The 60,948-nt window shown below is 33.7% G+C and overlaps 5 protein-coding genes, 1 long non-coding RNA gene and 1 pseudogene across 24 annotated transcripts; 3 read left to right on the top strand and 4 right to left on the bottom strand.

Annotated features, from left to right (window-relative positions):
* Nucleotides 1-342: 342 nt before the first annotated feature.
* On the bottom strand, nucleotides 343-8,388 carry LOC140807403 (uncharacterized). Of its 9 annotated transcripts, XR_012112688.1 has the most exons (5): nucleotides 3,797-6,246; nucleotides 3,351-3,514; nucleotides 1,727-1,918; nucleotides 1,508-1,638; nucleotides 343-647 (listed from the first exon to the last, which is right to left on the bottom strand). It is a non-coding gene; the product is annotated as an uncharacterized lncRNA (long non-coding RNA). The 9 variants fall into 9 exon arrangements; XR_012112683.1 differs by having other exon boundaries at nucleotides 1,508-1,918; nucleotides 3,797-6,248; XR_012112684.1 differs by lacking the exon at nucleotides 1,508-1,638 and having other exon boundaries at nucleotides 3,797-6,239.
* A 7,240-nt stretch (nucleotides 8,389-15,628) lies between these two features.
* On the top strand, nucleotides 15,629-19,117 carry LOC140806592 (E3 ubiquitin-protein ligase WAV3-like). 2 transcript variants are annotated; one of them, XM_073163152.1, is made up of 2 exons: nucleotides 15,629-16,320; nucleotides 17,010-19,117. In XM_073163152.1, the coding sequence occupies exons 1-2, from the start codon at nucleotides 16,093-16,095 to the stop codon at nucleotides 18,945-18,947; spliced, it is 2,166 nt and encodes a 721-aa protein (XP_073019253.1). In that variant the 5' UTR covers nucleotides 15,629-16,092; the 3' UTR covers nucleotides 18,948-19,117. The 2 variants fall into 2 exon arrangements, with proteins under 2 accessions (XP_073019253.1, XP_073019254.1); XM_073163153.1 differs by lacking the exon at nucleotides 15,629-16,320 and adding an exon at nucleotides 16,341-16,885.
* A 1,723-nt stretch (nucleotides 19,118-20,840) lies between these two features.
* LOC140807786 (dolichyl-diphosphooligosaccharide--protein glycosyltransferase subunit DAD1-like) lies at nucleotides 20,841-23,061 on the bottom strand. Its single transcript, XM_073164749.1, has 5 exons — nucleotides 22,949-23,061; nucleotides 22,784-22,831; nucleotides 21,478-21,565; nucleotides 21,205-21,248; nucleotides 20,841-21,121 (listed from the first exon to the last, which is right to left on the bottom strand). Exons 1-5 carry the CDS (start codon nucleotides 23,033-23,035, stop codon nucleotides 21,038-21,040), a joined length of 351 nt encoding a protein of 116 aa, XP_073020850.1. The 5' UTR covers nucleotides 23,036-23,061; the 3' UTR covers nucleotides 20,841-21,037.
* Nucleotides 23,062-26,697: 3,636 nt separating this feature from the next.
* On the bottom strand, nucleotides 26,698-29,541 carry LOC140808052 (uncharacterized). Of its 4 annotated transcripts, none has more exons than XM_073165060.1 (4): nucleotides 29,425-29,541; nucleotides 28,237-28,476; nucleotides 27,144-27,270; nucleotides 26,698-27,078 (listed from the first exon to the last, which is right to left on the bottom strand). In XM_073165060.1, the coding sequence occupies exons 2-4, from the start codon at nucleotides 28,437-28,439 to the stop codon at nucleotides 27,001-27,003; spliced, it is 408 nt and encodes a 135-aa protein (XP_073021161.1). In that variant the 5' UTR covers nucleotides 28,440-28,476; nucleotides 29,425-29,541; the 3' UTR covers nucleotides 26,698-27,000. The 4 variants fall into 4 exon arrangements, with proteins under 4 accessions (XP_073021161.1, XP_073021159.1, XP_073021158.1 ...); XM_073165058.1 differs by having other exon boundaries at nucleotides 29,416-29,533; XM_073165057.1 differs by having other exon boundaries at nucleotides 29,412-29,523.
* A 12,585-nt stretch (nucleotides 29,542-42,126) lies between these two features.
* LOC140807212 (GATA transcription factor 8-like) lies at nucleotides 42,127-45,594 on the top strand. Of its 2 annotated transcripts, XM_073163961.1 has the most exons (4): nucleotides 42,129-42,520; nucleotides 42,971-43,038; nucleotides 43,744-43,990; nucleotides 44,550-45,594. In XM_073163961.1, exons 3-4 carry the CDS (start codon nucleotides 43,754-43,756, stop codon nucleotides 45,228-45,230), a joined length of 918 nt encoding a protein of 305 aa, XP_073020062.1. In that variant the 5' UTR covers nucleotides 42,129-42,520; nucleotides 42,971-43,038; nucleotides 43,744-43,753; the 3' UTR covers nucleotides 45,231-45,594. The 2 variants fall into 2 exon arrangements, with proteins under 2 accessions (XP_073020063.1, XP_073020062.1); XM_073163962.1 differs by lacking the exon at nucleotides 42,971-43,038 and having other exon boundaries at nucleotides 42,127-42,520.
* Nucleotides 45,595-46,346: 752 nt separating this feature from the next.
* On the bottom strand, nucleotides 46,347-48,548 carry LOC140807380 (uncharacterized; annotated as a pseudogene).
* Nucleotides 48,549-52,844: 4,296 nt separating this feature from the next.
* LOC140807381 (uncharacterized) lies at nucleotides 52,845-57,017 on the top strand. Of its 6 annotated transcripts, none has more exons than XM_073164207.1 (9): nucleotides 52,845-53,184; nucleotides 53,296-53,363; nucleotides 54,564-54,632; nucleotides 54,732-54,799; nucleotides 54,944-55,084; nucleotides 55,938-55,979; nucleotides 56,104-56,228; nucleotides 56,500-56,601; nucleotides 56,706-57,017. In XM_073164207.1, exons 2-9 carry the CDS (start codon nucleotides 53,314-53,316, stop codon nucleotides 56,853-56,855), a joined length of 747 nt encoding a protein of 248 aa, XP_073020308.1. In that variant the 5' UTR covers nucleotides 52,845-53,184; nucleotides 53,296-53,313; the 3' UTR covers nucleotides 56,856-57,017. The 6 variants fall into 6 exon arrangements, with proteins under 6 accessions (XP_073020308.1, XP_073020307.1, XP_073020312.1 ...); XM_073164206.1 differs by having other exon boundaries at nucleotides 53,292-53,363; XM_073164211.1 differs by lacking the exons at nucleotides 52,845-53,184; nucleotides 53,296-53,363 and adding an exon at nucleotides 53,415-54,449 and having other exon boundaries at nucleotides 56,706-57,015.
* Nucleotides 57,018-60,948: the final 3,931 nt, after the last annotated feature.

Raw genomic sequence — 60,948 nt, 5'->3', positions numbered from 1 at the left:
AATATATGGTCAATTTCTATTATAAAAATGTAAATTTTAATCCCCAAAATCTCAAATTATGATTGCAATATGTGCGGAATTTGACATATAATATATACAAACTATTGGTACGTACATTTGAGTAGCCACAATCTAATAATTTTTGTAACGCAACCGAAAACGGATTTCAATTTAATCTATCATCTCTAAGTTCCTTTCTACATTCATCCAATTTCAAATATAATACATTTTCAATCACATATTTTCACATGTGAGATTATGTTTATACAAAATGTGGTGGAAATCCCTTGTACAGCAGCAAAGGAAAGAACATACATGAAATATGATTTAAGACAAAATCTATAAAACAAGGAAGAGATTCGATTGATGATTTATGCAAATCACAATAATCAACTTTTGCATTATTTGAATCAAAGGCAAGGGGTGTTTTGTGTAGACTTTTCTTTACACCATCCACACCAATTCATTCAAAAGCAGATTTACACAATCATAACATTAATTACATAATCCTAACTCCTAAGGAAAAAAATTCAGTATGAATTGTCATAACAATCGACCAAAAGGAAATCGAGAAATAGAAGGTTGACCGGAGTGCAGAAACGATTTGATCCTTGAATTGCATTGTTCAGAAGAACACATTTAGTAATCTGCGAAAACGGAAAAGTTTAGCATTCAAGTTATAAACTTGCCGTGATTTATACCAGTGACTAGAAATACACAACAAATACGTATACATGAGTGAATGAGCCATTCAAATAGATGAATTTAGTATATTGGACTTTACTAGGACTGTGTGAATACAATTAGGTAGCTTTTACACCCGTAATCCAGAGCTTGGATTGCATGGATTTCAGTGATTTAATGACTCAACGGACTTATTTTGTTGCTTTTCATTTTAAGCAATAACTACGGATTGTTGTTATTGTTCCCTGTGTCAAAAATCTGTCCGGGAATTGTAAAGATGCTCTCTTTATGTTATTAACAATTCTGTTTGGATTGGAACATTGAACAAGCAGTGGTGAACAAGGATAGCCGAAATTCAAACAAAATTTATGCCCTTAATTTTGCAAATTTTCTTGGATTCATACATGAGGATTACACCAAACGATTGCTGCCCTAAATAAAAATCCTTGTTCAACCCCTGGAACCTACAACGTGTATCAGTTTCATCAAAAACTTTTAGGCAATTCACTGATTCAGTTTTTGTTTCCAGGGCATTTACCCAATTTTTATAGGACAAGAGTGAATTGTGATTTTAGGTTGTTAGAGATTAAGGATTTTTCTAGGTTTATCTTTGATTTTGAGGTAAAGATGGGGTGTTGCTTTTCAAGGAAAGATTCAAAATTAGTGAGATTGTGCAAGGAAAGAAAAGAGCTGATTAAGGATGCCAGGGATCATCAATGTTCGTTAGCATTTGCTCATATGGCCTACTTTCAATCCTTGCAAGGAGTAGTAAATGAATTTAGTAATTTTGTGAACGAAGCCATTGTATTTTATCAAGGTTCACCTTCTGACGCAATTTCTGATCACTTGAAGGAGCAGTTCCCTCAATCAGAAAATTCATCCTTAGGGAACACTGATGAGGCAAAGGATGAAGAAGTCACCAAAGATGACTTTTGTGTCAAAGGAGGTTCAAATCTATCGGAGTTTCGATCAAAAAATAACAGAGGAAAAGTATATTACTCGAAAGAAACTATTAATAGCAAGACATGTTTTAATGGCATACCTCGTAACGTTCTTCATCAACCGCAAGTTGCAGCGACAAAAAATCCAGAGCATTTGTTAGTCGGATCATTCGAAGGCGTCACGGATCAACCAAGGTATGGAAGAATTGTTAATTCATCGAATCCTGGGAGTTTAAGGTTTCCCCAATCTGAAAGTGCGGGATTAAGGCCATCGGGTAATCTTGTCTTCCCTCCTTACAGAAAAGAAAGTTTTATCAGTGAATCACAGGATAGTGTGTCCAACACTGCTACTTTTTGCTTACAAGAGAAGTAGCATGTCATGTAATGACATGAAGTCCGCAACATCTTCAGATAATTTTACAGATAATCTGCATAATAGGTTGACGTCGAATGCAATGTTTAATGGGCAAAATGCTTTTCCACGTATGGATTTGAGATTCTATCAAAATGAGAATGAAGCAACAGAGAACTATTTATTGGCTTTTCCACCACATTATCCTTGGGGCTATCAAATGCAGAGTCATCAACACAGTGAAATCTCAATTTGGGATTATTTGAACCCCTTTATTCCGGTTGAGAATCCTTATAACACGGGCTTTCAGGACATAGATTTACAGGGAGTGAGGGAGAGTGAGGGAATACCAGACCTAGAAGATATAAGTGATGACAAAATTTCAAGTGAGGAAGATCTAGAATTGAATGAAAATTCAGAAGAATGTCATTTCGAGGCAATGCATGAACCAAATGAAAACAACGCTAAACTAGATCAAAGAATAAGCATTGGGAAAGAGAAAAATGAAGAATTTCTTGACAAAAACAATTTGGATAGTAGGCCAAATTACCCAACGATGAGTGAGGAATTAAAGACAGACAAAAGGCAGCAATCATCTGTCCAAAAGGAGGTGGAAGAAATTCATGAAAGTATAAAGGAATCTGCTCAAATAGAGGAAAATGCTGCTGAAGCAAGCTCGGAGGCACTAGTCCGTAGTTTAACAGACTTACAAGAAGTTTACAATAAAATCAAGAAGGAATTTGATAATATCAATATCAATGGGAACGATGTCTCTGATATGCTTGATGCAGGCAAGCTTCGCCATCAACCAGGCTTAACATTATTTAACGGTAAAAGTACTGTAAATTTTCTCTGCTGCAATAATATCACAGAACCTCTGTAGTTTTCAAGACTTCATTTTCATTCACGCATGCTTACTAAGTTGTTTATAAGTATTATATTACCATCTTAGTCAGTAAATTTCATCATCATAATACTTTCTCAGTAATCTTTCTGTATTATTTTGCTCTCCTTCTTAAAACAGGAGTGGCGGAGCCAATACTATGGAAATACAGATGATAAGTATGCCTTCACTCATGGAAATATATTAAATTTCTCATGAATAGCGACTTTTGGGAGGATACAATTAACTTTTTTTAACGCTTGACACAAGAGGGCACTAATTGACAGAGTCGGTGATAGAAAACGCATGCACATAGATATACATGTGTATTTGATTGTTAGAGCAAGCAAGAATTTGAATACTGCTGGGGTCATAAAAGTATCTTTTTTTCTGCTTAGCCGACCACATATTCGCTAGTCTCTTACCTTAAGTATTATGAGCTATTGTGTACTTATAATTGTTAAGTATAGTTTGATCCAGAGTTTCTTACCCACAATTCTTTAAGATAACCTCCCTGCCATCCATTTACTGCTGCGGCACTTCAGCGTCATATCTCTACGTCCGAGTCTGTACACTGACTCCTGAAGTCTTGATGCATTGGAGACTGTTGAACCTCGTGACACGTAGTTTTGACTCCTTAAAGTTTCATCATATCTGTTCAATATACTAGAATCTTGTGAGTACAAGGGCATAGTAGCTGATGTTGGGTACAAAACATGTCAAGTACAAGCAAAAAAAATCAATATTGGGCTAGTTTAGGGTATTTGTGCATACATTTTATACACGGGGTCCAAATATGTATCTTGGTCTACTTTGTATAGCGAACTCTCTTAAGTTTATTTCCGAAGGTTTTTACATATACATAGTACTTGTGGTTAATTAAACACAAGCTCGGTGTTGTTATGCAGCAGAAGTGTAAAATAAAGAAGTATTAACCTGTTGAATCCCATAGAATGCCATGATAGATATTTTTTGGGTGCGGGCATCGCAAAAGGACATGCTCGTGAGAGTTTGAGTCCATGTGTTGTTCCTGCTTTGCTGACACCAAAAAAAGATAGGATCATGACGCTATGTGTTAATCAACAAGTTAATCCTTCTTTATTATACGTTTCCGCTACATCAAAAGCAATTGAGATACTTGGGATCTCTACGAATAAAATTACCACAAATCAATATCTAATCATGATATAAGACAACCTTATTCTTTTCGAACGAATTCAATACCCAAATTTTCCGGAAGCGGGGATCCCCAATAAACACCTCAAACTAGGCCTATAGTATGCTAGATCAATTGTCGAATTTCTTTATTAGTTGGTGTTGACCAACAAAAGAAGCATTTGGCATTAACTTCAAGTGAGATTTCAAGGGGCTTTCGGTTCTTGACTTTCTTCTCGGTTACTCAACTTTCTTCTTCTTTACTTTAAGATGCAAAGGTCAACCACAAAATTCTCTAGGATGCGAAGCTTAAAAATAGTTTAAAAAGGCAATGAAGGGGTGTCAATGATATACTCCGCGTGATTTTGAAAACTTAGTGCAAGTGTAATGTAAGGTATTCAAGATGATTTGGTGGTGATGGGAAAACTAACTTGAAACCCTAAATGAAGTATTCAATCTCGCATAAAATGGTTTCAAATGCGCAATAATATAATTAGCTTGTGTTTGGTTAATAACATAAGGAAGTTGATTATATCTGCATCGTGGAAGAGACAAAAATTAATGTTAAAACTAGCCAAGTGGATGTTTTGAAAAAAAAAAGACTTTACATCCGAAAGATTCATAAAATGGATTCAGACCCTTTTGGATTGACTTAACCTTATTACTTCAACAAATACTCCATCAAAAATCATCTCTAGGATAACATAGTGATACGGAGGAACTCAATGTATTTAGACTTGAAGAGGTGGGGCCTTACTCCATGGATATAAAGGCAAGGGCTAGTAATATGCTAGACAAATAGTCAAATACTGAGAGAAGTCGACATTTCTTTCCACTTTTTTCTCGAAAAAGAGAAGATAAGGATTTCTTTTCATAGAATTTGTTTTCCAATTTGATCGTCTTCATTTGTTAAGCTATTTTCTTTTTCCAAAAGAAGTGTCATGCACACAACTAATATAACTCAAATCCAAGATAAAAATATTTAAAACCAACCGCTCTACTATTTGAGAAAATTGGTCCCATGTAAAAGTAGTTTTATTTTTTATAACACTTTCTTCCACATGATGTTGATCATCGAACATAGGATTAGGCTCTTCCTAAAGATTTGACACAACGGACCAACCCAAACTGGGAATTTATCATACACTTCGTTTATGCGAATTCTATACATCAAATAATTAAATCATGATGATAACCTCATAATAATTTCGAGCTACGATTATTTTTGTTCAAAATATGTGAACTATATATATCATGAGTATGGCACCAATACAAAGACAATAACCTTTATAAGGGATGCTACTGCGAATTTTAGTTTTATGATATTGTACTTATGATGTATGAGAAATTCTGGATATGTATATTATCTTGCATTTCGTCTTTTAGAAATAACTCAAGCTTTCGTTGTGTGGATAGGTTTTACCGCATCAATTACGTGACTCTTGATATTTTACGTGCACAGATACTATTTTGTAATAAATTGATTGGATAACAAATAATCTGCATGATCGTTTCATGTTTTCTTAATTGGACACGATCTCAAAATGACATGAAGCAGATATACTGGCCATTTGTAAATATTTTCTCCATTTCAATTATCACTTCTTAGTTACACAACAATTGTTACGAAATACTACTAATCTTGACATTTATTACACACAGAAGTATCGCAATTATAAGGTCATTTGCTTGCTATTTCAGGATTTCCCCGTTGCAAGAGTCGCATAGGTTCAGGCATGGCACTCTCATGCACATGCGGTATGTCAAGAAGACCAGCTTACAGCATACCAAACAGAAAGAACGCTGGCAGCGAAGATCATAAAGATACAAATAATAACGCATGCAACCTGTTGTTGACTCTAGAGAAACTGTACATTTGGGAGAGCAAACTTCATGAGGGAGTTAAGGTAATCCAAGATATATTTCTTCCTAATTTGTAGGTTTTGATAGTCGATTTAGCTATTACTTGAATTAACAGTTGCATATATTTCTTTGAAAAGGAAAGATTGTGTCATAAATCCATTATAAGGACCTCGTGCAATACTATCAAAGCCTTAAATTAGGGAAGCATCAAAGGAACGTGATAAATGCACATGGATTGCACACATGCACATGGATCGCACACACATAGCACATAGCACACAATTCACACAAAATGCACACATGTGCTTTTGCTATATAATTTAGTTAGTCTGCATTTTTTACTCAAAAGTTTTCACCATTTGCAAAATTTAGAATGAAGAGAAATTGAGGATAACTTTTGACAAGGAGTGGAGAAAGTTGAAGAAGTTAGATGACCAAGGGGCGGAGTCTAACGAGATTGAGGCGCTTCACTTATCCCTCAGAAAACTGACTTCCAGAATCAATCTCTTCATCTCAAAGGTAAATAGCATAGCCAAACGAATTCATAAGCTCAGGGATGAAGAACTGCAGCCACAATTATGTGAGTTGATACGTGGGTATGTGAACAATCTTTCTTTTGTCTAAATCAACATGTTCTCATTAGTTTCTCCTTTCGACCATATCTATATAATGAAAGGATTTCTTAGTATCTTTACTTTGAAAATTGAAAAGGTAAATAGATAATGAAATGCGGTGTTGGAGGAGGGAGCTTATTCTTTATACTCTATATTTCCTTGTTTGTCGCAAATAACTCATTTTTGTTAGTGCATTTATATTTTTCCACTTTCGAAGTTAATGAATTACTTGTGGATATTAAGCTCATTATTATCACATATACAAATGAATGTTGACAGATTGACTATACTTTTTCATGTGAGACTGTGGGAGGGCATGCTTATTCCATCTTAATTTGATTGGCATGGAGTATAGATAATCATTTAGATGTAAAAATTGAAAATATAGTGGTTGAAAGCCAGTGGGTATCGCATAATCACTTTTAGAATGGGTGCTTTTAGAAATAGAGTAGTCATTTGTGAAATAATTTGTAATTCGTGTCATACTAAAAGGAAATAATCATTTCAATCTGTGATGAAGGGTGTATATTGTCAACATTCATTATTACTCATCCATCATTCTGTTTGGGAATAAAATTATTCATCTTCAATCCATTTCCAGATTGCAAAGAATGTTTAAAGTATCGTTTGAGTGCCACAAGAAGCAAGCTCAAGTGATCATGGAGGTAAAAGTTATGGTTGAATTATCTTGCATGACCAACAATTCAAGCATGAGGGCTGCTAAGAAACTAGAAGCGGAGATTCTAAAGCTAGGAACAACCTTTTCTGATTGGATAAGAACACATAAAGCGTTTGTGGAGCTTTTGAAAAACTGGCTGACAAAATGTCATCTTGAAGAATCAGAGGAAACAACATATGAAAATTCTTCAAGTCCTTGCACCAGCCTTGGAGCACCAACAGTTGTTGCTATATGCCATGAATGGTTCAATGCAATTGAGAAAGCTTCAGATATCGAAGTACTAGGAGCCATCAACAGCTTTACAGTTCTCTTACATCGGTTGCAAAAGCAGTTATTCAAGGAGAAACAACAAAGGCTCAAGGTACAACACTATTCAAGACGCCAGGAGAAGAAACTTGAGAATTTCTACCGAGAGAGCTCGTACAGGGGTGTAGATTGCGGCGCCCGTGAATCATTACTTAATGGAGTTCAGGCAATTGAGAGTATAGAAATTGAGGATCCAACTTTGCAAACTATGCATATGAATTTGATATTAACAAGAAATAGGCTGAACAAAGCCAAGGCAGAGCACCAGGAAGTGATTAAGCAGGTGAACGATATGGTCACACTCATCGGTCAGAGTGGTTTTCTTCCAATTCTCAAGGCACTGGAAAGTTTTCATTTGGAGATGTTAAACGCTTTCCAGCAGATAAGAATCCCCCCATGTGAAGGTAGCACACAATGATTACAACTAGATGATTCTACATTAGCTCCCTGAGGCTTGCTTCTATAAAAAAAATTAATTCACTTCGTCGTAGTGATAATCAGATTTTTACTTAACTCTAAATTTTTGTATAGCTCTAGTTCTTTGTTTGATGTCTACTTTCTCCGTCACAAAAATAACCTATAGAATGAAAATGATCATATAATCCGATATTCCAAGAACTGTAAAACAAATGGATGAGTTCAGTCCATTGCAGAGTAAAAGATTTTGCATTGCTTCACATTGATGGTGATCTGACAAAGTGCGTGAATTTAAACACTTAAAATCAGATATACAAACACAATTTCGAGATAAAGAATGGGTTCACAGCGAGAGGAAAGTTGCTCACTTGGTAAAGTCGATTCTCCCTGGGCCGATGGAGGCGGCGGACGGGATTGGGTAGACGGCTATGTTGGGCGTTATACGGTGTTCGGAGAGACGGTGAAGAAGAGAGCTCGAGATTAATTATAGGAAATTTGTGAAGGTTTATGGACCAAAATAATGGATAATCAGATTGAGGCCCAGATAAATTAGTGGGCTTTGAGTTAATTGTTATTTTTATTTTTTATTTTCTTGTAATGGAAACCCACCGTCGATCTCCTTCGATATATAAATCATATTGATATTATAATTGAGTCTCGAATACGAAATATATCTCAATAATAAAATCTAGGCATAAGGATGGATCATCATATATTTGAGTTATTTTTGTTAATATTTGTTTTAGAATATAGTCTTATGAAATATAATTTGAGAATTGATACTTGATCATTACCAAAATATAGTTTTAACTTCTAAAAAAATCAAATTTATGTTTTTACCTTTTAAATTATTTATATAAATATATAAATCTACTTCTCTTCGACCAAATCCATCTGCCCAATTAATTGTCTCCTTCCTTAACCAAATCCACCGACCTCTCCCCCAAGCAATCCATATGCTCGATCTATCATCGTCTTTTTGGCTTCAAAAAAGACGATTCAAGGTCAAGTTCAGTAGATTACGTCGATTGTTGTCTTTATGTTTTAGTAATTTTGAAAAGTCAAGTTTAAATGTATATGAAATTCAATTTATAAAAAAAATGAGATTCTGATTGTTTTTTTCACATCTATCATTTTTATCTATGATTAGTGAATGTCAGATTCTTGTTGTTTAACTTATCTACTTACTTATAAGTCTTGAGATATTTGTGTTCAACATATATGCTCAAGCAAATAGCTCGTCTATGTTTTCGAGAATATGATTATTGTTGGTCACATGTCATGTAGTTTATGTGTTTGATGATTTATTTTAGTTGTGATAAGAAAATTAGGGTTCAGTCGATGCTACCTAAGGAGGCACTGCCCCCTTCCAGTTATTTTTTGCCACGTGACAATTAATTTTTTTTTATTTAACAAAAAAACTCAACCATGGTTCACTTTTTTCAAAATTTTGTTTCTCTCTCTCTCAGCCTTAGCCGTGGTTTTTTCATTTCTGAAACAAGCTCCTCTCATTGAATCGAGCAAGCTCTCTTTCCACAAAAAAAATCTCTCTATTCCCATTGGTTTCCACATTTTCAGTGAGTTTCTCGGTTTACCTTATATCTTCAACATACATTTTCGGAGAAATGAAAATTTTTGAGCCATTATCTTCAATTTCACATAAATAACAAGAAACAAATCTCAAATTTCTTGAAACAAACATAAATATCTCCATTATATAAAAACAAATGTACAGGGGCAACGAAAAGTCTCATCTTGTTTGATTCAATGAGAGGAGCTTGTTTCCGTGCTGTAAAAGAGGAACGGTGGACTCCGAGGTTTTTGAAAGAGGTTTTGAGAGAGAATAATGGTTGAGAGAGGTTTTGAAATTTCCGAAATGAAAGAACCACGGTTGAGGCTGAGAGAGAGAAGCAAAATTTTGAAAAAGCGAACCATGGTTGAGTTTTTTTGTTAAATAAATAAAAAAAATTGTCACGTGGCAAAAAATAACTGAAAGGGGGCAGTGCCCCTTTAGGTACATCGACTGAACAGAAAATTAGCCAAAATGTATTTTATTGTTATGAGTTTGTTTTGAGTAAATATTTATTTTAACTACAATATATATATATATATATATATATATATATATATATATATATATATATATATATATATATATATATATATATATATGAAGTATTCATCATTTTAAAGAAACTCTATATAACAACCAATTTCATCGTAAGCTATTAAACCTGGTCTTGATACAAACTGTATTGTATCATGCAATTAAACAATGTCTAAATCTATACAAACATTGCAAATCATAGGCAAATCATCAAGCACACAAAAATATAACTTGTGAAATCTTTGGTAACGAATAACAAACACATTGGCAGTTTTTTTTCAAACACGTAAAAAAAACATGGCTTGTGAAAATATGTTCAAAATTGAATCAAAAAATTGACATAGACACTTCAAAATTTGAAAATGAAAATTGAAGCGAAACAAATATTATCTTTTTTTTTGGAGTTGGGCATTTCGAAATCACAAAAGAATGAGGACAAAAATCGACTTACACTGTTGAGCTTCACCTTCAAACGCCTTTTTTTCGAGCTAGTAGGGATTGCGATGAGATTTGGGTTTCGTTGAGAAATATGTATTTTAATTTTAATAATAACATATAAATTATAAAAGAGCAATTATGTAATCTTGGACCAATTTTCTTAGGTATCAATTCACAATAAATATCATATAGGGACTAAATCCTAACTTAAAGATAAGCAGAGATACTTTACTCTAATTTATCGATAAAACAATCACTATAATTAACGAGTGCCAAATAGAAAACAAATATTTTGGTGAATATAAATTTCATGTATCTTTAATATAAAGTATACAGTCATAGTACCTGGATATTTGAACTATTCACTCGAGGTAAGATAAAAGCTTTAGGGAAAATCTAATGTGAATTTGATGGAAATACAGGTTCAATACATCGAACGGATTAAAGTGTAGTAGATGAGCGCCAAACTAAATTATCGCGAGTTCTATTTTTCCCATCAATATTTAATTTTTTCGAGTATTTTATGTGCATTTTGTCTGACTTACGTAGTTTGTTCAATATCGTATTAATCTCGAGAATTTACCTAGAACACACTCAAAAAGAACAGCCAGAGATTCTTAAAATAAAGTGGATTGTTTTAACCTCCAATACCCATTTGTATATGTCTAAGATATCTCCACCACATATATCCTTGACAATGAAGATTATCTTAATTAAATATTAAAAAAACATAGTGCTATATATCTCAATCATATGCAGCCACCTTCAAAGAAATTATGATTTTATACATCATACCCTACTCCCATTATTACACACCGAGCATGTTTCTGATATAAAATTTTACCACATATATATATAGCAAAAACTTGTGTGAGACGGTCTCACGGGTCGTATTTTGTGAGACAGATCTCTTATTTGGGTCGTCCATGAAAAAATATTACTTTTTATTGTGAATATGGGTAGGGTTGATCCGTCTCACAGATTATGGTATGTGAGACGGTCTCACAGATTATTGTTATCTGCGCAATCAACGGCGCCCACAACAGAAGTGCAAGGTAACAAAATATGGTATGAAAGGCACATGTAGTGCATCGTGCGTGTGAGTGAAAAACGACACAACGCTCAATGGATGTGGCTAGCTAGTTGGAGGGCACGACGGGAGCAATAATGCCCATAAAAATATGTATATGTATATGTAATAAGCTAAGTTCAATTCGATTTAGAGGGAAAAATAGGAGAATAAAATAGAGGAAAAGGCAGCTTTCTGGTTGACTTGCCCCATAAAGTCTGTCAAATTTTTAAAGGGAATCAATCCTACGCCTTTATCAAAAGTTGGAGTTATGAAACGATTCCCTTTGTTAAAGATCTCTACACCCAACATTACATTACATACCCCACATTTCAATTACACTTTTTTCTGTAAAATTTAAACTATCCCAATGAAAAGCTAGGTGAAATATTAGCTAAAACTAAGGAATTCATGCTTAAATTTCGTAAAGTGATGATTTGATACCGTGGCGACTATTTTTTCTTGCAAAACACTGATCGAAAACAAGAATCAGACTCGTAGACGACGTATTCGTAATATTATTGATACTATGTTCTAATAAGAAATCACAAGATTAAATAGTTTGTAACACTTGAATACACTAAAAAATGACAATTAGTTTGGAATATGTGTGTCCTCAAAAGGAGGTGGGAAATAAAAAGGGTCACAATCTTGGTTCCTAGTTGATGTTGTCTTGTGGGGGATAAGGAATAAAATTAAAGTTAAAATTTTTTCACCCTAAAAAGATAAGAGTATTTTTCCCTTTTAAAAGGTTGTCCTTTGAGGGAGTAAAAAGTAAATAAAGATTAAAGTAGGAATAGAGAACTCCACTTGTAACATTTTTATATATTTATTTGACAGGAAAAAAAAAGAAAAGAATAATTCTTTCTATTTGTGCCATATTCTGGGAAAATTCGATGCTGCCCGTGCAGGCACTGCCTGCACGGGCAGATCCAAGGGCCAGAAATTTTCTGGCCCATTTTATTTTATTTTTTTTAAAAAATTCCATCCCCCATGATTGAATCTTGACCCTTGATTGGGTGTGAGGGCACTACCCCCACACCCAGGATCGACTCTACCCATATTCTGCACTTATTATTATTATTTTATTAGGTATATTCTACAATTATTTTGAAGTTGAGAATATGAGAAGTTATTGCTCAAGATTCTCCATTTACAACGCACGTAAATGGACAATGTTTTGTGAGACAGTCTCACGAATCTTTATCTGTGAAATATGTCAATCATATCGATATTTACAATAAAAGTAATAATTTTTCATGAATGACCCAAATAAGATATTTGTCTCACTACGTTTGGACTGATCAGTGATTTTAAATTCATAATAATAAATTATTTAGTTTTTATAGGTAAATACAATTGAAAATGAATTCAAATTCCAACTATTTAATATTTAAGTCATTGTGCTAAATGTAAAATTTATCGCAATATGAAATCGTTGCATATATTACCTTCGATTACCCAAATATTCGCATCAAAATACAACCTAAGTTAATTATTTCTCACATCAAATTATTGAATATATCAGAATAATATCATTCAACTATATATCAAGAATCCAAGGAAGAATTATTTTGAAAAACCACGACATTGCTTAGTCTACTTTTTGTTAAAGCCAAAAACCAATATATATGATCTAGAGAATTTTTTTTTTATTATTATTCTAAAATTGGAAGTCAAAATATAATCAATCTATTTCAAAATATATCTAATATTATTTACGTTAATTGTCGACAACAATTCCACAATCGACGGAACTCCTTCTCTCCATATCTATAATTGTAATACTTCGAATAATCAACTAAATATGTATCAATAATTAATATTTTACTTATTTACAACATCATGCTTATAAATTATGTTTTATAATCTTATTATTTTGCATGTGTGTGTCTATATATATATATATATATATATATATATATATATATATATATATATATATATATATATATAACATCTCCCTATTAGTTATTACACATGCAAATATATATATATATATAAAATCAATATTTTTTAGAGTATGTCTCTTGTGATACGATCTCACGAATCTTTATCAGTGAGACGGGTCAACCCTAACGATATTCACAATAAAAAGTAATAGTCTTAGCATAAAAAGTAATATTTTTTCATGGATGACCCAAATAAGATATCTATCTCACAAAATACGACCTGTGAGACCGTCTCACACAAGTTTTGCTACTTTTTTAGGTTTCAAATTTATATATAAAAAAAATTAATTTAGAAAAATAACAAATGCATAAAAATAATCGCTACCGCAATACACGTATAGAACACACATTGTGCCAACTCACACTCTTATTCGTGAAAAGAAAATTCAAAGGTTCCCAAATTTGAGATGTGATATTGAAGACTTCGAAGTTTTGATTGAAGTCGGTATTTTCTGTACTTTATTTTATTTTCAATAAATGCTGCAGAAATTGGTGACTTTTTGGCAGCCATATTCCAAGTTATTATTTGTTAAATTACTTGTAAGTGTGACATAATTTAAACATGAGTTCCGTGATGAAACTCGATTCTTGTTAATTTTGGTACACAGTTTGGATGGAATATATTAATGTTGGTGTTGATGTGAGTGAAACCAACAAAATTTAAATTATTGGTATAACTGAATTTGAGATATAATCTTAAATTTGAGACCTTGATGTCATATTAGAGGTGTATATGAACCAAATCGAGCCGGATATGGTGAAAATTTTAAGGCTCAAATTAGGCTTATTCGATTACAATTTTTTTTAAACTTTTGGCTCGAATTCGGTTCGAATCAAAGCTCGAGTACGAGTTCGGCTCGAAATATTTGAAAAGTTCGAAACTTATTTATTTAATATATAATTATATTATATATTAACAATATACTAAATCTCGCGAACGATCGAATCGAATACGAATCAAATATTTTTCGAAACGGCTCAAATAGCTAACGAATCGACTCGGTTCGTTTACACCCCTATACTAGATGAATTACAAGACATCAACATAAATCAAGTCGTTGTGGCCTATTGTATGGAATTTTAGTACGATCAAGTTGTAACTCGTTGATGTCTTGTAATTCATCCGAGCTCGAACTTAAATATCGGGATTATTGAACATTAAAAGGGGATTCAAAATTTTAGCATGAATCACCTATTCTTCATAGTAAAATTTAAAGATAATACCTTTGGTAGTGGAAAAAGTCCAATGTAAACAATATGAAACGAAGAAACAGACATATCCATTATTACTTTTTAAGCACTCAATAAAAAGAATGGTCCTCAGTGTAATGATGCGCACGTGTGAAACAACTACATCATCCTCGCCACTTTCCATTACATTCACTTCACAAAATAGAGAGAAAAAAAATCGGGTTTCATTGAAATTTCGACAAAAAGCAATAAATAATTTTAATAATACAAATAAATAGGTATTTTAGGGAAGATTATAAAAAAAATTAATCTTTGTGAACCACTACGATTTTTTAACAATAATTTCTCTATAAATCCGATCAAGCTTCAAATGTAACCAATTTTTCCAGGAAGTGATGATGAATGTGAGCATTGCTTGTATAGAATCATTTCACTATCCACTTGGAAGATTTCAATATTCAAATGATTTCTAGAATAGAACATCAAGAAGATAAGTGGCTGATCAATAAAATATTAAACCCACTAATCACACGCACTTGTAGTTATTCGTTATATTACGGAAACACAATGATACAGATATACGGGACATACTTATATGAAAATGAAATATTCAAATATCAAATCAATCAAATAGCTCTTCTTTCTTCTATGCTTAAATCATAATGATATTGATTGTTCTTATGTCAAAAGAGACTTTTGAGACGATGTACGTTTTTTGTTTTTATGTAAGTGTTTTCAAATATTTTCGAGTATAATAATATCTAAAAAAACTTTTAAAAATACTAAATTACATGCCATCTAGAAGATATAAAGATATTTATTTAAATTTGATAGTTTACCTTAATTTAATTATGGGAATTTTTTTTAAAAAAATAATACATGTATATATTTTACCAGTTAAAATGGAAAAAAAACAAAGAAAAAGAAAAAGAAAGAAAGAGAGACTTTAAGAAATCGTAAGAGACAAAAGCATATGCAAGGTCAAAATCAGCTCCACACCGCAATCAAATAAAGTCGTAACAAAGCTAAAACAGCGAAGGTCAGCTCATTCTCCATGATCATCCCATTTGTCTAATTTCTTGGATTTTATTTGTCATCAGCTAGCTGGAAGATAGGCCAAGATCCACACCCCTTCCATCTTTGTTATATAGCTGTGTGTGTGTTATTTCTTCAGAAAGCACGGAAAAGTTCGACACCCTTCATCCCACTTTTTTGTTCTTCCTTGTTTTGAGTTGTTTTCCATTTTAATACTTTTTTTACGCGAATCCCATTTCAAGAACTAGCCATACCTTTCGTTCCTGTGATTTTCTATTTTTGGTGCTTGTTTAGGGTAATTTCATTTCAAGTGCCTGCCTTTCCCTTCGTTTTTCTTGAAAAGTTCTCACTTTTGTGCTTGAATTATCTTGTTTTGGTGGGTTTTTCTGTGCATCTGTAATTTGAAATGGGGAGTAAATGGAGGAAAGTAAAGCTGGCCCTTGGATTGAATATGTGTGTTTATAGTTCAAGAAATCATTTAGCTGACGATGATGATGAAGCTTTTCCACAGCCGTCTGAGAGGCGGTCGGACGCCGCCTTGCTATCGCCTTCAGGAGACTGGGCCACTGCGCCATCTACGCCAAGTTCGAATAGACTGAGGCTTTCCAAGAGCTTGAGTAGATCTTCTTCCAAGGTTTGGCTTATTTCTTTGGATTATTTTATATATTTAATTTTTCATGTGACAGTATGAATTCTTGTGTTGGTACGTTTTTCTGTATGTGTTTGTTGGGATGGGGGCTTATCTCTTTTGTTTTTTGTTTCTTGCTGCATCGGAGGGTTTGAGTAGATTGATGTATAGTGTATACGGTAGCTGAAAGAATGGAAAATCTGCTACAATGAAAGTCTTGGAGACCTTCACAAGGCTTATTTCGATGTGGTATTTTCTATGTTGCTGCATTTAGGCGGTGTCATTACGTGTGATTGTGCAGGAGATGGACTGATGGACACAAGTCCGAGACCATTTGGCTTTCTATGTAGCCAGATCGTGTCTTTGGTCATGTTCTTTTGAATCGTATGACATTTTTTAAAAACCTATTTTTAAGTCTTGAACTTGGGAAGAGCAGCAAGGAATTCTGAAGTTCCAGTTAGTTGTTCTTCACTATTGATTTGTACGTGATCTGAAGTTAATCTAATACAACTCCTAGTTGCTGCAACCTGTGTATTAACAATCACTTCTCTTATTTGGATGCTATTGTTTGGTATTGTATTCGGAACTTATAGTCAATAATTGTTTCTTTTGATATTTGAATATATATAAACCAAGTCTTTGTTTATCATTATGGGCCGCCTCATCCCAATTTCTTTCCACTTTCCACTTTCCAGAAGACCTGCTCTATATGTTTGGCATCAATGAGACGAGGGGACGGCCATGCTATATTTACTGCGGAATGTTCACATTCTTTTCATTTCCACTGCATCGCTTCAAATGTGAAACATGGAAACCAAATTTGCCCAGTCTGCAGAGCAAAGTGGAAAGAGATTCCCTTACAAGGCCCCAACTCAGACACACAGGTAGGAAAAGCGAGAATTAATCCAGTTGACTGGCCCCAGGATAATGCTGCGATGACAGTTCTCCGTCGTTTGCCACCACGTCGTTCGGATTCAACACGACATGCCGGGCCGCTGTTTCAGACCCTTGAGCCATCACTCTTCAATGATGATGAGGCACTTGATGATGAAATTCATTCTTCTGAGAAAAACACATCAAACAAGCTGCCCATATATTGTGATGATGTAACAAAAGTCACAATTAAAACATTTACGGAAGTTCCAGCTGCTCCACAGTCAAGTGCTTTGGAAAGCTTTACTGTCCTACTTCATATTAAAGCTCCTTGTTCAAATAGTTGGCTCAATCCCGGCAAAAACGACGCTAGTTTTCCCCAAATATCTCACACACCCCGTGCTTCGGTTGATCTTGTCACAGTTCTTGACATCAGTGGAAGTATGGCAGGTACAAAGCTTGCCTTGCTAAAACGGGCAATGGGTTTTGTTATTCAGAATCTTGGTCCAAATGATAGATTGGCAGTTATTGCCTTCTCTTCCACGGCTAGACGCCTATTTCCTCTTCGTAGGATGTCTGAAACAGGGCGGCAGCTTGCCCTTCAAGCTGTTAATTCTTTGGTTGCCAATGGAGGAACGAACATTGCTGACGGTCTGAGACAGGGGGCCAAAATAATGGAGGACCGAAGAGAAAAGAACCCAGTTGCCAGTATAATATTATTATCTGATGGGCAGGATACATATACAGTTACTAATGGTGCTGGCAATCAAAATCAACCAAATTACCAGTTGCTCCTTCCTTCGCCTGTTCTCGCTGAAGAGAGCTCGGGTTTCAAGATTCCAGTTCATACATTTGGCTTTGGTGCTGATCACGATGCATCATCAATGCATTCAATTTCTGAGATTTCAGGAGGGACATTTTCTTTCATCGAAACTGAAGGGGTTATCCAGGATGCATTTGCACAGTGCATTGGTGGTCTTTTGAGCGTCTTGGTAAAAAATTTGCAGGTAAAGATAGAGTCTGTGGACCCAAGAATCCATCTTGGATTCTTAAAAGCTGGAAGCTACCCTAATCGTGTGTCACCCAATCAACGTACTGGATGTATTGACATCGGAGATCTATATGCTGATGAGGAGAGAGACTTTCTCGTTTCAATCAATGTCCCTGCTGAGGTGTCAGGCAAGGAAACATCATTGCTGAGGGTAATGTGTACATACAGTGACCCCTTGACCAAAGAAATGGTGACCTTGGAAGGCGAAGAAGTAAGAATCAAGAGAACTGAAGCTGCCATGCAAGAGAATGTCTCGATTGAAGTGGACAGGCAGCAAAACAGGGTCCAAGCAGCAGAAGCAATGGCACAAGCACGAACTGCAGCTGAAAACGGGGATTTGGCTGGCGCTGTCTCTGTACTTGAGAACTGCAGAAAAGATTTGTCAGAAACTGCATCAGCTAAGTCTCAAGACAAACTCTGTGTTGCTCTTGATGCTGAGCTTAAAGAAATGCAAGAGAGAATGGCCAGTAGACATGTATACGAGGCATCAGGAAGAGCGTATATTCTGTCGGGATTGAGCTCTCATTCCTGGCAACGAGCAACAGCTAGAGGTGATTCTACAGATGGCTCGAGCCTACTCCAGGCTTATCAAACCCCATCAATGGTCGAGATGCTTACTCGTTCTCAGGCTACATTGTTGGCTAGCCCTTCGACCCAAAGGATTCTACGACCAGTGTGGTCATTTGCAGCACAACCAAAACCAAGGTAATGGCATGGGAAGCGTTAATCACTGCTAAGCATCCCTATAGCGTCGGCTTTTCTTCGTCTCGTGTGGCTCTTTGAGTTTTGTTTTGGGTGGGTCTGGTAGAGAAACAAGGATATTTTTTGTCTTAAAATACTTTTTGTGAACTACTTGTGTAAAGAAATAAACTTTGTAAAAAGTGTAACAACTAACAATATCTATTGGGGGAAGTAAAGGGAATTATCTGATAACTTTTTGTTTGCCGTGTCATTGTGGGGGTGATGTAAGGATATATGGTTTATGTATGAGATAAATGGGTATTAGTTGGTCTGTGAGGATAAGGCATCATTGTACTGATACATAAGAACGCAGCGTTGTGATTCATTAAAATCTAGAAATAATGTGTTCAAATGAGCAACTTGATTATAAGCACAATTTTTTTAAAATTGCAAAACATGTTGAATAAATATATCTTTTAAATATATAATATAGCATTCATAAAATTATTTTTGCATATTTAAATAGAATTAAGCTATTTAATTATTATAAAGCATAAATGATGGAAGATCGAGTGAATAGGTAAGAGTTGGTAGATGATTGCACCGGGTCGAGTTAATGAGCTGGAAATGATTGTCCGGGCACCTAAACCTGCACTTTCAAGGAAGGAAGAACGTTAATGGGCGTCGGAGGATTTTCTGGTGTGACCACTCCGACGTTCAAGTTAGTCAATGATTATATGAAGAATTTTGTAATAAATGTTGTATGTGATATATAAGTGAATGAGAATCTTTAATGCTAAACCAATTTGATATTTATAATAAAAAAGTCATTGATGATTTTGTTTTCAGTGTTCAACCACTACTCACGAGGGTATGGATGTCCATGCTTTCTGCTTTCACTGACACTGTTGGATCTGACAACCCATGTTTGTTTTGATTGAGTTCGGTCACTTTTTACACACTAAATGATCGCTTAATGATGACCAATCCATGATGGTTCATACTTATGACTTAAATTATGTCCCCTATACTGGAATGCCCGAGTTCTATCCTCCCGGGCTCCCAAACGGAAATATCCTTGCTACTCAAGCTTACTGGTTATCCAGGTTATCTGCTGGTAATATCCCAGGAGCTCTCAACTACCTGGCTCAAAACCGATGATAATCCGGGAGAATATAAGATATTTTTCGGATATCAATAAACTTAATATATAATCATGATCAACAATATATGGTGTTTGGTGTGCAAATTGAGTATTAGAAGCAATCAACGACCATTTTATCAACCACACCGAATAGCACCCAAATTGTTAGTGGGTGTCGTCAGATTTTTGGTGTCTTTGAAATTTGAAGCAGTAGGGGTTTGAATCACAGCTGTATATGTACTTAATTTATTTATCTTTAAAAATCGACTTAACTTTGAAGACCAAAGTTGCTTTTCCATCGTTTTTAAATTTGTATTTTCTCTGCCCATCCATACCTATATCTTCTGCAGCTTAACTTTTCCTAAGTGGTTGGATTTTTGTATGGTATATTTGCTGGTTTCGTGCAAATTTACATCATCATTCCAATTAACATAATCATCACGCACACTTTAAAGTAAAGAGATGAATTGACAATGATTATACTTGGCAAGTGTGCAATATTAAAAACATGAAGCTGTGATTGTTGTTGTTAGAGTCAGTCGATAAAGAATTGTTTAGAATTCGAATCGACTCGGATAAAATTTGAGCCAAACTATTGTTTTCAAAATAACCATTTTTACAGTGGGTTTTTCCTGCAACGGGCTCTTTGAAATTTCATACATGTAGCGGTATATTTTAAATTCTTCTCTGCTACACGGTTGAACAGAAAAACAAATAAGAAAAGACAGCTCAATATTTTTAAAATTCTCAGTAAGGTCAATGCTAAAAAAGGCAGAATGATTCAGAATCTGTAAAATGTTCTGTAGAAGACGTTCTTCAAGACTACAAATAGGAACTCTTGCTCAGCATAGAAACCAATTGCAGTCAACTGTATAGGGATCTCACCGAACACATAGTTATCCCACGAAGTTCGTGAACACCAGATGAAGTACTGAGTTACAGAGTACAAAATAGGGATCTCACCGAACACATAGTTATCCTAGGAAGTTCATAATCACCAGATGAAGTACCAAGTTACAGAGTACAAAATCAGCGAAAGCCCGTTCTGGAGGTAAATCCTGCAAGTTTTGGACACGGCATATAAACAATCAAAATGAAACAAGACGTGATGTCAAAGGACCATTTTCTTGAAAGTTTTTACCTTGAATTCCTTATTTTCTTTGTTCACTTGAATTCGAAGACTAACTGTTACCAGAAAACACCAATATTCAGTTATACAGCTCCTCACATGCTGATAAAAATATCAGCATAGGGAACACAAGAGCTGGTATCATTGAACTGTGTGGGAGTGCAAGGGATCCATGTAAACATTTAAATTCGCACAAAGTCCCCTTCCCAAAAATCACATGCCAAGTTTTCCCAAAAACTAGTAAAACTCTATTGCAATAGAAAGGAAACGAGAAGTTCAACTTACCTGCAAGGACCGCAGTCCCTACACATGAAAGCACACCAGAAAGAAAGGAGTTGAATGGAAAAGATCCCACGACAGCCATGTAAACTACCTAATATCAGCATTCACAAAACAGAGTGACGGCTTTTTACCTTCTTGGATTTGGAAAATGATAGACAAACCAGATAAACAGAAATGTGATGAGGGTGATTTTCCTCGAGAAAATGCACAAGAGAAGAATCAGACATCAAATATTATGATGTAATTACAGGATATGAACTTGTGAATACTTTGATGGATTCCTTAGGTACGATGATGCTCGCACATACAACAAAAGCGTCTTAAATATAGCCAGTTGTAGCATTTTTTGTCTAATATAACCACGTCGCAACTAAACAAATTTTTAAACCCAGAAAAAGGAAAATGTGACTTGTTTTAGACCACATGGTCAAGTAAACCAGCTAGGCAAGGACTATACAAAAGAATTTTCTTACAAAGATAATGTTAGAAAAGTGACAATTGTGTGCATTAATATTAGAAAGTCATCCCACTAGAGGTCTATAAAGACAGTTGGGTCAATAAAAAAATTGGAGATCTCATGAAAAATGTAAACGAGGGATGAAAAACATTAAACTGGTAGCTATGACCTGAAAGCCAGTAGTCATATTAGGATTCATACAAGCAATTCTACTAAGTTAGGTATGAACACCAAAATATACAAGCAACCTTGGACTAAAAAATTAACAAAACACATAAACTATATCTGCTTTCTAAGTAAAGGTCAGCGGTTCTCAAAACTGGGTAAACATCAAATAAAAAATTACAATAATGGCACGCACCGAAATCAAAATGATTGGTTTTGGGTAACTATAACATCAATTATCAAAACTAATTTTCTCTAACTTTTTACATTATAATTTTTCCCAGAACATGCTTAACCTATACACCAAACTAAAGTAACCAAATTTGAAAATTTCTATTGCCGCTGCCAGATTCGGGCTTCTAAAACAGTTTAGTGATGGCCTTCAATCACTACAACATGCCAATTGACCCCGAGATTGACAAAAACACCAACACAAAAGAAATCTTTTAGATTGATTCTCACAGACCCTCCAATTTCTGAGGTGATCATAAATCAAGAGGCTGTTACAACCTTATAAAGTTATAGGTCAACATTGATTGAAAAGCTAGGTACAAATAAGTTCATAAATAAAATACCACATCCAATCACAGCTGGTCAATCATGAAATCTACAAAACTTCACAAAAGCTTCTCAGAATTCAAATACTGGTTATAGATTTATATGCGACCACGGATGACGGACTATCACCTGAATCACAGCAGTGACAACTGCGAACACAATGTAACTGTCGATGATCTGCAAATTGTTATAGTATAATCACTTATAGATTCTATAAAAAATACTCAACTATGTACATATAGCATCATTGTAAACACAAACTGTTCCAAGAGGGGAGAGAGAGAGAAAGGGCACCTTCAGATTGGTGGGCGTAGCTGAGTATGCAGACAGGAGAGATTGAAAAAGTGCCCGGGCATCGTTTGTGGTTGCTGATTTCCCCATTTTCTAACTCTTAGTTTATATCTGCGTGAATGCAACAATTAAGCATGAAGAATTTGAATGTCGAGAATGTGGTCAAGCCAAAAATTAATAACATCCTAAACGTCAGGCTCGAGCTCGAATTATAAATAATTTGCTAATATTTATTTGGAGATGAATAAATGAGCTCTTGGACCATTATGTTTGAAATCAATCCACATAAGTATCAACCTTGTTGCTCTAGCTCAAGGCCCTTTAATCTTCATGGGTTTTTGAAAACTTGTGTGGCACACAGTAAATATTTGCTGTAATCGCAGCCATATTTTCTTGGATCAAATGTCTAATAACGGTCAATGCAACTTAAGGTAATGGTATCACTTATCTGAAGAAGAAATTTTTAGGTAGTTTACTCTCTATTCCCAAATATTATACAGGTTGATTCCTTAAAATGTCGCTAAAAAACTTGATGAATACATAAATGTTGATGAGAAAATATCAAAAAATCATTGACAGCAACCATATCACATCAAAAATCAACGAATGATTGAGACAAAGGCAGAGATAACACTGAAGGGTGAGAAAAGGGATCGAAATGAGATCAAATAACAGAGGTCTACAAACTAAAATAAAAAACATTCAATTATAATTAACATATACAGTCCAAAACCATCCTCGGTTTTTAATACCTAACCCGTAATCACAATCAACGGAAAATTAGAAGAAGAAAGACCTCACGAGTCGTACGGCGGAGCTCAGCGGCGGACGATGCAGGAGCTAGCTTGCGATTTGACTGGGACTGACTTCTTATTGGTTATAATGGATTTCCTAATTGGGCCCTTCTAGTGTGCCAGCCCGCCTGGTTTTTAATCTACTTGGGCTTTAGGCCTGTTATTGTCTTGGCGTATTCCTTATTAATAATAACCACATATGCACGTGATTTATGCTTGTACAATATTTTTTATAATTCATTTGATTTATATTTAAATGTGAATTAAAATATACTTATAAAAAATAGTGATTATATTTAAATGAGAATCAAACTATAATTATAAAAAATAGTGAGGGACTACACTATAACTATGACTAGTAAAAGATGCACATGTGTTGCATGTGTTATTATTATTTTTAATTTGATCAAATAATATTAAAAAATTAATAGAAAATTATTTTCAATTAGAAGAGTTGTTCGATTTAAAAAGGAAGTTTTATTTAAATTTTTTTCTATGTAAAGTATTGAGTGACTTAAGTAGGTCACACTTAATAATATAGTATAGATAATATAGATATTTGAATTAAAAACTAAATAGAAAAAGAAAGGAAAAGACTAAAGTAAAAATTGAACCTTCAACTTGATGTTAGAAAACCAATACTCTATCTACTAAGTTATATGTGATTGCATTAAAATTTTAACACTTTATTAATATATATAAATATTGAAACAGATCATGACACAAAAATTAGTTATTTTGATGATCTCAAAATTAATAATATAGTATAGACAATTATATTATCATTATTATTATTACTCACGATTATTGCACGCATGCGTACATCTGTAATTTTATTTTCATATAAAATATATTGTTTTGGTATATCTTTGTTTCATAAAAAAAATTATGTATGTTTTTTTCTCGTAATAAACCAATATATATCATATTTTTAAAAAAATTAATTTGGTGTGTTATTAATTTGTTGAAATAAGAATCTTAGAAAATTGTAGGGGAAAAAAAATCAAAATGATGAATAAAATAGTTGTTTATAAGGGTATTTCAAGAACAACATAAAATACTTCAAGAGATTAAGGCTATGTTTGATAGTCATCGAAATGGTTATTAAATAATCATTTTTTATCTTTTGCTTGATTCATTTTTTATTTAGTCTGCAACTAATCATGTTATTTGTATGATTAAATATCTCTCCTCAAATTTGTGATCATGATAAGATTGTATATTGACCATAATACCCTTGAATTGTCTCTTCAATATAATATGAAAATTAAAATTATTGAAAATTTAATAATTCATAATATTTAAATTTTTATTATATTTTTTATAAATTAATTTCATATATTTTTATTATTTTCAATTATTTTAAAAAAAACAATAATAATATAATTATTACTAAATTTTATTTAATATTAACATTCAAAATATTATATTTATAAATATTTAATTATTTTAAGAATATATATTAATTAGCATTTAGGGCATTTTGATCAGTACAATAAAATTTACAAAATTAATCAATCATTTTAAAATCATACTAAATATCATGTTATTTATCTTACCAGATTATTAATCTATATATCTCATTTTTTAATCATTCTAATTATTAATCATTTACTTTTCCTATCACACGTACCAAACGGATCCTAAAGTGATTATTATGTTGTGCTCTTCCATAATAATAGTATAAGGCTGCGTTTGGTTTGAAGGATAAAATAAACTAATGATTAGTAAGTAAATGATAAAGAAAATGATTGTTGTAGGAATGTAATATATGGTGTTATGTTTGGTATGATTTTTAAGTGTAGGATAATTTTGAATTTTTTGATGAAAGGGCAAAATTGCTCTTTCTTCTTTTTTTTTTCTTCTTCCACTCCGAGGGCGATGGCGACGGCGGAGGTCCGACGACGGCGACTGTCGGTGGCGGCGGTCGGTGGCGGCGGTCGTGGCGGGAAGTGGTTGTGAGTTAGGATATATGAGAAGGGTAAAATTAGAAAATAGGAAGGATTAAGAGTTGGATAAATAATCCTAGGGGGTGAGGAGGTATTATTTTAACCTGCCTAATATAACCTAATCATTCATAGGAGGGATAAACTTGATTAAATAATCACCCGTACCAAACATGTGATTAGGTGAATTAAAAAAAATAAACCCACCTAATCACCCCTACCAAACGCCTCCTAACAGATTATTATTGTGAACAAAGACTTAAATGTAATCGAGTGTGATGAAGTAAAACTATTTTTATTTCCGGTAGAAAAATCCATAACAATAATACATCATGGATCTAAATTGAATATCATTCTAATAAAAATCTGCACTTAAATAATTAAATTTACTATTACAAAATGTGTTTTAAAATTAAAATATTAATTTATTTGTTTTAAAAATTGTGTCAGATTTTAACACTACTTCAAATTATTGATTGATCTAACTTACGTTTTTAAAGTCAACTTATATATTTCTATTACAAATTTGAATCAAATATTTTTATACTTTTTTTAATTAACTTTTATAAGAAAATTGAATAATTAATATTAACAAAGAAAATGGTTAGAGGCAAGTCGATGCACTAGAGAAAACAAGAGGATAAGTCAGCATTGAAGGTTGATAATTCCAAAAGGAGTAGGTTTTTTGTGAGACGATGTCACGAATCTTTATCTGTTAAACGATCTCATGAATCTTTATCTGTTAGATAGATCAACCATACCGATATTCACAGTAAAAAGTAATATTCTTAGCATAAAAAGTAATATTTTTTCAGTGGATGACCCAAATAAGAGATCTGTCTCACAAAATAAGACACGTGAGACTGTTTCACACAAATTTTTGATTTCCAAAAAGTTGAGAGTAGTTAATTGATAAGTAATACAAATGGGTTGCATTTAGTTGGACAAAGTAAAACGATGCCGTCAAAATTTGACTACTACAAATTCTTACTTCTTCAGACTTCAGAAAAGATGTAGATGAAACTTTTGAGAACTAACCAAAGAAAAATGGTGTGATGTTAAAACCACAGAGGCACAGAGAACAAGATCGTAAGCGGCTGCATAATACAGGTGCAGCTTATTTTTTTATATTCATCAGAATCGTAAGCCAGATCAATGTTCGATAGTAACACTGAACAATGAACCGACGACCGAGAAGAACAACAATTTTCAACGCATGAAGTTTGTGACGCAACCAAACTCCGCAAGTCCGAGAAATCGAACAGCTAAAGAACCTAAGGCTGATCCCCCTGAGTTGGTGTTCGGCCATTATATTCTACCCTTGCTTAAGTTCGTTGGGCTTGGGAATCTTCTTGTATTCATAGTTATCAATGTTAACTTTTTGTTGCAATACCTGTAATAAAAGTATAAGAGTTACACGATGATTAGGAAAAAAATAACTCAGAATCGCAATGTTACCCTTAGCTCTTCTTCCAGTGAAATTTGTTTTGGTTTATAGGCGTCCACAGGTCCTGCTCTTGACAGTGCTTTCCTTGTCTCAATAATCTCCCACTCCTGATCATCCTTCACCTTAGTGATGTCTTTGCTGAATCAGAAATTCAACCCCATCAAACTAAAATAGAGATACAAACTTACGCTTTTAATTACTATGAACTCTTAGCAAAATGGTATTGATGTCCAAAGAATGCGACATAGTAGGAACCAAAAAATTTCTTTGACATCTGATGAAAAGATTACGTTCTTTGCGGGAGAGTAACCAACAAACACACATTTAATAGGTTTGATTGAAATCAACTTTGCTTCCCTTTTCCTCGTGTTTATTTATATAAGAAATACACCAAAAAGGCTTCGGGAGAAAGAGTTTAAGATTCGAACTCTAGGGTCAGTATCAAGGAGAATCAGCTACTTTGCCTCTTCTTATATAGGTGATGGATGTATACAGGGAACAAACTCGTGGGACTTATTAGATGAAAAATATTATCACTAAGACAAAAATACAATGGCCTAGTTGGAAATGAAAATATTTTTTAAGGCTTCCGTTCTTTGTTGGCTTCCATAAAAATAATAACTTTGCAAGAATATGTATGCCAATGTGGCAAATAAGACTAAGAAAGCTCAAGATTTATCTTCATATTCACCTAAGAAAACATAAAGGAACTCCATACAAAACCTAACAGTTTTTCATTTAACCTGTATGTAAAATGATCACGCCTACAACTTGCTCAAGTTGTTAAGCTATAGCAAACAATCCATGTACTACTTATAGTTGCACTACAAGATTTCTGTAAATTTATCCAAATAACAAGCTATATTTGGAACATCTGTTTCCGTTTCCTTATTAAGCATACCACTCTTTCCAGGAATTTTTTTGTCCCTTGAAAACCTAACACCATTGATTCATCACTATTCAGTACGTTAATAGCACATGATAATTCAACTTAAGAACTGGAAAAACTGTTATAATGATGAAATAAATAGATCGAAGTTGAACAGATACTTCGTTCACCATACATCAAAACCAGAATCTCTATCAGATAATATTCAAACAAACCTGCCCTGTAGTAGATGCCCAAGACCTAGAGCTCCAAGCACAGTAAGAGAGATCATTGGAAGACCGTATCTAGTAAATGGTGTCCTTCCACCCCAGCGTTTAAACCTTGTAGATGAATGCTGAAAGGTTGTTGTAGCTGATGCTGCTTGACTTTCTACTTTCTTGGGTTGATCCGTACTCATATGAACAGTTGTCATTTCCATATATCATAAAATCGACAGCATCATAATTTCAAAGTTGCTGCATATAAGAATGAATTCCCACTTCTGAACACAACCAAAAATTTTTAAAATAGAACCATACACATGGGGCTCCACAAATCATACCTCCGTCAATCAACAAAAAAACACAAATAATTCGCACTCGTCACCCATATATAAAATTTATCACACATCCAAAATGTCAGAATGTTCATCCACATTCTGCTATAACAATTTTTCGCCAATAACTAAATTTAAAATACTCGACGATACCACCTAACAAAGCATGGAAAAATTGCTAAAAGATCGGGATAACCAAATCTGTCATAGTTAAAGGAAGATGACTACAAAAATATCCAGAGCGTCCAAAGAAATTCTGGGTATATAATCCGAATCGAACTAAATTTCCACAAACTTCTCCTGAGAAAAGGCAACCGAAGCCATTATGACATCAATAAACTCAGCAGAAATTAGGCAAAAACTCGTATGAGACGGTCTCACGGATCGTATTTTGTTAGACGGATCTTTTATTTGGGTCTAACTTTTATGCTAAATGTATTATTGAACTAAATTTCCACTCAATGAAAAAGTATTACATGTTATGGTAAGAGTACTATTTTTTATTGTGAATTAAGTATAATATCCATTCACTGAATAATTAAAAGCTCGCGAGAATTCATCTCCAAAAGGTCGCGGCAATAATTAAATTTTCCCTGCGACTCAACCCACCTATTCTCCAACAGAAGAATCAAAAGGCAAAACATACAAAAGATATCGAGTGAGAATAGAATCCCTCAAAAACAGCGAGACACAAAAAATCTGAACCCGAATCCACAAAATATAAACGTTTTGAAAAATCAAATAAAAAAGCATTTACGTATAATGATATCCCCGTCGAATTGGCCATCAATAGCGTGGTAAAAAATATATATTTAAAACTAAAATGAACAACTGACGACATAGAATTAAAAAGACCTATGAGTCGTACGGCGGAGCTCGGCGGCAAAGACGGCAACGGCAGATCCACGAGCTAGCTCGGAATTTGAGAGTGGAAGATAGTAAACCATTGACGTCCTAACTGGGCCTTCTTAATATTTCAGTTTGGGTCAAATATGTTCAATGTTATTTGGATTAAATGATGGGCCCAATTGTTGTTATGGTGGTTTTTTTAATAATAAGAATAATAATATGTAACAATTTTATATTGAACATGGAGTTAAATTGAATTTAGTTTATTTTATTATGACGTATTCCTTTTATGACACCACCACACAACCTTTATCCCGTAACTCAACTCATCAACAATTTTATTTTTTATATTAAATATAGTATTTGTTATGATATATAAGTCGGGTCGACATGTCTCATAGATATTAACTCGTGAGACGGTATCACAAAAAATATGTTTTTTTAATAATAAAGTCATAAAATTATATATATAACACCATTAAAGCCCAATTTAAACTAGAAAATTGTCTCTCAATTTTTATATAATAAAAAAATAACTGTTTTTATTAAGTTCATTTTGAAAGTTTTCAAAAAAAAAAATCAGGTCACTTGTGAGACTGTATCAAATATTTATTTCCATGAGACAGATCATTAAATTGAAAATTAATATTTTTAACAAAATTGATCATAAATCAGGTCAGATTAGTGATCTGTCTCACAAAATTGATTCATAATACAATATCAAACAAGTTTTTGTGTCGAAGAAAATCCCAAATGTAGTCACTCAAAATATTAATTTCTCAACTAGAATCCTAAATGCATATGATCTAATATATTAGATTTAAATAAATATACAAACTCGCAAACGTTGCCTCGTCTACTGAAGTTCCCCCCATGTGGCATGATTAATAGTTTCTTTTATTTTTGACTCGTTAGTTCGTCGGTTGATATAAATTTTGTCGAATTATAAGCCATTATTTCTCGTAATATTTCTAATACTCTACAAAGAACTCGGGTCATTCTTAGACTCGAACAAAAAAAAGAAAACTTAAACGAGTCAAATTTCAATTTGTTGTAAAGATTAGAGCATGAATAAAATTTAAACATGGTAATCTAACCCGGACAAGGTTCTCTCGCCCGACCATGGTACTTTAGCCCGACCAGGGTCTTCTAGCAGGGACAGGGTCCTCTCGCCCAGACAGGGTTCAGGTCACCCAACTAGTATGGGTCAGCAGATGACAGTACATGGGCAGTTATCAGAAGACAAAGTATGAGCATATGTCTAATCAAGAACAGTGTACATGCACTATAATCGCGGTCATCTTCTCCCTTATAAATACTCAGGTTTACTCATTTTGAGAGGGGGCAATCTACTGCATTCAATAAATTCTCTAGCTACTTGGTGAACCTTGTACTGACTTGAGCATTAGAGTGGCTATGCCAAAAACCCTTCCAGCACCCCACTAACATTATCTTGTTGAGTGTGTGCAGATTATCTGACCCGAGGTCATCTCACCAAAGCAGGCAAACCAGGACAGGCAATACTACCCAGGAGACCAGGTCAGAGCATCAAGTCAGACCAGGACATGCCATACCACCCAAGGGGATAGGCCATTACCGCCCGGGCAGACCAAGACAGGTCATACCACCCGAGGTCATCCCACCAAGGCAGCCAGACCACCCGAGCTCATTCCATCAGGTCAGGTCATACTCATCCCAACATGTCAAATATTTACCAGGAAAGTACGCTTCTCTGCTCGAGTAGATTGTACACCCTACTCACCTAATCTACCCGAACATTATCAATTCCCATTGTACATTATGAATTATCATAAATTAAATTTTAACATAAGAAATGTAATATAAAACTTGATAAATAACTTATAAAATTCGTGTTTAGATTAAAATCCACCCCTGTCTAAATATCCCAGTATAGTTCCTTCTCTCTTCTACAATTGTATGGGGATAAAGTCCTATATGAAATTAATTCACGTTAAATATTGGGATACTCTTCTTTTTTACAGCGAAAATTTAAAATTAATTTCACATAAATGAATTCCACTTATACACGAAGTCTTACCCTTACAAGTCGGGTGTATTTTTATATTTACGATTGGGTTTATTAATTCAACCCTTTAGTTATATCTAATGCACACTGGATACTATTTAATTTACCAAAAATAGATTTATTTTATTTAAATCAATACAGATATATCATTTGAACAACTTAGGGCATCCGCATCCGTCGGAATTAATTCATGTTAATAACTCTCCATCTCATCAAAAATGATGGGGTCTACGAGCCACATATTCATTACATTAACACTTCCCCATTATTAACACACACCCACATTCATTTAATTTCAACTTTCATTATTTATGGGTCCCACTGTACACTTACTCATTTTTTTATATTTTTAATATTTCAATATCTTTCTAATATTTTTAACATTTTACAACAAATATTACTAAAAATAAATAGTATTATTATTTTAAAAATAACTTATTTCCAATATTCATTAAAATATTATTAAGACATTAAAAAATAACTTAATTCCAATATTTCAATTTAAAAATTTATTACAAATTTGACTGAAAGCGTACACATAGGAAACAACAGTTGAACATAATGAAAAACAACATATAAATCAAACATTTTGAAATTTGTAATAAACTGACTTCACTAATTGTTGTTGTACTCTGTCCAAATATGCTCAACTAAGTCGGTTCGACTTTTCAAACACTGTCGCTATTAGCGACGGTTTTTAATAAAACCGTCGCAAATAACGACGGTTTTTACAAAACCGTCGCAAGTTGCATTTTTTTTAAAAAAATAAGAAAGTAGTGACGCTTTTGAATTTGCGACGGTTTTTGAAAAACCGTCGCAAATTTCGGATTAACGGCGTTCTTTCTGATGAATTTTACTCCAACTACATAAAATACCATATGGAAAGTTTTCGAAATATATGTTAATTTTTTTTTTTTGAATACTTAGGCATATTTTGATTTGTAAGATAAGATGATAAAAAATGTGTATTATGAATTATGATGATATGAAAGCACATGTAACCCAAAATATCATCATATCTCCAGCAGTGATTGTTTTTTCTCCTATTCAAATATTATTAGATCATATGGATGTCTCATATTTTTATGAAAGTTGACATATAAGTTATTAATCCAAAGGCTAATATCTGTCAACATTATAGAGAGAAAAAAATACTTCAGATGTAGCATGAAATAATCTCAAACTATCGATGAAACAAAAAATATTTTATCATCCACACGAAATGATTTCTTGCTGTATGAATTGATTTCTAACAACGTGTTTTTAATCTATTTTCTAGCTTATTTAATTAAAATATTAATAACAATCCAAAATTTTCTTCCTTATTTATATAATAGTTATTATGCATGCGAAATGCTGAACATAAGAAATTTGATCCCTGATTTGATGTTGGTTCGAGACGTACTTAATGCATGCATGTGATCAATCTAAAACTGTTGTTATTAATGTTAAACTTGACTTTTTATTTATTAAGGTTTTAATCTACACGAAACAAAACTCCGGTGAAACAATCTTACGATTTAGTTTTATGAAACGGATCTCTGATCCTATCTGACAACATGAAAATTAATTTTTTTATGTCCAAAGTATAACATTTTTTCAAAACTATATATATATATATATATATATATATATATATTAATTATTTTATTAATAGATATTTTATAAATATTGACTAATTTCACGGATATAAATACACGAGATCGTTAGGAAGACATACTCTTTAATATATTGTTTTTTTTCGGTGAAATGTATTATATTTATTTGAATTATTGTAAAATTTGTCATTTCAATCAAGGGGGAAACTTCCCTTCACATTTTTCGGATTTAAATTTGTCTCCGTATATACATACATTAGTGGGAATGTGAAGAAAATAATTTATTGTTTAATACCTAACTATTTGTTTCCTTATATCATGTAATAATGAATAGGAAATAGAGTGAGTCTCATGTGAGACCGTCTCACGGGTCATAATCCGTGAGACGGGTCAACCCTACCCATATTCACAATAAGAAGTAATACTCTTAGCATAAAAAGTAATACTTTTTCATGGGTGACCCAAATAAGAGATCCGTCTCACAAATATGACCCGTGAGACCGTCTCACACAAGTTTTTGCCTAGGAAATATTGTGTGAGATGATTTCATTTATTTTTATTTATTAAACGAGTCAACAATACTTATATTTACAATAAAAACTTATACTTTTAGTACAAAAGGTAATACCTTTCGTGAGTTATTTAAATAAAATATATGTCTTATAAAATTGACTCGTTAAAGCATATTACATGAGTTTTTTGAATAATTTATTGTTAAAAATCACATATAATTCTAAATTATATTCGTACTCTTATACAAACAAAATATCAAATATTAATATACGGGAAAGCCGAGGAGCTGCGGTGACCCTATTTTCCCGGCCAGGATTCCACATGTTAAGGTTTATGGCCCAATTCTTCCGATGATATCTGTCGGCGGGCGTAAGTGTCGGCACCGACGTGCCATGACCCTCGCCGGTAAATCATTCACTCTTCGGTTATTTATAAACATAAATTGGGACACATGATTTAAAAAAATAAAAATAAAAACACGAGTCAAAAGATACTTTTTGAGACATTTTTTTTACAAAATAACTCAAATATAAAATTAATGTGATAAAAATTGTAGGATCGACCTAAGTATTATTACATTGAAGTGTACTATATTATGCATATTTTTTAAGCAACGTTTAAATTTTATAGATTCCCTATTTAGCAAATAACTAAAATTTTGATTGTGTTAGGGGCAAACGATCGAGTTAGAGCTTGATCCGTGAGACACGTTAACTCTAAATTAAAAATTAATACATTTTAATGGGTGATTCAAATAGGAGGTTCGTCTCACAAAATTGATTCGTCGGAGCGTCTCACAAATTTTTTTGTGTAGATTGCTACATGGACAACAATTTGGTCACTTTTTTTATCGAATGATTTGAATTTGAAATCAGTTCATGGGATATGAATTTTAAATCCATCACAATTTAACGACAATCTAACAAAAAAATAGCTATTGAGATTCAAAACAATTGTCAAATAATTTTATCCAAAATTCAATATATTTATTATTGCACATTTGAAATCACTAACTTGAAAATCTCAGTTAAGTGAATTACAGTGAAATTGCAACCAGGACAAAGAAAAATTTAAAAAGTAGTTGTCGACATTAAGGTTGCTTCCATCTGTGAACAATGGAACAAAATCAAAGCTGTAATTGGAAACGAGACCTCCGAATTCAATTATAATTAACAAAATTAATTGTGGGATTAAATAAATATCGTTAATGATGATGTGTGATTTGATAAGACCTCAAAAAGAATCGACTTTCTCTCGTAAATTACACCCTCTAATACACTTTTTTTAAGTGTCCATATTTGAAGTTTGTGTGTGTATGTGTGTGTGTATATATGTGAGTAAAATATGAAATTTTCTTTAAAAATAACATCTCGAAAATGATGTTTGATCGAGCTTACAAAACATTATATTTCCGGTGAAGTTTGTTACGCACTCGTTGTCACTCATTTTGTTACATTTATTTAAACCTGGCGAGAAGTTCTATCTAACCCGTGATTGCAGGTAGATTTTAGGCCCATAAAGTTAGCGAGACTATATCACATATCAATTTTGTTATAGGAATATCTGATTTGAAATAACTTATGAAAAATATTATTTTTTATGCGAAAATGATAATTATTCAAGAGAAGACGATGATTGATGATTATAGTGGTGAGTTTTTTTTTTTTTTTTTTTTTTTTTTTTTTTTTTTTATCAACCGGTGAAATTTAGAGTGTGTATATGTCTGTAAGAATTATATTACATACGAAGGCATTTTTTTTTCTCCTTTTTTAATAGATGATGATTTTTTACACTTAAGGTCTAGATAAATAATTGATTATTATGAACAGACGTGGAGTTTGATGTCCATAGGTAAAAGAGTATTATTTTTTTTAATTTTTTTTTTAATATTGGTAAAATTTACCCGTTATACAAATAAAGATTCGTGCGACCGTCTCACAAAAAAATCTATTCAAACCCATATTTTGACGAAACAAAAAATCTATTCAAACCCATATTTTGACGAAACAATAATGATTACCTGATTTAGGGAACAATTTGACGAGTTCCTGGTAGTGCTGATTAATATATATATATATATATATATACTAGTACATCGACGCATATACAATGCATACTATATCGCACACTCGTAAATATTTTTTTATGTTTAACTGGATTCTTGTTCAAATGAGGCTATTATCATAATGTAAATATTAACAAATATCCAACTCAAATTTGAAATTATTACATATTACAATTTTAATTACTTATATTTAAATGTAGTCACGTCATAATTATGAAAAATATAAAGAGACTGAACTGTAATTTTGAGATGATGATATTCGGCACAATCTTTTTATAATTAACTCGATTTATATTAAAATCGTGCTAATAGCATAATTAAAAAAATGAAAGAGCTTACTATAATTTGAGATTATTATTTATAGATAGAGTTATATCATTATTCTAAAAACTAACTGATATTAAATTGTAATTTTAAACGACAATTTGAAAAAATGAGATTAAAGGAAGAAAAAAAAAAGATAAAAGATAAAATAGTATTATGAAGATTCTTAATAAATAATAATTTAACGAAGATGCACCTAAAAGTATGTTTCTTAGAAGTTATTTTTGGGGTAATCCATTTAAATATATTATTAATGTTTGGTTTATTATAATAATAATTATGTTTTTTTGAAGTTATTTTTTCGGTAATCCATTTAAATATATTATTTTTGTTTGGTTTATTATTAAAATAATAATAATTATTATTATAATATATATACAGCAATATGCATGAGTATGTCAGGTTATTTAGGTAGCGTTTGGATTTCAAATAAATTTTTTTGTTGTTGAGAGAAGTAAAAATATAAATTTCAAATTCATATATTATAATTTTATATATTATTTCATACTAATTATGATGAATTTCAAATTCACTCAATTAATTAATATATCATTCGAAATTCATTCTAATTTGTATTAATAATTTATAAATAGTAAGATATGGATTCAAAATTTGTTTTATTGTTTAACGGTAAACATTAAAATTATAATCGAATTGGATTTCGAATCCATATCCCCAAGTATAGTTAGTTAGTTAAATATGTACAATCTTGATAATTTTAAAATGTAAAATGTAAAAAGGAACTATATATATACATATACAAAAAATTTACTGTAAATAAAAAATATTTTGATTAAATATTTAAAATCTTAAAATAAAGATAAAAAATATCAATAATTTCAATTTTTTTAAAATTATGTGACATATGATAATATAGATGATTTAAAAAATGCTACTCTGGTCTTATATTAGACGATCACACGGATATATATACGTGAGACATGTACACTCGATTCATGTCTTTTTACACACAAAAATGATATTTTTGTATTGATCGAGTCGAATTCGAGACTTATATCTGACAATTAACCCATGACGTCTTCTCATATTAGTTTTTGTGTTTGTTATTAGGTTTTCGTCAATATGCATGATTAGACAATCAAATTTAATTTGGTGTCACTAAGTTATACAAATTTCGATTAGTAAATAGATCTTTAGCTTAATGTAGAAAGTGTGTACAGTGCAGCATGACAAAGAAATGTCAAAAATAGTCAAAAACTTTTCGAATTGAAGGAGAAGATTGATATTATTGGATATTAAATCAGAGATTTCGTCTCAAAATTACATCTATTTTTCATTTATATTTTATATTCATGTTTATCATAGTAAAATAACGGCGTTGATTATGCAATACGAATTAATCCAAGTAGGCCAGTTTCTTTTACACAAATATTGGAATACAAATTTGTATAAGTTGTGGAATAATTTTTTTTTAGGGTTTTGATTAATTTATGTCGTGAATAAGATAATAATATTAATAAATGATTGTAGATTAAACAATATTAAAAGGAAAATCTACTTAATTAATAGAATGTTTAGGCTCAGATCCCTAAGTCCGTATCATGTGACGGTCAGATGCTGCGCGAAAATCGAAAATAAATAAATAAATATGTATATATATTTATTTTAATATATATATATAGATATATATATAATATGTATGTATTATATGCACCACCGGCTAGCTGGCCAAACCGAGCTAAATTACATGTGGGTCCCGCAAGAGATCGGGCTCTCGAGATCTTGCCACGTGGCTGTATCTGCCGACAGGATCATACCGACAAGCCTAACGTGCCATGCCATGTGGGCGGCATGGTAACTTACGTTTCATGGAGACTATTTTCTCTTTCTCTTAAAAGAGTAGGTTTCATGTGAGACTACAATCCGTGATACGAGTCAATTCTATTCATATTCACAATAAAAAGTAATATTTTTAGCACAAAAAGTAATATTTTTTATAGATGATCCAAATATGACCCGTGAGACCGTCTCACACAATTTTTTGTCATTTTAAAATCATTAGATTTTTTATATTTTTTTAAATAAAAATTGAATGATTTAAAAATTAATATTTGATAAAATCATAAATAAAAAAATATTCATATATGATATGGAATAATCACTCCCCGCATTATGTACCGCCGCATTTAATGCTATTTGTGGTGGGGTAGAGTTCGTTGTTCCAATGATGCGAGGGGTAGTTTTGTCTGTCCACACAGTCGTTTATAAGGACTGTACAGTTTGGTATATACCATTTATCTATATTATTATTTTATTAAATTTGATATATTTGAATAATTAATTTTGGTGTCATGATATGTTTTAATAATTATATATGTTAATAAAATGTTAAATTTTTAATGCAAGTTATATGTAATTCAGCAAATAGAGTCATTATTTTTTGAGGTTTTGATTATACGTTCATTTCTTACCGAGGTCATTTTTTTTATTCTTTTAATTTTCAATTTATTTTTTGAATTTATATATCAAAATTATAATGTAGACCATCACTATTTTTATAATTATATTTTGATCCTCATTTAAATATAAATCAAATTAATTATAAAAAATATTATACAAATATATCGGTGCAATAGTATTTATAATGATTGAATGAGAGACGATGATTTATCAATTGAGCACATATATCATGCGCTAAATAAATAAGAGCACTGCTACCCATACGAGTAGTATAAACAAAACCGGACGATATACTTTTTAGCAACGTCTACCCAGGGCCGGTCTTAGACTTTGAAGGGCCCGGTGCAAAAAAAAAAAAAAAAACCCTTTGTATTTATATAAAAATAATACTAAAATCAATGATATAAAGATAATTTCATTATTTGATTACATAAACTAATATCTATAATAAAAAAACATTATATTTCACATTGCTAATAATCAGTATCGTTACTCTATTTTGGTGGTTCTTTTTAGATATAAGGATCAACATAGAAATTTGAAGTGTCCGATTGATAGACCCACTACCCACTATTAAATTTTAAAAAATTTGAATATAAAATCCAAAGTCCAAATATTCAACCCAATATACCCCTAACCCCAATTTAATTGGGGCTCTATCTAGCTAGGGGCCCTGTGCGGTGGCCCCATATTGACCACCCCAGGGCCGCCTCTGCGTCTACCCAAAACTTTAGAACAACTCTTTATGATGCATGCATATGTATAAAAACTTTGTGGATTAATTGATGATTTTGATTTGTGCAAATATCAGTAATAAATGTTGATGTAGCTAAAAATTGTGATTATTCGAATTATTTTACATGTTCGTAAACGAATTCAAGTAATCGTATAAGGATATTATAGGTAGCTCGTAAACGGATCTAAGTAGCTGGTGAAAAGAAATATTTGTGGGTTGTCATCTGCGTCACAAAAAAACTTCATAGGCACTGGAGTTTGCCCGACGTAGAAACTTTGACATTCAAGTCAGAAAACTATTTAAAGTTGTTAATTCAGAACTAAAAAATTTAAGTATAAACTTCTCTCCTCTTTATATATATTTTTGGAGTGTATAGCGGGCTCGTGCCTTTATGATTAACTTGGGCCTCCATAATGAATTGAATAATTAAATTAGACCATTATCCATCACATATATATTTAAATTAACAAATAAGCGTGGGAGATTTTTAGTCGGTATATCGCAAATTAATCTAAACAACATATATTTGACTATTGACTAACAACTCACTGCAAATAAACAACGTTTTCTTCAAAATCGTTGTCCAATCTAATATTGAAAACGTGCTTAAGCATGTTGTGTGGGATTCGAATTAAGAACTAAATTAGAATAGGTTACTTGAAACATAGCAAATGATGATCAACTAATTAATTCTGCTTAATTTGAAATTATTATTTCTTTAAATAAATACATGCAAATAAATGCTCAATACAAGAAAACTCAACTATAACTTTTTTGGCGTTTTTCGACGTTTTTTAATGACGCGTAAATTACATAAATGTTATATTTATGTTAAGGTATTACTTTTTATTGTGAATATGGATAGGGTTAACCCGTCTCACAGATTATGACACAGATTATGAGACGGTCACACATGAGACCCACTCTTATATATATATAATTTAAAAAATTGCATATCTTTATTATTTTATTTTATTTTTATGCTTGCCGACACATGAGTGATGATTTGTTAGTGACCAATCAGTTTCCATTTAATTGAATTAAATTGGATTCGAGGGAGTGACAGCACAATCAATCAATTTGAAAGGTTTAAATTGATTTATATTTTTTTTATAATGTATTTCTATTTAAAACTATTATTATATTTTAAAAATATTCAACGATTCACATTCTCAGTAACATGTATTCACGTTCATTTCAATTATTGAATTGTAGCTTATATCATAGTTTCGTCTCACTTAGGGTAAATATGTCAACTCATGCAAAGAAACCTGAACGCCAGTTACGCCACCCTCTGCGTTGTGTGCCTTTTATTAATAACAAAATATAGGAAATGACTTTATTACCCTCAACTGAAAAAAATATATATTGGAGCTCATATTTTTATTTAGTGTGTGTGTGTATATATATATATTAAAGTTGGAGGAAATTTTGTTACAACTGAGTCTAAAATCGAAAAACTCATTTTAATTTTGAGATTTTTGATGTTAGATGAGCTAAAAATCATCAAATTTATTTCGTATATTTAAAGGAGCAGTTTCGTTTGGAAAATCATATATAAACTATGCGGAAAAAATAACTAGTTTGATAAGAACTTTTTCTTTTCAGATTTTAAAAAAATAAATAAATTCAAAGTAGAAATATCAAATATGTATAGTATTGTTGGCAAATTAAAAGGAAAAGGTTGCAAGTCTTGGAAGCAAAAATTAAATAATCACCCACTGATTCCATTCACTGTTATTTATTTGTTTATTAAAATGTGGGGTTCCTTCATAATTTGTGGGGTTCCTTCATAATTTGACACCCCCTTTTCAAGCAAAACACGAGGTAATTTTTTTTTTTAAAAAAAATTACAGATGATAATATCCCTCTTGAATAGTTATTAAATCGAATGATTTACACTTACCAGTCTCATATTTAATTTACATGTAAATAAAGACTTTAATTTGTTCTATATGGAAAATATTTTGGTAATTATGTCGTCACCTCGTCACCATTTTTTTAAAAAATAAACAGACATTCTCACGATTCTTTATTCACGAGACGAGACAACTATGTATATATTCACAATAAAAAGTAATATTTTTTTTATGAGTGATTCAAATAAAAATCTGTCTCACAAAAATTAAGCAATAAAGATGAATGTCTCACAAAAATTTCTGTTTTTTTAAAATCACTACGAACTGTATTCATATTGACAACGAGTTGGTTAATTATCGAAGCAATAATTATACATGCAGCAAACCTAACACAAATAAGAGTGAGTCTCGTGTGAGACCGTCTTACGGATCATAATCTGTGAGATGGATCAACGTTACCCATATCTAAAATAAAAAATAGTACTCCTAGCATTAAAAATGATACTTTTTCATGGATGATCCAAATAAAATATCCGTCTCACAAATACAATCCGTGAGACCGTCTCACACAAATTTTTGCTTACAAATAATTGTCCATTTCCGATTAGCTATTTTCTTGTTAGATTCACTTTTGTTTCACCCCAAAAAGTTAAAGACGTCTTTTAGAAGGAATTTATTCAGAGTACAACCCAAGTTAGTGAAATGAATAAATGAATAAATAAATAAATAAATAAAATAAGGACTTTATCCCAAAAACAATTCCTAGTCATCTGTTATTATTACTTCTTCGTACTATAATTGTCTGCTCAACTGAAAATTAGAATGTACAAATTGTTGGAAAAGGGGTTGGGGGATAAAGAAATGTCCGCAACCCATTTTCTTTTTCCACATTTCACATTCATTTACGAGAATATTATTGTAAAAACAGTTCAAACGCGGATACTAATCAAAGTCTACCTCCTCACATGTACACATACGTTGTCTATACGCGTATTCGAACTGTAAAAAAGACAAAGAGAGAAATAAAAAATGTGAAAAATGGAAATCCAAAAGGATATATTAATTTTTTCTGTGAGTTTTTAAGAGTTAGAGCGGTGGGGGTGGGGGGAATTGAAGGAGACTTAAACATCACGACAGGGAATGTGAGGGGCTGTGAGTAAAAGACAGCTTGCAATGGAGCAAGAAACTTCACCTACCATAGTTTTCTTTTCCATTTATTTTTATTAGTCTCTCCTCCTTCCTCACAAACGATAAAAGCCCCCATTTTTAGTTTCAAAGTTTCAACTATGTTTCTCTCATTCTCTCTCTGAACCTACGTGAGACTCCTCACATATAGATACACTATACGTACAGCCCTATAACTGTTGTTTTCAGCTACTAGTGATAGTAGTGTGGGAATGGAGGAATAATAGGATAGGGATTTGGTTTCTTTTTTCTTTGTCCTTTCTGTTTATTTCAGAGTGGAAGTTGTTCCATTGAGAAAGATTTCTGCTTGTTTCATGGCCATTGATCTGAGACTTTTGGGCGGGAGTTTTGTGGGGTATTAGCACAGGTTCGGCCCTGCATTTGCTCTGCCTTTCTATTTCTTTGCAGTAAAAAGTTGGTGTCTCTTGCATACTCTTCAAGAACAAAATTTGAACACTTGGTCCATTTTTCAACCATTTGGGCTTTTTCGGTGAAAGAAGGTTGAAAAATGGCGAAGTGTGGATCTTTCCTCTTGATTTCTCCAAACTCGGAAAAAAATATATCGGATTTTGTTTGTTCTATTGAAATAAATGCGAAAGTTTGGATCTTTGGGCTAGATTTCTTTGCAAATAAGCAAAAAAAGATTGATTTTTACAAATTTTGAAATGAACCAAATTTTTCTCTTTCCCCTCTTTTTTTTTTTTTTCGGTGTCACCTGACTTGAAAATTTCGAATTTTTCCGAATTATTACTTGAATTTCCATTGCATACATTTTTTTAAAACCGCAACTTACCATTTCTTTTCTTTTTTCTTGCAGTCTGCAGAAGAATTAGTCTAGTGGGAACTTTAGTTTTCAAAGATTTTATACGTTTTCAAGCTTTCAAGGTTTGTGCCTTAATTTTGGAATTTGGCCTAAAAAACTCTGTGTCGGTGCTGTCTTACAGAAGCACTGTGCATGGATTACTTTAAATTTGCTATGTTAAGAGGTCTGATAACTCAAAATTTAACATTTTAGAACATTTTACTTGGAGACCCTCTTTTACTTGTTCCATAAAATCTGTAGTTCACACCTGATATTTAGTATCTGAAACGTGTTGAGTCCATTATGAACGAGATCCAGCAATTGCTTTTACATAAACATTTAGCCTTTTTGTGCTAAAATGCTTTTTAGGGACCCCATGTCCAGAGAATATTGCAGTATGTATGGATCCCATATATTTATTTATGTGTATTTCTGTGGTTAAATCTTGCAAGATAAATCATCTTGGTGTTTTTCCTGATGTATTTTAGCTTTTGTAGATGTTCTTGAAGCTGGCATCTGGCAATCATGCTTTAGGTTGGCATGCATTGTCATCAAACAAATAAAGTCACTTGGTGGCCCACTTCACACCAGCAACTTAGGCTTGATCTGTTATAATCTGTGACGAAATTTAGATGTTTTGGAAAATTAGTGATGAAATTTATAAATTTTTGAAGTGTCATGTAATCAACAGGCTCTAAATCCATTCAACGTCGCATATTCTTGTTTTTAACTGTGTCCTGAGTTGTGTTCCTTTTCTTCTAACCAACATTCTTGGTTTTGCTTTTCAGAAATATTTGAATGGAGTCGAATTTCATGGATGAGATTGACTGCGGGAACTTCTTTGATCAAATTGATGACTTGATCGAGTTTCCTCCTGAGAATGAGTGTGGTGGTGGAAATTTAGTTAGTTCCGATGAATGCAAGGATTTTCCGAGCATGTGGAACGACGCTTTTCCTGAGATGGATGATGCCCTTTTCCCTGGCCGCCTTGGCACCACCGCTGCATCTGATCTCTCTGCCGAGCTCTTTGTGCCGGTGAGTGTACATTTGTTTATGTAATCATCGAGTTTTAATGGATCTTGAAATTCTGTTCATTGTTTGGTTTCAAAATTTTGAGGTATTTGTTCTTATCTATGCGCGTTCTGTTAGAATAGTCATTGATTACCGCTGGCGTTTGGTTTGTATATTTTTTTTAAAAAAAATTATCATTCCATTTGAAATTCAATTTTGCAGTTGATATTAGCCATCAGGTGGTCCACTCTATCCACAAGATAACTGGAAAATCAATGCAAATTTGTCTATATTAGGAATATTTTTATACATTTACACTTGAATTTCGAAATGTTGGGGAAGCAGCCAACTCGTGTAAAACTTTCATCTCCCGCCATGTTGAGTCGCTTTCCTGCACAACTATTCCCTTCTCGAAGAGTTTTTTTATGTGCAGGGTAGTCGTTGAAAATTGTTTTCCATTGGTGTAACCATGGATTTAACCGAAGATTTGTGCTTCTGTTTAAAAAGATTCGAATTATGCCAATTTTGTTGCAGCCGAATCTTGTCTTGATCTAATATTTCTTGGTTTTTTGATGTCTTCCAGTACGAGGATATTGTCCAGCTTGAATGGATGTCAACATTCGTCGAGGATTCATTTTCCGGTGGAGGGATGACTGTTGGAAAAGAAAACCCAAGCATCAACAAGGAGATGTCATACAACCGATACCAATCCTCAAGTCCAGTTTCAGTTTTAGAGAGCAGCAGCAGCAGCAGCAGTTCTAGCTCGCGTGGGAAGACTTTGCCTCTCTGCCCTAATCACCAGGGCACACAACGTGCAAGAACCAAGCGCCCTCGACCCAAGTCCTTCAATCCAAGGGCTGTGATTCAATCCTTTGTCCCTCCACCAGGATTCTCTTCCGAACCCGAAAGCTTTGCTGAGTCGCTGCCAGTGAAGAAAACCAAGAAAATCAAATTCACCATGCCTGCGAATCTGATGGAAACTCCCCCAAACCCGCCTCCCCAATCAATCAGAAAGTGCTTGCATTGCGAGATAACCAAGACTCCTCAATGGAGAACTGGGCCCATGGGCCCAAAAACACTGTGCAATGCATGTGGTGTTCGCCACAAGTCGGGCCGGTTGTTCCCTGAGTACCGTCCAGCTGCTAGTCCAACCTTTGTCCCGTCTCTTCACTCGAACTCTCACAAAAAAGTTGTCGAGATGAGAAACAAAGCTGATCCAATAAATGGAGTCACGTCTGCTCCGGTCTCTGTCAAACCCGAGTAGAACGAACATGTCGAATTCGCTCCCTGCAAATTGTGGGTCGGTTGTTCTTGATGCGCCTTTCATGAAGCTTTTTGGGTATCTACTTGTTTAGTTCTTTGTACAGCTATGTAATGGGGAGTAATAGGAACCAAATTTGACCATTATTTAGTACTAGTAGAAAAGAGTCTAGGTACGTAGTTAGTTCAAGGAATACTAGGACTAAAACTGAAACTTACTCATGTTTTAGGCCCAGTTTAAGTTTTAGCTTTCCTGGTCGGGTCGAGTCGAGTCGGGTCAACCTCGTTCCTTATATACGGGTATTTTTTTGCAGTTGATATTTGTTGTAGGGATTCTTCATTCGTTACGAGTATGAGTTGTTTTTTTAGTTCTCTCTGCATATTTTTCTTTCTTCGATGCAATGCCCTCTATTTTTTTTCCCCATTTTAAAGTCTTACAACCATACGAGGGGCCTAAATATATTTAATTCAAAATAGCACAATCTCGATCTAGTTTATACTTTGCATAAATCACAAAGGATTTGGTCAGGTCAAAAATTTGTGTGTGACGGTCTCACGGGTCGTATTTTGTATGCTAAGAGTATTACTTTTTATTGTAAATATCAATAGGGTTGACCCGTCTTACAGATAAAAATTCGTGAGATCGTCTCACAAGAGACCTATTCTTCAGTCAGACTTCTATATGCATAATCCAAAATATTTTACATATCTTAATCTCAAATTTTGCTTCTATTTTGAATCAGTTTAATTCAAATCAAGAAAATGGTACCAACTGATTTTGATGATTCAAAAGGGATTACGACAAATTTTAAGAAGATGGTCCCATGTAAATTTTTCTTGACAAACTTGCCTGTCTTAAAATAAAATCTCAGCTTTCACTTTTATTGTTAAAAACAAGATAAACATACTTGTAAATAAGAGTTTTCCTTCAACATAACGTGTCAGAAAAATAGGCCAACCCACCCACGACTATTACAAGATCAAGAAACCATTGCAATGATACCGACCACAATCGTCATGGACTCATGGCATCTCCAACTACAGATATTTTAAAAGATCTTTCCAAACCCTTTTAAGAAATAAATTAGAATAAAGATTTCACAATGAATTATCAATTTACTTATAAAGAAACTGGTAGACTACTCAAGAAAGCTAATGTATATGGAGAAGTAGACTTTCCAAATTGGGAACACCATCAAGGAAGCTTCTGAAGAATATTTTTTTATTGGTGGGGTTAATCTGATTAAGTCTGTTCTAAGTTTCAGGAGGGGATCATTTTCACCATCCGAGGGAGTCGAAAGCGTATGGTTGGTAGTCCAGAAAAGTGTGAGGTTGAACTTGGTTGGCTCCTTTTTTCCCACCTGAAAATGGAATGACATGCCATCCGTTTGCACCGCACTTTTCGCCGGGTGTGAGATCAAATCCTCGGCACTTTCAGCATCTGTTGAATGGAGATGTAGATGTTATAGTCAAGGAATATGAAATGATACTCTATTTTCTATTAAATTAAAATTAAATAGTAAAGAAAGTTATTTGGACAAATGCAGAACGAGACTCAGTATCGATCCTGAAACATACCTTTCAACTGGATATCTTCAATTTCTTTGGTATTGATTCCAAAGGCCCATCGAGTAGAACTTCCATTGTCGATTGAGACGTGTTGTTCTGCTCTCACCTTTCGTATCTTTGTCCACATGGATTCTAGGAATATCAGACTCGACCCATCCGGTTTCAGCGCTATTATTCATCCAACAGCTATAGTTGACAGAGAAGGTAACAAACTCTAAACGTCTATGACTATCCCTATCACAAACAGCACCTTCCCCAATATAATCAGCCTCCTTATTCAAGTTTCCAGGAATTACAGAAAATATAGAGACAAACGAGTCCGGCTTTCCACTCTTTCTTTGTGTTGCATCCACGACATGCACAACCTGGAAACCAAAAGAACTCTTGTACTGTTGATTGTGCATCGAATTTTTAGCCAATTCTTTGGACCGCATTGATATTAAAGGACAATCAGTTGCTCACGTTTACTGCTCTATGGGTAAATGGAAGAACAAGGCCCCCCCACGCAGCAACAAGAGAGATAGCAAGGAGAATGCACGTCGTGAAGATGAGAGGAACTTTTGCTCCTAGACAGAAAAAAAGAGGCAATGGGCCTAGTTAAAAAGTCATTACGAGCTCATCATGTAAAATTTCAATCGTTCTCGTCACCGTAAAATCAGTAACATAAATGTCACGATTAAAATCACTGCAGCAGCAAGCTAAAAAAGGTACCAGTACTACAATCACCTGATATGTGGATGTAAGATAGTAGATATACCATGGTCAAACACACAATAAAAATAGCAATTACTATATCTCCGACCCATTCTGAAGTAGCACCGAGATTTCTGTGAACCATAATGCAAACCATAATTTCTTGTAAAGTTTAATTAGGCATGAACACATAATGCCAGGAAAGAAAGTTGAGAGTGATGGAGAACGGTGATGATTTATCAGGCATTTGGTTGTCCAAAACACTAAACTGAATATTCAATCGAATTGTTTTTATCCATCAAAGAAAAAGAAAAGTGGAAGAAGAAAAACTCTTCATTGGATAATGTTCCTCAGTTTTTGTAAGTGGTTTGAACCATACCTAATAAACCGAACCATTGTTCCAATTATATTGGTTGTCAACAATCATGCCAGAAGAGAGTAATAATGGCACAAACAAACCAATAAGCAAGGTCAGAGTTTTAAGTCGCCGCGGCAATCTTGCAGGGGATAATGTTGCTTCGAGCAAACCATCTACATATTCCAGATCAGTACTACACATATTAGGCTGAGATTCTGGACTGTACTTACAAGCGAATGCGGGTGAAACTAACCAAACAAGAGCTATATAAAAAGAACCAACTTTATAGTAATTCCCAACTGCAAATAGAACGAGCCACTGCGATAAACCGGCTTTAAAAAGCCATCTTTCAGCATCCAACTCAGTCAAAGTAGCTTGCAATTCACTAGATAGTTTTTTGCCTTTGTCTCAGAAAATGTTTTAATCAAATAAGATTTAAGGACGGTATATCCCACATGTTGACATCTAAAAGCCCCAAGAAGTGCAGGTGCAGCAAACAAACCAATAACCAGCCATGGACTTGAAAGACATCGCACTGGTGAGATATTAGCGTAAGAATGAATGCCACAGCAACGGAAAAACTTACCGAGCATATCCACATAAGTATGATACTGAAACACGATAGAATCAACGACATAGCATAGTGGCAAATCTTGTTGGTCTCACGTGCGGAATTTGAGATAATAAAAGTCGAAAATAAAGAATAAACTGGACACCGAGATTTACGTGGAAAACCCCTAAAAATTATTAGGGTAAAAACCACGGGCAAGATGAAAAGAATTTCCACTATAATATTTTACTCTCTTAATACAGGAGAACAAAACACCTCACAAATATTATAGAACTAAGCACTCAAATGCTTATAAGATGAGAGAAAACTCGAAGAAGGGATGATTTCAGAATGAAGGGGGGAGCTCTATTTATAGAGCCCCTGACCGTGTGAACACGCGTTAAAAACGCGTTATCTGAATTTCCAGGAAATATCCGATGCATTGCATAGCCACACGTTTTTTTTCATTTAATGGTCCCCCCATCAATTTCTGCCGACATTTCTCCCACTTGGAGATTTGATTGAGAATCAAACACATCTCCACATATCCTTTCAATCTTGCCATTCTCTGCTGCTTACGTTTCTGCTAGACCACTTGAAGATCTACACCACTCAAACTTATCAGTGTTCACTGGCTTGGTTAAAAAATCAGCTATGTTGTCCTTCGTATGGATTTTCTGCATATCCACGCTTCCTTCTTCTACTACTTCCCTAACAAAGTGAAATTGGACTCCAATGTGTTTAGTCCTGGAATGAAAGGCTGGATTCCTTGCGATGTGCAAGGCACTCTGACTGTCACAAAACAAAGAAACATTTTCTTGTTTGTGCCCGATCTCCTCCAATAACCTTTTAGTCCATATTGCCTCCTTGCAAGCTTGAGTAGCTGCCATGTATTCTGCCTCTGTTGTAGATAACGCCACAACTGTCTGCAGTTTTGAAACCCAGCTTACTGCTCCTCCTACAACGTAAACACATAACCAGTAGTAGATTTCCTCTTATCAGGATCACCTGCATAATCTGAATCGACATAGCCCCTGAGTGTAAAATCCGATCCTCCATAACATAATGCAGCATTCGAGGTACCCTTAATATATCTAAGGATCCTCTTAACAGTGCTCCAATGCTCTCGTCCAGGATTCGCCATATACCGACTAACTGCTCCCACTGCTTGAGCAATGTCCGGTCTTGTACAGATCATAGCGAACATCAAACTTCCCACTGCTGATGCATACGGTACTCGAGACATCTCCATCCTCTCTGCTTCACTGCTAGGACACATCTCGGAGGATAACTTGAAGTTAACAGGAAGAGGGGTTGAAATTGGCTTACTATCTTGCATGTTGAAGCGTTGCAAGACTTTCTTCAAATAATTTTTCTGGGAAAGCCAAATCTTTCTGTTACTTCTGTCTCGATGAACTTGCATCCCTAGAATCTTGTTTGCTGGTCCCAAGTCCTTCATATCAAATTCCCTAGCCAACTGTGCCTTCAATCCTTGGACCTGATCTTTGTTGGGGCCTGCTACCAACATGTCGTCCACATACAACAACAAAATGATATAATCATCACCAGACCTCTTGAAATACGTACAAGGGTCTGCATTCAGTCTGTTGTATCCAAGGCTCATGATATAGGAATCAAATCTCTTGTACCAACATCTCGGCGCCTGTTTGAGACCGTACATAGATTTCTTCAACCTGCAAACCAAGTTCTCTTTGCCTTTTTCCGCAAAATCTTCTGGCTGGAGCATATAGATTTCTTCTTCAAGATCTCTATGAAGAAACGCTGTTTTCACATCTAGCTGTTCTAGATGCAGGTCAAACACCGCACACAATGCCAACACCACTCTGACTGTTGTAAGCCGAACCACAGGAGAAAATATCTCATTGAAGTCAATAACTTCTTTCTGAGCATACCCTTTTACCACCAATCTAGCACGATACCGCTCCACTTGGTTATTGCCATCTCGCTTGATCTTATAGACCCATCTGTTGCCGATAGCTTTCCTCCCTCGTGGTAGTGTAACAAGATCCCAAGTTTTATTCATGTCTAATGCCTCCAACTCTTCTTGCATTGATATCATCCACAAAGATACATCCGAGCTTTGAGTAGCCTCGTGGAAACTCGATGGCTCACCATCCTCTGATAATAGACAATATGCAATGTTGCTTTCAGTGACATAATCTGAAAGCCAACCTGGTGGTCTTCTGTCTCGAGTTGACTGCCTCACATTGGAAACTTCAGACTCAACATGTTCTTGTTCTTCGTGCTCTGGTAGTGCTTCACAAGAAACTTGACCTTCGTCTGTCTTATTCTCCACCTGAAATATAGTAGTTTCTGAATTCAGTGTGCCTTTGTCTCCCTTTACTTTATCTTCCTCGAAGATAACATCCCTGCTGATGACAAGCTTGTGAACAGTAGGATCCCACAAGCGAAACCCCTTTACTCCATCAGCATAACCCAAGAAGATACATTTTCTGGATTTCGAATCCAACTTTGATCTTTCTTGCTCATTGTACAGAACGTACACCGGACTTCCAAATGTATGCAAATGAGAATAATCTGTCGGCTTCCCGGTCCACATCTCCATCGGAGTCTTCAGATCAATCGCCACTGAAGGAGAACGATTGATAATATAACAAGCGGTTTTGACTGCTTCTGCCCAAAATGACTTTTCCAGACCTGCAGTCCTCAACATAGCTCTTGTTCTGTCCAACAAGGTCCTGTTCATCCGCTCTGCCACTCCATTCTGTTGAGGTGTGTAAGCCGCTGTGAACTGTCTCTTGATGCCCTCATGTTGACAATATGCATCAAACTCGTCACTGGTATATTCTCCTCCATTGTCAGTCCTCAGACACTTGATTTTCTTTTCAGTATCAAGTTCAACCCGCGCTTTGAAATCTTTGAAGATCTGGAAAACATCTGATTTCTTCTTGATTGGATACACCCAACATCTCCTAGAGAAATCATCAATGAACGAGACAAAGTATCTCGCTCCTCCTAGGGATACAACCGGTGCTTGCCAAACATCCGAATGAATCAGCTCCAATATGCTTTTGCTCCTGGCAGTAGAAGTGCCAAACTTTAATCTGTGTTTTTTACTGGTAACACAGTGCTCACAAAAGGGTAGTGACACTTTTGTAAGTCCCGGCAGCAGCTTTTTTCGTTCTGAGAGAATTTTCAACCCCCGTTCTGACATATGCCCGAGCTTTCTATGCCATAACACTGTTAATTCTTCTCCTGAACCAATTGATGCAACAACTAGTTCTGCCTCTTTGTGTGTTTCCCCCAAAAGTACATACAGATTTGCAGCAACCTTTTCCGCCTTCATAACCACAAGCGCGCCTTTCACAATTTTCATGATCCCGTTCTCGATCCGAGTTTTACACCCGATGTCATCCAATTGCCCCAAGGACAAAAGATTTTTCGTCAGTCCTTTCACATGTCGTACCTCCTGTATGGTGCGAATGGTGCCATCAAACATTTTAATTTTGACAGTATCGACCCTAGCGATTTCCAAGGCATGATCATTTCCCATGAATACAGATCCTCCTGAGACTGGTTCATAATGGTCAAACCATTCTCTCCGAGACGTCATGTGCCACGTCGCTCCTGAATCCATAATCCATGTGTCACAAAATTTATGCATGCCTTCTGCAACAGTTGCTGCTTCGCTGAATAATATTTCACCACTGCCTGAAGTACTGGTCACATTTCCTTCATCCGTAATCTCCACCGGTCTATCTCCAATAGCCGCCAAGCAATTCTCATTTCTTAAAACTGCTTGTATCTTTATTTTCCACAACATAAAATTGCTTCCGTTGAATTTTGCTATCTCGTACCTTCCCGCCATTATGTCTACAACAATTTTAGTAGACCGGACAAAATAATCCCGCCTTAAATAAAAAATCTCAAAAAATCTTTTCTGATGTGGAAGATCAGTCTAGGCTGCAACCACAGAGCATACTCAGAATTTTAAGAAATTTTAAACCAAGGCTCTGATACCACTTGTTGGTCCCACGTGCGGAATTTGAGATAATAAAAGTCGAAAATAAAGAATAAACTGGACACCGAGATTTACGTGGAAAACCCCTAAAAATTATTAGGGTAAAAACCACGGGCAAGATGAAAAGAATTTCCACTATAATATTTTGTGGTGTACAACTCACTCACTGTGTTTCCAAAGAGAACACACACTCTCTTAATACAGGAGAACAAAACACCTCACAAATATTATAGAACTAAGCACTCAAATGCTTATAAGATGAGAGAAAACTCGAAGAAGGGATGATTTCAGAATGAAGGGGGGAGTTCTATTTATAAAGCCCCTGACCGTGTGAACACGCGTTAAAAACGCGTTATCTGAATTTCCAGGAAATATCCGATGCATTGCATAGCCACACGTTTTTTTTCATTTAATGGTCCCCCCATCAATTTCTGCCGACAAATCTTTGGCGAAATGTGATCATATGTTCCCTGAGATCAGGGTTCAATACTCATTAGGTTATAATACATGGAAACAAGACTGAGTAGAAAATATCTTACTCCCTCCATCCCTTTCTGAAAGTGTTATCTGCTTTGGAGAGAGATTTATATAAGAGTTGAAAAATTGCAAAGTTTTATGTGTTTATATATTTTTATATTTTGCCCTTAAAAGCTGTAGTCATGTGGTGGAGGTGTCACATTGATAATTCAAGAACTGAGTGTTCTTTAGGAGAGAAAATTCTCATTTAAGGAACAACAGCTACCAACATCCAGAAAATGAACCAGAACATTTAAACTGGGACAGAGGTAATGGATATATAAATATGGCAAGAGAATTAGAGATACCAAGATGTCAAAATCTATAGCTTTCTGCTTGTAAGATTCTATATCTGATTCCAACTTATTGCCCATAGGAAGGCTGGCAGAGGCACCAGCATGGAGCAAGAAAGCGAGAACATTTTCTCCAAGATGTTGAAGAGAATCAGGTTTCAACAATTTTAATTTGTCATTCTGCATTAACAGGTAAAGAATTTAGTGCACTCTCATTGCGAAAAATGAAGTAATTTGGTAAGTGTAAGAAATGGAAGTACATGAGTTGTTTGTCGGAATTTTTCTCAAATATCCTATTTCTGTACAACTATAAATAATACGTGGAAGCGATCGAGCATTACCTTCGGTCATAGAGTAATTTGTAAGTTTTCTTATTTTCTTCTGGTTGAAGTCTTTTAAGCACGTTTTTTTTTATGAGGTGTGTGCTTAAGAACTCAATCACGGCTATTTATAAGTATATCATACAATCAATGAGTGATTGCGGGAGCCTTATTGCCAAAAAAAGCACGCGCGTCTCAATTTTCTAAAGTTGAGGCGTTGCATGTACTAGTTTTCAAAATTGTAAGCCATAGTCGTCGTCATTTTCTATACGGTTATTCTTCTGATATGAATTGATATGTGCCACTTTTGCTTGCATGGTTCACTTAATTCCTCTATTTATATTACTTTCGTATGCTACACAGTTGTATTATCCGCCTAAGCAAAATCAAGCCTTGAAAGAATTCAGTGCACTCTCATTGTATTATTATTGTTCAAAAAAGTAAAAGGAAGGTTTAAGATTTGATATGTTGATTTATTTTAAACAGTAAAACTAATCGAAATCTATATATTTGAAATTCATCGGTATAATCACCACTTAAAAATTTAAAAATAAAAAAAATTAGTGAAGTATGGTAGATAGAAGCACAAATTTGATGGACAGAGAGTGATGCATTGTATGGATCGAATGCGATGATGAGATTAAATATGGTAGACACAAATATTAAATACTTATACATAATAAAAATACAAAAAGATGGGAATTGTTACTTACGGAAAATAAATTTATCTATTTTATAATAATAAATAATATTTTTAAAATGAAATTTAATTTTTTTTATAAGCGACAAAAATATGTAAGTATCTGACAAATTCAAAGTCTTGTAAAATTGTGTTTTTTTATTTGGGTTTAATTGCAAGGGTGAGAGGCCATTCAATTAAGCTCCGCCGTCGCCTGCCTCCTGTCGAAGGAACCGTCGCGAGTTCAATTTCTTTGGTGATTCATCATAGAATTGACCGCTGAATATAAAATTGTCCGTATATATATGTGTATTCAGATTCTATTATGGAGATTAATGTATGCATTGGTATTGCAGAATGGAAAACGGTAAAGACGGAGGCGGACTGCTACCGATTATCCAAATATATGCAGATTTTATGACTGGGTTCAATTCAACACATGCTATGTTAATTACTACTTCAACTGTTTCTTGGTGAGATCAAATTGGATTCAAATATTTAGCTTCTGTACCTGTTCAATTCAGGGTGACAAAATTTGAAGAGCTGGGGACTTTAGGAAGCAAATTGCTTGTTTCCTTTCAGCAAGCACTTGGTGAGTTTTCCAACTTTTTAGGGCTTCGATGGGATTCTCCCTGTTTCAGGAAGCACAATTGTCATTTTTGAAAAATTTCGATTTAGAGAGCCAATGGCAAAGCTCTAGCTGCAAGATTATTAGGCTCGCTCTTTTCTTGCACAGGTTTTTTACGACGGCCTCCAGTCGAAAAGACATCTACATTGTTCGAGAGCATTATTAAAGCTCATGGGACAAAAAGGTTTTTATCCTACGTTGAAGCAGGATGCAAGAACATTCATGACAATGTGCAAAATGTGAGCAAGTGTAAGTGTACTTCGAATTTCAGCTTGTCCTTCAAAGTTGGAGGCAACACATTCTTTTATGCATTATTTATATATGGAGATCTTGTACTTCTATTTTGCCTTATGCTGCATCTTACTGGGTGTTTGGCAAATCTCTTTTTAAAAATATGTTACCTCTTACGGGAATTGCATTCTTACTTTGGCACTCACTTTTATTCCCTGCAACCAGGCATATAAAACGAGACAATTTTTGATAAAGAAGTCATAGCTTAACTAAACACTTAATTTATCTGGGCTCTTTTTAAATGATTTTTTAAAAAAAAAAATTAAAACTGAACTAGTTTTAATGTTTACTTATAGCAGTAGAGAAGCACTTTTTTATTTTAAAGTAGAATTTGAAACAGAAGCCTCAGAGCTATATCTTTTGGCTTCTGGAAAATTAATTTTTAAGCCCTTCTTAAAACAATTTCTCCATCCAAACTTCACTTCTATTAGAAAAAGTATTTTTTTAAAAAAGGCCCTTCTCTATCCAAATGCACCCATAATTATGTTTGACAATGCATTATGGATATCATTCTAAAGGTTTGTAGGATTAACCGAAGTACAAGATAATGGAGCATTGTTTTTTTAGTTTTCCACGGGGGATAGAGTTACTGTGCAAGGAAAAGGATCCAGCATTTGTGGGGCAAGGAATTAAGAAAATCTTTCTTTGATGGTTAAAGCAAGGACCAAATTTGTTGCAGTTGTTTCTCAACAATTTTGCCTTGCAATCCCTATCTCTGGATTATGTTCCTTTTAGTTCCAGTAGGGCAATTCTTGTCTTCTTGTATAGCACTAATGGTTTCTCTCCATTCTCATGGATGTCTGTGCAGAAGTGCATACGTGTCATCTAGGGCTTCAGGACCATATAAGCAAAGGTGAAATTCTTTCTAGTTTATTTTTTACTCTAGTTCTTACCCGATGCGTTTCTTTCTAATTTATTTTACTGGTTCAACTATTTGATTTTCACACCAAAGCTAACTGCTTGAAATTTATTTGCAGCCGGAAGTATCGTCAGTGAACTTGAACGCCTGTTAGATGATGCAGCATCCATAGTGCAAACTACAGGGGAGCAAGATGAAGATGTCAACTCTATCGTAGATTCCTTCACTGTTTTCAGCAGCATGGTGAAACCTCTCTCTCTCACACAGACACACATGACATGAACTTGCGAAACTGACCTATCCATCAGTCAATGAAAAGAAATAAGAACTGATTAAATAAGAAGTTATTTTATCAACAAATGCATATCCCTGTGTCATCTTTTCTACTTTACTTTTTTGACATTGGAATTTCTGTTCTGTCTAACCCCTTTTTTGAATGTACTTTTGAACTGCCATCATGTTGTAAGCTATATGATACAAGGTGAAGTATGACTTGTGAGCTTATATTAATCAGGAGGAAGTTTCATCATCAGATATTTCAAAACCCGAAGTTACTGATTTTGCATCCATGATGGCTATCATTTACAGTATGGTGAAACAAGACTACACAATGCAGGTAATTATCACTTACTTTGCAGTCAATCAATTATCTTTTTATGTGTGAAAAGAAGATGATTACGATGAATATGAAATCATAGTTATGTCCTCATTGATATGTAGGATCGGATCGTGACCTCTCTGAGCCTCAAGTCATCACCATCGGAACTGGAGACCTATTGTCTGATGTGGTCATTGCGACCCTTTATAGACGACGATATAATGCAACAATCTTGGAGTCTTGTTCCCTGGGCCTCTGGCCCGAGTAAATGACATTTCGTTAACTTAATCCTCATTTCTTCCCTCTAATATTTTGTTTAATGTCCTGTTGATGTGGAAATATCAACAGGTTTTAGGTTGACTGAAATATTGTTTTATGTTTTCCCCTTTCATTTGTAGAATTTTTGGTTCATCGATGTCGTCTCTTTACTAGTGTTGGTCGAGGAGTTTTGACAAATTCATAGCTAGAATGCAATTCTTAGATTCAAATATGATACAATAGCTTTTCTTAAAAATGTTGTGTGGCTAACAGAAGGTCTGTACACGCGCTCGGATCGGAGCAATTCCAATGGCCGAACTTTTCTGGGGTTGTTTCCAACCATTCAACCAACTTTACTAATTTTCGAAAATACTCTCTAATTATTAAGATTTTTTTTATGAAATTAAATAAAATCAATCAGACCAAATTATGCACACAAAAAACCAAAATTTTTGGATCACCGATCGGGCTTAAACGATAAGTTATTAGGTGAGGAAATTACTCTCATTTACTAGGTAATACATTTTCTACGGTATTTCTTAAAAACGTTTTTGGTCATTTTTCAGAAATATCTAGGTAAAATCTAAATATATTTTTTTTGAGCTGGTGATAATAGAGAAAATTTACAATTTTATTATATATATACATTTGTTGGTATTACAACCGAAGCATAAATTAACATAAGATGACCATATTATTTATGGACATAAGCTTGTCCATTTAACTAAGTTTGGAAAGAAAACATAGGATTAAATCTTTGGAGACTTAGTGAGTTTGGAATAATGGTTATTTTGTAATAATATAAGGTAGCAAATAAAGATAATGATGAAATGAATGTCATGTCTGAATTTTTCAAATTCGTAACGTCCAGTTCGTTTTTTTGAATTTTTGGTAATGCCATTCAGATTAAGCAATGCTCATACAATACATATGGATATGATTTATCTATTCTTCGACAAATTCATTGTAATATTCATCAATGAAATCTTGATATTTTCAAAAAGCCAAGATGAACATGCTCAACACCTCTGATTGGTTCTCCAAACTTTGAAAGACCATGAACTGTATGATAAATTCATTAAGCGTGAATTTTGGTTAGAAAATGTGGCATTTATCGGACACTTTATTTCTAAGAAAGAATTAGAATTAGATCCTGCAAAGATAGATGTCATATTTCGCTGGAAACAACCAAGAAACATCATAGAAATGAGAAGTTTTCTTGACGTAACATGTTATTAAAAAAGATTCATTAAAGATTTCGCAAAAATATTGTAGCCTTTACACACTTAACTCGCAAATACAGCCATTTCTTGTGGAATGATGAGAGTAAAATAAGCTTTTGCAATTAAAAGAAATGCTTATCACTAAACTAGTACTAGCTTTGCCAGATAAAACAAAAGGTTTCGTAGTTTAAACAGATGCATCAAAGAATGTTTTGGATGTCTATTAATGTAGAATGACAAAGTCATTGCATAAACATCCAGAAAATTAAAGAGCCGCAGATTAAATTATTTCACTCATGATCTGAAATTGGGTACAATAGTGTTTTCGTGAGGCAAAAAATAAAATAAAAATGGATTGGATTTCTAAAAGATTAGACTGTTCCATCCTTTACCTTTTAGATAAAGCTAATGTGGTATCTGATGCCTTGAATAGAAAAATCAGGATGGCTTGTCTGGAAAGAAAATGAGGAGAAACTACACCAAGGACATTGGTACATGTCCATTCAAATGGGCACTTGGCCGGACTAAGAATCGAACCCGATTACATACTAGAATTAAGCAAAATCACAGCATGGACCAAGAAATTTCAAAACTCTGTAATGCAAAGCTCGATATTGATTTTGTTACCAATTCTCAAGGATTACTCTTCTATCATGATTGAATTTGTGTGTCTAGCTCAATGAAAAATGAAATAATGGAAGAAGCACATCGATCTATGTTCATCGTTCATCCAGGAAGATATAAGATATACAAAGATCTAAAAAACAATTTTGGTGGAAAGGCAAGAAACGAGATATCGCTGATTTCGTATCGCAATGCCTATCGTATCGAATGGTGAAAGCTAAACATCAAATACCGAAAGGTCTTTTGAAAACACTCGTATACCGGAATGGAAATGAAATCAGATAACTATGAAGTTTGTGATTGTGTTGCCACCACTCCCCGGAGGCTTTAATAGCATATAGATAATCGTGGATCGCTTAACCAAATCCGCACACTTTATATCTATATGTGGGGCTCTTAACTCCTAATCGTTATTACAATATAATTTGATTATAGTTAATTAATTATAGCAGAAAACGAGTAAAAATTTTCTTTACTATGAGCTCAAAATGTGATAACTATAATTATAATACTAAAATAGTATATAATAAAATCTCTTCTAAATACATCACAACATAAAATAAGCCCACACATGACTGAAGCCAACTACATACAAACAATTCATATCCCTGGGACATGCTACACTGGGATAGACCAATCAACCTCAACTCAGATGTGACTCTCTCCAAAAGTATCATCTCCGATCTCTTTATAGCTTGGAGTACCTATCATTTTTCACACAAAGACAATAACAGTCCTCCTTGGGTTGAGGTAATGCTACGTATAGAACAACCATAATAAATACAACATGTATCTACACAATGATATATGATATGCAATGCATTCATGTCGTAGAGATATCAGATCAAATATCCATCCACTGAACATGTATCGAAACCAATCGAATCGCTATCAAATCAATACTTGAGCTGGCACACCGGTCTCGGTCAAATATAAGAGAATATCGGTATGATAGCGTCGGCGAAACACCATTAAATCTCAACCAATCGGGCCACGATGTTGCCCTATTCAAGACACACATAAGAAATTAATTTGCAACCATATCATGAAAATTTTTCTCATCATTTTTTGTATTAATTACAATATTTCCCTTAAAATTGAATGGACTGTCTTTAAATTTAATTCACTATTTTTTTTAAAAAAAAACGAAACTTAGATATACTAGTTTGAAATTTAATAAAAAAAAAACGAAACTTAGATATACTAGTTTAAAATTTAATAGACTATTTCAACTTTAAGTCCCGATTGCGATTATATTATGAGTTCGTTTACGACTCATAATTTATAGAATTAATGTAAATCAGATAACGGTGTCTCACATCATAAGTCACAAATATGGAGCGTAAAAGTTCATCGAGCTCTATCAAAAAGAAATTATAGGATTACATGGTATCCCACTTCCATAGTATCAGATAAAGATCCAAAATTTACATAAAGATTTTGGAAAAAAACTTAGGAATGAATTGGGACAAAACTAAGTTTCGACACATCCACAAACATGAAACATATGGCCAATCCGAGCTAACATTTCAAATATTGGAAGACATGTTTTGTGCATGTATTGAACAACATGTCTTGAACTCGAAAAATGAGTCTAATGAACAATAGGTCAAAGACCAAAAAGTGCATGGATTATTTGTATGTTTATAAAACATTGGTTATTGTTTTGTCTGTCTCGTGTTCTTTAGTAGGTTGTTAAGGAAATAGATAAAAGAATTAATTACATATACCTCATTTCAAATTTATCATAATCACACAAAAAAATCAATTAACTTAAAAACTTACATATATTTCCTCTTAAATTTATGTCAGTCTTATATTTACATCTTTTAACTTTAAAAATTAAATATATCTCTCCTGAAATATATGTCAACTTTACAATTACCCTCAAATATATTAGTGTTCAAGAAATGAGTTGAATTTATTTTTATTTTTAATATATTTAAGTGAAAAGTTAAACAATTTTTTTTAAAAAAAAAAGCAAAAAAACAAATTATAAATATATTTTGGTTTGATTTTATCAATTTTTTAGTTTTAAAACACATCGAATAAAATATAATAGTTTGAGTTTCCAAAATAAAAATTTATATTATGGATTAATTTTACTTTTTGTAACTTGTTTTAAATTATTATTTAAATGTCTATACTTTTTAATATTATATGATGAACAAGAAGTAGTAACCATTAGTGTATGTTATTCTTAATGTTTTGACATTTCATAGCATTCATGACATGATATTTCTTGATTGATATTAATTAA

Source organism: Primulina eburnea, chromosome 12 (genome assembly GCF_022965805.1).
Source record: "Primulina eburnea isolate SZY01 chromosome 12, ASM2296580v1, whole genome shotgun sequence".
Classification (NCBI taxonomy): Eukaryota; Viridiplantae; Streptophyta; class Magnoliopsida; order Lamiales; family Gesneriaceae; genus Primulina; species Primulina eburnea.
The sequence above is the reverse complement of the archived record's forward strand: the minus strand, read 5'-3'. Positions and strand labels throughout refer to the sequence as shown.

Excerpts from the sequence above, each read along its gene's own strand:
- LOC140806592 (XM_073163152.1), top strand. The coding sequence starts at position 16,093 with ATGGGGAGTAAATGGAGGAAAGTAAAGCTGGCCCTTGGATTGAATATG. Across the intron at positions 16,321-17,009 it reads TGAGTAGATCTTCTTCCAAG|AAGACCTGCTCTATATGTTT; the intron begins GTTTGGCTTATT and ends TCCACTTTCCAG.
- LOC140807786 (XM_073164749.1), bottom strand. The coding sequence starts at position 23,035 with ATGGGGAAATCAGCAACCACAAACGATGCCCGGGCACTTTTTCAATCT. Across the intron at positions 21,249-21,477 it reads AGGGACTGCGGTCCTTGCAG|TTAGTCTTCGAATTCAAGTG; the intron begins GTAAGTTGAACT and ends TTCTGGTAACAG. Across the intron at positions 21,122-21,204 it reads AAGAAAATAAGGAATTCAAG|GATTTACCTCCAGAACGGGC; the intron begins GTAAAAACTTTC and ends CAAAACTTGCAG.
- LOC140808052 (XM_073165060.1), bottom strand. The coding sequence starts at position 28,439 with ATGGAAATGACAACTGTTCATATGAGTACGGATCAACCCAAGAAAGTA. Across the intron at positions 27,271-28,236 it reads GGGCATCTACTACAGGGCAG|CAAAGACATCACTAAGGTGA; the intron begins GTTTGTTTGAAT and ends TTTCTGATTCAG. Across the intron at positions 27,079-27,143 it reads CACTGGAAGAAGAGCTAAGG|GTATTGCAACAAAAAGTTAA; the intron begins GTAACATTGCGA and ends CTTTTATTACAG.
- LOC140807212 (XM_073163962.1), top strand. The coding sequence starts at position 43,754 with ATGGAGTCGAATTTCATGGATGAGATTGACTGCGGGAACTTCTTTGAT. Across the intron at positions 43,991-44,549 it reads CTGCCGAGCTCTTTGTGCCG|TACGAGGATATTGTCCAGCT; the intron begins GTGAGTGTACAT and ends GATGTCTTCCAG.
- LOC140807381 (XM_073164207.1), top strand. The coding sequence starts at position 53,314 with ATGGAGCAAGAAAGCGAGAACATTTTCTCCAAGATGTTGAAGAGAATC. Across the intron at positions 54,633-54,731 it reads TATGCAGATTTTATGACTGG|GGTGACAAAATTTGAAGAGC; the intron begins GTTCAATTCAAC and ends TGTTCAATTCAG. Across the intron at positions 56,229-56,499 it reads TCACTGTTTTCAGCAGCATG|GAGGAAGTTTCATCATCAGA; the intron begins GTGAAACCTCTC and ends TATATTAATCAG.